The sequence below is a fragment of the Cherax quadricarinatus genome, chromosome 37, assembly GCF_038502225.1.
Source record: "Cherax quadricarinatus isolate ZL_2023a chromosome 37, ASM3850222v1, whole genome shotgun sequence".
NCBI lineage: Eukaryota > Metazoa > Arthropoda > Malacostraca > Decapoda > Parastacidae > Cherax > Cherax quadricarinatus.
The window spans coordinates 5,200,421-5,272,509 of record NC_091328.1 but is presented as its reverse complement, the minus strand read 5'-3'; the positions used below and the strand labels follow the sequence as shown (position 1 = coordinate 5,272,509).

The window sequence follows — 72,089 nt, the reverse complement described above, 5'->3', positions numbered from 1 at the left end:
ATTTAACCAGTAAGTAGTCTTTTCCTATATTTTTAAAAGTGTTATATTGAGAGTTTACTGTGCAATATTTTTTTTCCTCACACAGTGCACATTGGCTCAGTAGATGCACTTGAATTTTTAAAGGATTTTTTTTCTTAAGGGAAAAAGAAGAAAACTGTATATTATCATACAGATAAAGAGAAGCAGGACTTGAGTCCTGGAAATGGGAAGTTCAGTACCTGCACTTTAAAGGAGGGGTTTGGGATATTGGCAGTTTGAAGGGACTTCTAAACTGGCGTATCTGAGCACCTCTGCGAAGACAGTGATTATGTATGAGTGAGGTGAGAGTGTTGAATGATAATGAAAGTATTTTCGTTTTGGGGATTTTCTTTCTTTTTGGGTCACCCTGCCTCGGTGGGAGACAACCGACGTGTTAAAAAAAAAAGTGAAGCCAATTGTCCATTACTTCAAAATGATAAAATAAATTTTTCGTGATGATCTGTTTGTCTTTTGAAGTAGTGGATTTTATCTGCTAATGCAGAAAGCAAAATAACAGTATGGGTATTGTAATCTGTAGTATTGCTATACAGTACAGTACTGTACTGTATAGCAGTTTTATGGTACTGTATGTAATTTATAGTAATTTTATTTAATTTTTTGTAGTGGAGAGATGTGTAAACTGCCATGATCAATAGTGGTGACTAGGAATAACTTCAATTGCGAGTCATACGAGCTGTAAAGCTCTACTAGCATCTACATTAAGTTTGATCTTGCTTCTGCAGATATCAGACACATTTTTAAAACCACATTCCTCACGTACCTGTGCCACTGAGACGCCAAACTCGGCCAAGTCTGACTAACACTGAGATCCACTCGTTTCCTCTTGGCACCACCATGCACCTTAGAGGCTATTATTAATTGTATTTAACACCTTTTACTGTCCAGACCCCCAAAACTCATGTTACTCCCAGTGTCTTTTTTTTTTTTTTTTTTTTTTTTTTTAAGAAAAATTTATAAAAATTAATAATTTTTTTCTTCAGAAATGGCAGAAAATCTTTTAATGACACTAAAAGTACGAAATTTGATGGAAAATTTATGTAATTATGCAGGTATAAATTTAGAGGTCTGGGTGCAATTTATGCATTGGTGATTTCACTGACTTTGCATCCTATTTTAACCCTTTGACTGTTTCTGATATATATATAGGTCTTACGAGCCAGTGTTTTTGACGTATTTATACTCCAAAATTTTAGCGGCTTCAAATCAAGCGGGAGAAAGTTGGTAGGTCCACATGCGAGAGAATGGGTCTGTGTAATCAGTGTGCGCAGTATAAAAGAAACTCCTGAAGCATGCAGTGCATAATGAGAAAAAAAACTCTTCCGTGTTTTTGGATTAAAACGTCAACTTTGAGCGTATTTTCATATACATGGGACCCCCACATAACGATATTAATCCGTTCCCGAGAGCTCATTGTTATGCGAAATTATCGTTATGTGAATGAATTTTCCCCATAAGAAATAATGGAAATCAAATTAATCCGTGCAAGACACCCCAAAGTATGAAAAAAAAAATTTTACCACATGAAATATTAATTTTAATACACACAAACTGAAAAAGGCATGCACAGTTACATGACACTTACCTTTATTGAAGATCTGGTGATGATTGATGGGATGGGAGGTGGAGAGAGTCTTAGTGTTTAGAAGGGGAATCCCCTTCCATTAAGACTTGAGGTGTCAAGTCCTTTTCTGGGGTTACTTCCCTTCTTCTTTTAATGCCACTAGGACCAGCTTCAGAGTCACTGGACTTCTGTCGCACAACATATCTGTCCATAGTGGCCTGTACCTCTCGTTCCTTTATGACTTTCCTAAAGTGTTTCACAACAGTGTCAGTGTAATAGTCACCAGCACGGCTTGCAATAGCTGTGTTAGGGTGATTGTCATCAAAAAAGGTTTGCACTTTAAGCCACATTCCACACATTTCCATAATCTTTGAAGTAGGCAACTTCTTCAATTTCTCTCTCCCCTCCTCCGAACCAGTTTCCTCAGGTCTGGCCTCTTGCTGTTGAAGTTGATCTAGCAGCTCATCAGTGGTTAGTTCTTCATTGTCCTCCTCCACCAACTCTTCCACATCATCCCCACTAACCTCCAACCCCAAGGACTTTCCCAATGCCACAATGGATTCCTCAACTGGCATAGGATTCCCAGGGTTAGCCTCAAACCCTTCAAAATCCCTTTGGTCTACACATTCTGGCCACAGTTTCTTCCAAGCAGAGTTCAAGGTCCTCTTAGTCACTCCCTCCCAAGCCTTACCTATAAGGTTTACACAATTGAGGATATTAAAGTGATCTCTCCAAAACTCTCTTAGAGTCAATCGAGTTTCTGAGGTCACTATAAAGCACCTTTCAAACAAGAGCTTTTGTGTACAGTTTTTTGAAGTTTGCAATAACCTGCTGGTCCATGGGCTGCAGGAGAGGAGTGGTATTAGGAGGCAAAAACTTCACCTTAATGAAGCTCATGTCCCCATAAAGTCGCTCTGCCACGTCTGTAGGATGACCAGGGGCATTGTCTAACACCAGGAGGCACTTAAGGTCTAATTTCTTTTCAGTTAGGTAATCTTTCACATTGGGGGCAAATGCTTGGTGTAACCAGTCATAGAAAAAGTCCCTAGTGACCCATGCCTTACTGTTTGCCCTCCACAGCACACACAAATTAGCCTTGAGGATATTCTTTTGCCTGAACGCTCTGGGAGTTTCTGAGTGATACACTAATAAAGGCTTCACTTTGCAATCACCAGTAGCATTGGAACACATCAACAGAGTAAGCCTGTCTTTCATAGGCTTATGTCCTGGGAGTGCCTTTTCCACCTGAGTAATGTAGGTCCTGCTTGGCATTTTCTTCCAAAACAGGCCTGTTTCATCACAATTAAACACTTGTTCAGGTTTCAGTCCTTCACTGTCTATGTACTCCTTGAATTCCTGCACATATTTTTCAGCTGCTTTGTGGTCCGAACTGGCAGCCTCACCATGCCTTATCACACTATGTATGCCACTACGCTTCTTAAATCTCTCAAACCAACCTTTGCTGGCCTTAAATTCACTCACATCATCACTAGTTGCAGGCATTGCATTTTTTTAATTAAATCCTCATGCAACTTCCAAGCCTTTTCACTTATGATCACTTGAGAGATGCTATCTCCTGCTATCTGTTTTTCATTTATCCATACCAATAAGAGTCTCTCAACATCTTCCATCACTTGCGATCTCTGTTTCGAAAACACAGTTGAACCTTTGGCAAGAACAGCTTCCTTGATTGCCGTTTTGTTGGACACAATAGCAGCGATGGTTGATTGGGGTTTACTATACAACCTGGCCAGCTCGGAGACACGCACTCCACTTTCATACTTAGCAGTGATCTCTTTCTTCATCTCTATAGTAATTCTCACCCTTATTCCTGTAGGGTTGGCACTAGAAGCTTTCTTGGGGCCCATGGTCACTTATTTTGCAGATAAAATCACCAAAAACACTGTAATAATACGAAATGTTCCGATTGTATGCTTGGATGTTACCGCGGAGGCTGGCTGGTAAACAATGCCACCGGCGGAACATGTGAGGCTGGCTCAGGCCGCACATTAGACGCGTCTCGGACAAATAGCGTTGAGCGGATTTTTTAGCAGTATGCGAGGTAAAATCTTAGCGATAAAATGTATCGGTATGCGGATTTAACGTTATGTGATGCCAACGGTATGTGGGGGTCCACTGTAGTATGTATGGTTGTATTCTCGTTTTCTTGGTCTCGTTCGATAGAATGGAAGACATATTACAGAGATAGAGATGATTTTGATTGGTTTCACAATGACAAGGACCTTGAAATTGAGCTCAAATTAGTAGAAATGTTCAATTTTTGCCAATGTTCAAGAGTAAACAAATGGCGTCATTGTCTAATAAGTGTCCAACTAGCCATTTTAATACAGTCACAAATGGGTTGACATTTATTATTTTTTTTTTATTATCACACTGGCCGATTCCCACCAAGGCGGGGTGGCCCGAAAAAGAAAAACTTTCACCATCATTCACTCCATCACTGTCTTTCCAGAAGGGTGCTTTACATTCAGTTTTTAAACTGCAACATTAACACCCCTCCTTCAGAGTGCAGGCACTGTACTTCCCATCTCCAGGACTCAAGTCCGGCCTGTCGGTTTCCCTGAACCCCTTCATAAATGTTACTTTGCTCACACTCCAACAGCACGTCAAGTATTAAAAACCATTTGTCTCCATTCACTCCTATCAAACATGCTCACGCATGCCTGCTGGAAGTCCAAGCCCCTCACACACAAAACCTTCTTTACCCCCTCCCTCCAACCTTTCCTAGGCCGACGCCTACCCCGCCTTCCTTCCACTACAGACTGATACACTCTTGAAGTCATTCTGTTTCGCTCCATTCTCTCTACATATCCGAACCACCTCAACAACCCTTCCTCAGCCCTCTGGACAACAGTTTTGGTAATCCCGCACCTCCTCCTAACTTCCAAACTACGAATTATCTGCATTATATTCACACCACACATTGCCCTCAGACATGACATCTCCACTGCCTCCAGCCTTCTCCTGGCTGCAACATTCATCACCCATGCTTCACACCCATATAAGAGCATTGGTAAAACTATACTCTCATACATTCCCCTCTTTGTCTCCAAGGACAAAGTTCTTTGTCTCCACAGACTCCTAAGTGCACCACTCACCCTTTTCCCCTCATCAATTCTATGATTCATCTCATCTTTTATAGACCCATCCGCTGACATGTCCACTCCCAAATATCTGAATACATTCACCTCCTCCATACTCTCTCCCTCCAATCTGATATCCAATCTTTCATCACCTAATCTTTTTGTTATCCTCATAACCTTACTCTTTCCTGTATTCACTTTTAATTTTTTTCTTTTGCACACCCTACCAAATTCATCCACCAATCTCTGCAACTTCTCTTCAGAATCACCCAAGAGCACAGTGTCATCAGCAAAGAGCAACTGTGACAACTCCCACTTTGTGTGTGATTCTTTATCTTTTAACTCCACGCCTCTTGCCAAGACCCTCGCATTTACTTCTCTTACAACCCCATCTATAAATATATTAAACAACCATGGTGACATCACACATCTTTGTCTAAGGCCTACTTTTACTGGGAAATAATTTCCCTCTTTCCTACATACTCTAACTTGAGCCTCACTATCCTCGTAAAAACTCTTCACTGCTTTCAGTAACCTACCTCCTACACCATACACCTGCAACATCTGCCACATTGGTCCCCTATCCATCCTGTCATACGCCTTTTCCAAATCCATAAATGCCACAAAGACCTCTTTAGCCTTATCTATATACTGTTCACTTATATGTTTCACTGTAAACACCTTGTCCACACACCCCCTACCTTTCCTAAAGCCTCCTTGTTCAACTGCTATCCTATTCTCCATCTTACTCTTAATTCTTTCAATAATAACTCTACCATACACTTTACCAGGTATACTCAACAGACTTCTTTCTTTCTTTCTTTCAACACACCGGCCGTATCCCACCGAGGCGGGGTGGCCCAAAAGGAAAAACGAAAGTTTCTCCTTTTACATTTAGTAATATATACAGGAGAAGAGGTTACTAGCCCCTTGCTCCCGGCATTTTAGTTGCCTCTTACAACACGCATGGCTTACGGAGGAAGAATTCTGTTCCACTTCCCCATGGAGGTAAGAGAAAATAAACAACAAGAACAAGAACTAGTAAGAAAATATTAGAAAACCCAGAGGGGTGTGTATATATATGCTTGTACATGTATGTGTAGTGTGGCCTAAGTGTAAGTAGAAGTAGCAAGACATACCTGAAATCTTGCATGTTTATGAGACAGAAAAATGGACACCAGCAATCCTACCATCATGTAAAACAATTACAGGCTTCCGTTTTACACTCACTTGGCAGGACGGTAGTACCTCCCTGGGTGGTTGCTGTCTACCAACCTACTACCTAAACTCAGCAGACTTATCCCCCTATAATTTTTGCACTCTCTTTTGTCCCCTTTGCCTTTATACAAAGAAACTATGCATGCTCTCTGCCAATTCCTAGGTACCTTACCCTCATCCTTACATTTATTAAATAATTGCACCAACCACTCCAAAACTATATCCCCACCTGCTTTTAACATTTCTATCTTTATCCCATTAATCCCGGCTGCCTTACCCCATTTCATTTTACCTACTGCTTCACGAACTTCCCCCACACTCAGAACTGGTTCTTCCTCACTCCTACAAGATGTTATTCCTCCTTGCCCTATACACGAAATCACAGCTTCCCTATCTTCATCAACATTTAACAATTCCTCAAAATATTCCCTCCATCTTCCCAATACCTCTAACTCTCCATTTAATAACTCTCCTCTCCTATTTTTAACTGACAAATCCATTTGTTCTCTAGGCTTCCTTAACTTGCTAATCTCACTCCAAAACTTTTTCTTATTTTCAACAAAATTTGTTGATAACATCTCACCCACTCTTTCATTTGCTCTCTTTTTACATTGTTTCACCACTCTCTTAACCTCTCTCTTTTTCTCCATATACTCTTCCCTCCTTGCATCACTTCTACTTTGTAAAAACTTCTCATATGCTAACTTTTTCTCCCTTACTACTCTCTTTACATTATCATTCCACCAATCGCTCCTCTTTCCTCCCGCACCCAGTTTCCTGTAACCACAAACTTCTGCTGAACACTCTAACATTACATTTTTAAACCTACCCCATACCTCTTTGACCCCATTGCCTATGCTCTCACTAGCCCATCTATCCTCCAATAGCTGTTTATATCTTACCCTAACTGCCTCCTCTTTTAGTTTATAAACCTTCACCTCTCTCTTCCCTGATGCTTCTATTCTCCTTGTATCCCATCTACCTTTTACTCTCAGTGTAGCTATAACTAGAAAGTGATCTGATATATCTGTGGCCCCTCTATAAACATGTACATCCTGAAGTCTACTTAACAGTCTTTTATCTACCAATACATAATCCAACAAACTACTGTCACTTCGCCCTACATCATATCTTGTATACTTATTTATCCTCTTCTTCTTAAAATATGTATTACCTATAACTAAACCCCTTTCTATACAAAGTTCAATCAAAGGGCTCCCATTATCATTTACACCTGGCACCCCAAACTTACCTACCACACCCTCTCTAAAAGTTTCTCCTACTTTAGCATTCAGGTCCCCTACCACAATTACTCTCTCACTTGGTTCAATTATTACAATAATGCAGTAGTCTGCATAACAGTGAGTCTTCTATTTTTTGCGTGAATAAAAATTCAAAATAGAAAGCAAGAGTAATGTAAGAGGGGCCTGGAGATATGACTGATAACAGAAATTTTTTTATTTTAGTGCCAGAAATGTCTGCATTGTTCATTCTGGACCCTGTTTTGAAATTGGCATCTCTTTTAATTTGTGTGAAATTGGCCAAATTGCCAATTTCTGACCACCTGGGTGGTTGAAATCAGTAAATGGGTGGTTTCTTGTACTCAATCGACAGAACAAATGGAATTCTAAAGAAATAGCTGTGAGTTTGGTCGACAGGAACAATGGAATTGGCCGAAACTAGGGCTCAGAGTGGGCAAAATTGCCGATGTGTAAATGTAGCTGAGTTTGCTAACTTCGCGAGAGCGTAATTCCATAAGTTTTCAGTCAAATTTCGTACTTTTGGTGTCATTACCATCGGGAAAAGATTCTCTATCATTTCATAAGATTTTTTTTTTTTTTTCAAATTCTTTGATACTGAGAGCAAGTTTGTGAGCAGGGGTCTCGACAGTCAAAGGTTTAAGTAAATTCCATTGTTCCATTCAACCAAATTCTTATCTATTTTGCTAGTATACCTTCCATTCTATTGATTGAGCACAAGAAACCACCCGTTCAACTATTGCATCTACCCTATAAGTGCACAGAAGTGAGTAATTTGGTCATTTGTACACAAAACTAAAAAAAAACATTACCTCTGTTCATTAATCAAGTTCCCAGGCCTCGAGAGAGACCATTATCATAAAAAAAAAACACCATCACACACAGAAGATTTACTCTTATTTCATGGATAATATAACCAGGAATGGTTGGTCATGGTTTATGGGCACTAGGGGGGGAGGCCCAACCCTTCCTCAGGAAAATCACCAAAAATCATATATTTCCCCCACTTTGAGGCCTATTTCAAACTAATTCTGGTCTGAAACTGACCAAAATCATCTCCATTTCACTAGTATGTCCTCCATTCTATTGATACCAGGGAACTGCCCATAAAACCAAGAAAAAAAAATCCTAAAACATGTCTCAAGCTGCTTTTTTAAACCAAAGACATGGTCAGAGGTTAGTTGTTCCCACCATGTACTGTGTTGGGCAGGATTTTTTTATACTGTGCACACCTACTGTATAGACCCATTCTCTCATATCTAGGCCAAAATTGAGGGTGCTGTGATTAATATGTAGAGGTATGTGAGACACAGAAAGAGTTGAAGTTGATAAAATTTTCATTTCATCCTAAAATTTAAAATTATAGTAAATGATTATCCAAAACAGCTCCATGTGCATATAATTTTTTTTTCTTTCCTCAGGTTGGGTTATCTGTGGTACGATATAGTTTATATGGTCAATACAAGGGACGTGACAGAGACCGTCGCCAGGGTGCATCGTCATCTCGTTCATTACAGAGAAGAGAAGCTCGCAAGACACTCTCTGTGGATGCTCGACCATTCTACATGACAGGAGAGGGGACCAGCAATGAACACCTACCTTCCAACATGTTGCAAATTGGAGAAGCTCTGTTTCCCAAAGTACAGAGCCTCAGGCCAGTAAGTACTGTACTGTATCAGGAGTAAGCTTTTAGCATAATCTTTTATTTGGAAGGATATTTACTGCTGTACTGTGGTTACTAAATAGTTATTTTAATGTATCCTTATCAGAAATGAAGTTGGTAGGTGAGTTTAAATGGCAATTAAAAAGTGCCTATTTTTTTGTATCAGTACTTGTCTGACACAGCAACACAGTGGTGTCTTGATACAGAGGACATCTCCAACTGTTGCACAACAACTTACTAGCATGTTTTAATGTGTGAGAAGGGTTAGATTTGAGAGGGACTTGCAACCTGCCAGGCACAGGGACAGTAGGTCTGCTAGTGGGCCCACCTGTAATGCCATCTCCAACTGTCACCCCTCATTTCTAGCTACAGTATATAAAACTCCAACCATGTACCTATACTTGGGAGTGATCAAGGCTCAGGGACTGAATACCTCAAAATTACTGCTTGCTTCTGTCAGTGATGGCTGAGAAGGCTCAGGGACTGAATACCTCAAAATTACTGCTTGCTTCTGTCAGTGATGGCTGAGGGACTAAACTCCTCAAAAAATCCCAACTTTTTCAACTGTCTTCAGTAACTTAATCAATTTTATATTCAAACTGGAGAAGCCAGCTGAGCAGGTGAAACATATTAACAATACAGATAACCAAGTGTTCGGCATGCATCTTATTCATCTTCTACTTGGATATTGTGTATATCATTAATGTAAGGATACATAATCTTATGGTTTACCATTATTAATTTAGTTTTCTGTTCTTGTTTAAAAACCCTGTTCAAATATTTTAAGATATAGAATCTTCCCTTAATGTAGATACTGTATTTGATGAATGCATTATTTAATTCTTCAATTTATTTTGCTTCTTGACAGTCTCTGGCCAGCAAAATCACTGGAATGTTGTTGGAGTTAACACATGCTCAGCTGCTTCTACTCTCTGCTAGTGAGGATGCACTTCGGCAAAAGGTGGACGAGGCAGTGGACCTAATACTTGCCCAGGGTAGAGATCATACTCCTGAGTATTCCCCCTCACACCAAGGTAAGTTAAAAGTGTATTGACAGACTAGTTATATATACTAGTTTCTTATAATATTAGATGCTTCAAAATGTTTTAAAACTACAAACATTGCCTCACTTGGAATAATCGGTATATGTATATATATACGGAATATATACGGTATAATTGTTGTTTATTCTTTTTTTTATATTATTTTGGTCTTCTTAAGCTATGCACAAGGAATACTTATAACTTTACAACTGTCTCCAAGTGTAATACTCCTCAAAACATGGAAATAAGTCATATTGATTGATTTTACTAGGTTATAAATATGGTATATATACTCTATAATTGTGCTTTTATTATATTTTTTACTGGTTTGGTCTTCTAAGGGTGTGTATAATGAATACTTATAATATTACTTATCAAAACATGGAAATTATTCACATTGATTTAACTGGGCTATTCTGGGTTATACCAGTGTGCTTTGTGCCTGAATTCCATTGTCAGTACCATGAATATAATTAATAGTACAATAAATGTTGACTGAATAAGTCATCTTTGAGCCTCTTGCACACCCTGTTTGCTGGTAGGGAAGCTGGTGATGGAACAGCTCCTGGTTCCTTTGTTTACTTTTGCTAGTGAGGTGTACTAGTACATCGGACACAGTCATCCCCTGAGTAGTTAACCAGATTCATTTTGTGGACCCTGCTGGAATTAGATTTTTTCAAATGTAAGAATAGATGGAAGAAGACCCAAAGAGTTGTCCTGAGGTAAAAATTTATTGGATGGTGGCAGATTTGCGAGTGCAAAAAATGAAGCTTACTAGTATGTCGGACACAGTACTAGCACCTGTGTACTAGTATGTTGGACACAGTTAAAAGGTTAAGGAAGTGGAAGAGTAGTTACTGAATGGTAACTTTTGAATTGTGTAGTCACCATGGACCAATCTATACCAAACAAAAATGAACCCTTACAAATGCATAAAATGAGCATAAAACATGGATGCCAAGGAAGAAAATAAAAAATTGACTCACTATGCCAGACTAATAAGGTGCCTTTGAAGATGACACTGAAAATATATTTTCATGCAATCATTCTTAATTATGATTGACAGTAGACTGTTTTCTGAAATTTCATGTTTACAAAAAATAGAGTGGGAGAATTTGCTTAATATGCCTGTCTGATGCACCATAGACACGGATGAAGGAGGAGAGGAGCCTGAGGATGCTAGTGCACCCCTGTTTTACCAGCCGGGCAAGAGAGGTTTCTACTCTCCTCGCCAGAGTCGACCAACTCCAGAAAGACTTAATGCATTCCGTAATGTTGGCAGGTCAGTGGCCAACTGAATTTTATAACTTGAATTATAACAAAGTTGTTTAATTATTTTAAAAGATTGTCCAGTTTATATTTTCTCTCATAAGATGTTTTAGTGGAATTTTCTTACTAATAATTTAATTATCTTTTGCCAGACTTTTGGGGTTGTGCTTATTACAAAACGAATTGTGTCCTATTTACCTAAACCGCCACGTTCTAAAGTATATTCTGGGGCGTCCCGTGCGCTTCCATGACCTAGCCTTCTTCGACCCAGTGATGTATGAGAGTTTGCGCAAACTAGTGTTAGATGCCGAGAATAAGGACACTGGCACTGACGTGTTTAAGGCTCTGGATCTCACATTCAGGTACTCTATTTATATATTTTTATTTACTTAACCTTGTGTTTAGATTTAAGATTTTCTAAGTAATGTGAAGAGTGAGGATTACTATGGGTACAGATTGCTGACTTGTTAATGCAGGAATATATCTTACTACTGTACCACAGGATATACAGTAGACCAGGTAGACAAAGATAGATTCTTGAGCAGGAAGGTAAACGAGGGTAGAGTAGGAAATTGCATACTCAAGTGAGTCACAGGATTATCAGGAAGCATTTCTTTAACATGACTGATAAAAAAGCGAAAAAAAAACTTTCATCGTTCACCCCATCACAATCTTGCCAAAGGCATGCTTACACTACAGTTATAAAACTGCAACATTAACACCCCTCCTTCAGAGTGCTGGCACTGTACTTCCCATCTCCAGGAATCAAGTCCGGCCTGCCAGTTTCCCTGAATCCCTTCATAAATGTTATCTTGCTTACACTCCAACAGCATGTCAAGTCCTAAAAACCATTTGTCTCCATTCGCTCCAACCTAACATGCTCACACACGCTTGCTGGAAGTCCAAGTCCCTCGCACACAAAACCTCCTTTACTCCCTCCCTCCAACTTTTCCTAGGCTGACCCCTACCCCACTGACTCATTGGGAGTGGACCCCATACAGGGATGTAATATTGTCACTAGAGTGCAGGACCAAGCTCTAGTGCTTTCCTTCCTGCATACTTGAATAGATAATTGCCATTTTTTTTTTCCATCAAACTGGCCATTCCCTACCAAGGCAGGGTGACCTGAAAAAGAAGAAAACTTTATCAAGTTTTTCTTCTTTTTACACTTATTAATTTATACAGGAGAAAGAGTCACTAGGCCCTTGCTCCTGGCATTGTAGTCACCTCTTACAGTACACATGGCTTACAGAGGAAGGATTTTTCTCCACTTCCCCATGGAGAAAATGCAAATATGTGCTGTAGTTACAAGAACTAAGAGAGTTTGCACTTGTAATATTTCAGGTTGAAAGTAATATCTTACCACAGTTAAATATAATCTGGTATTTTGTTTTTGTTAGCACATTGGCTGTTTTCCACTGATTCAGGGTGACCCCGGCCCCCCCCCCCCCCCCCAAAAAAAAAAAAAAAAAAAAAAAAAAAACTTTCATTATCATTTACTCCATCACTGTCTTGCCAGAGGTGCACCTACACTACAGTTTAAAAAGCCGCCCCAATTAACACCCTTCCTTCAGAGCACATTAAGTTAAATAAGCACAAGAATATATTATTCACTACTTCATTATGGATGTAATAAATGGTTACATTAACTTTGCAATGAATAAATATAATGAAAGTTTTTATTTCAAAAAAAAAGTACGGTGTGTTGTATACTCCAAATGTATGCTGTCTCATCCCTGTGTTTATAATTTATTGGCTCTCTTCTATTTTTTTTTTTTTTTCAACAAGTCGGCCGTCTCCCACCGAGGCAGGGTGACCCAAAAAAGAAAGAAAATCCCCAAAAAGAAAATACTTTCATCATCATTCAACACTTTCACCACACTCGCACATTATCACTGTTTTTGCAGAGGTGCTCAGAATACAACAGTCTAGAAGCATACACATATAAAGATACACAACATATCCCTCCAAACTGCCAATATCCCAAACCCCTCCTTTAAAGTGCAGGCATTGTACTTCCCATTTCCAGGACTCAAGTCCGACTATATGAAAATAACCGGTTTCCCTGAATCCCTTCACTAAATATTACCCTGCTCACACTCCAACAGATCGTCAGGTCCCAAGTACCATTCGTCTCCATTCACTCCTATCTAACACGCTCACGCACGCTTGCTGGAAGTCCAAGCCCCTTACCCACAAAACCTCCTTTACCCCCTCTCTCCAACCCTTTCGAGGACGACCCCTACCCCGCCTTCCTTCCCCTATAGATTTATATGCTTTCCATGTCATTCTACTTTGATCCATTCTCTCTAAATGACCAAACCACCTCAACAACCCCTCCTCTGCCCTCTGACTAATACTTTTATTAACTCCACACCTTCTCCTAATTTCCACACTCCAAATTTTCTGCATAATATTTACACCACACATTGCCCTTAAACAGGACATCTCCACTGCCTCCAACCGTCTCCTCGCTGCTGCATTTACCACCCAAGCTTCACACCCATATAAGAGTGTTGGTACTACTATACTTTCATACATACCCTTCTTTGCCTCCATAGATAACGTTTTTTGACTCCACATATACCTCAACGCACCACTCACCTTTTTTCCCTCATCAATTCTATGATTAACCTCATCCTTCATAAATCCATCCGCTCAAGATTCCTCTCCAGAATCACATTCTTGAATCATTATCATATTGTCAGCCTATTGAAACTAGGGAGATCATTGGTTAGTATAATGTTATATAGTAATGTACATATATACATAAAAATTAATTTAATATTTATTTTCTGTGAACTTTGACAGTATTGATGTGATCCCTGAGGAAGGTGGCACAAATATAGAACTCATTAGTGGAGGGCGTAATGTGGAAGTAACAACTGGGAATGTATATGACTATGTACGCAAGTATGCAGAATATCGTATGGTTAAATCTCAGGAGAAAGCTTTGCAGGTAAGCAGATATGAAAGAATCTAAGCACTTCTTTTATGATTGTTTAAATTTTGGAATTTGGCCTTGAAACGGACAGTTGTCTTTGGGAGTTTTGATTTGCCTTTTGTTGTTATAAAAAGAAAGAAAGCCATAAGCTGGCTATTTTGAGTGCTAGAGCTGTTAGGGTGATGGGGAGAGTACAATGGAGGATAAAGATAAACAGATGAACTTTTAAATGTTTGTTAATGCTTAAGAAATGTAAATTATTGAAATATAATTAATAATGCTACTCAGTTTTGATTTTTCATGTTGTCATTTTAATGGAATAAGGTGGATTTATTAGATTATCAGTAGAATGCATTTAATGATTGAGTGAATTGTGTCGTGTGTTATAATGTACAGTGGAACCTCTACTTACGAGTGCATCCACGTGTGAGTTTTTCCAGATGCGAGCAGCTGCTCGATCGATTTTTTGCTTCCAGATGCAAGCAAAATTTCCAGATGTGAGCGGGCCTCAAGGGAGGTAAATTGACATTGGTGAGGGGGCTCTTGCTCTTGATCTAGGGAATTGGATCTCAGTTGTTTGTTGGACTATCTTATTGAAACTTGGGCAATGTATGATGAAAAGATGCTTCTTAATGTACACCAAAAATGAAAGAAATTTGACCATAAATAACGGAGTTCACTTCTCAGTCATTAGCCTCCCCTTAGCAGTATATTTTCGTATGGTTTTTATGGTTGTATTCTCGTTTTATTTGGTCTCATGTGATAGAATGGAAGATATACTACAAAAATAAATATGATTTTAATTGATTTCACGATGAAAAGTACTTTGAAATTGAGCTCAAAATAGCAGAAATGTTCGATTCTTTGGCGACATCAGTGGTAGACATCATGAGGTAGCAGTGGCAGACAACATGAAGCAGTAGTGGCAGACAACATGAAGCATCAGTGGCAGACATCATGAAGTAGCAGTGGCAGACAACATGAAGCAGCAGTGGCAGACAACATGAAGCAGCAGTGGCAGACAACATGAAGCAGCAGTGGCAGACAACATGAAGCAGCAGTGGCAGACAGTATGAAGCAGCAGTGGCAGACATCATGAGGTAGCAGTGGCAGACAACATGAAGCATCAGTGGCAGACATCATGAAGTAGCAGTGGCAGACAACATGAAGCAGCAGTGGCAGACAACATGAAGCAGCAGTGGCAGGCAACATGAAGCAGCAGTGGCAGACAACATGAAGCAGCAGTGGCAGACAGTATGAAGCAGCAGTGGCAGACTTCATGAGGTAGCAGTGGCAGACAACATGAAGCAGCAGTGGCAGACAATATGAAGCAGCAGTGGCAGACATCATGAGGCAGCAGTGGCAGACATCATGAGGCAGCAGTGGCAGACAACATGAAGCAGCAGTGGCAAAGTATAGCATTAAGAGTGTGGTAATTAAGTGTAGCATTAAGAGTGTAGCAATTAAGTGAAGCATTAAGAGTGTAGCACTTATAAGTCACTCTTGACTTATAAGTGCTACACTTATAAGTGTAGTTATAGGATAGTGTAGTTATAGGATAAGTGTAGTTATAGGATAAGTGTAGTTACACTTATAAGTGTAGTTATAGGATAACCCACACTTATAAGTTTGGGTTATCCTAGTTTCTCTACACATGTAGTCAGGAGCAGGAATGGCTGCTGTGGTGGCCCTATAAACCCCAACAACAATGGCTGCTATCACCACCACTAGCCACATACCTAATGACATGTATTTTATTCATTCTAGTGTATATATCACGTTTCTATGTTATTAATATTGTTCATTATGTCATATTACATGAAATGTGATAGATAAATAAGCTGTAGAGTTGATATTAGGGCAATTATTAAAGTATTATCTCGTGCCTGGAATTCCACTGGAATGAATTAATTCCATTTCAATTAATTTAAATGAGGAAAATTGACTCTGCAAACGAGCAAATCCAGTTGCGAGCAAGGTCATGGAACGGATTAAACTCGTAAGTAGAGGTTCCACTGTATAAGCAAATCATTATGTTATGTATGACAAAGAATGCCAATTGAAATACTGAACTTTTGTTTATGCCCTATAGAATATTCGAGATGGGGTGTTCGACGTTATCCCCGGAGGTTCTTTAGATTCTCTAACAGCTGAGGACCTACGGCTATTACTCAATGGAGTTGGAGACATCAATGTTGCTACTCTCATCTCTTATACTTCATTCAATGATGAGAGTGCTGAGTCAAATGACCGTCTCAACAAGTTCAAGCGTTGGCTCTGGTCCATTGTAGAAAAAATGACTAATCAAGAAAAACAAGACTTGGTAAGTTGTTAAAAATAGTAATAGTGTATTTAGTTTATAGCAAAAAACATTTTAATACAGTAGATTAACTCTTCAACTGAGTGTGTCAGGAAACCTTGCCAAAAAAATATCATCATCTCACATGTTCGAGTCATAAGGAAATGATCAGCATTTCTGCCAGAATGCAAAACCTGTAATCAGTCTCATTTATAGAACTATTCATTTAATCTAATGATTTGCAGCAGAGGTCTTTCTTTTTTTTGAGATTTTTTTTTTTTCCAACAAGTCGGCCGTCTCCCACCGAGGCAGGGTGACCCAAAAAAGAAAGAAAATCCCCAAAAAGAAAATACTTTCATCATCATTCAACACTTTCACCACACTCGCACATTATCACTGTTTTTGCAGAGGTGCTCAGAACACTGCACTGAGTAGATCCTTAGTGTGCTTCAGTAATTTTTTTTTTTTTTCAACAAGTCGGCCGTGTCCCACTGAGGCAGGGTGACCCAGAAAGAAAGAAAATCCCCAAAAAGAAAATACTTTCATCATCATTCAACACTTTCACCTCACTCACACATATTGCTTCAGTATATTGATACGAAATAACTGAAGAAACAAAAATAGTTACATCTCAGAAAGCAAATAAAAAAATCAACATTTTTTGACCAAAATGTACCAACAAAGAAACAGATATTTAGAAAATGTGATGGAGAAGGGGAATGAGGGATAAACATTGGGACTGACTTGCCTAAATTGCATTTTTGCTCATGCATATTATCACAAATTAATTTTTCTCACTTCAGTGCTAATTCCACTAAAAACTACATTGTCAGCCCTCATGCATTGATTATAACATAAAAAAGTACATCCTATCCATGCATGTGAAGTTTTGCAGTGGAGGAAGTGTTGTAGAAAGAGTGCAAACATATAAGGGAGAGAAAAAGAAGGAATGTAGTGTGTGAATGCCACTAATGCATCATTGTTTAGTTGCCAAACACTGCCTTCAGCTTTTTGTTGATCCAGACAACATTTTGACAGATGTTAGTGCTCATGTCATCAAGAGAAGGAAGGGGCTATAGCACAAGAATTTTGATGTGCTTTTGTTTCTTAACTGCATGTCATTGACAAGAGAATCACACATGCACTTTGCTATTTGCATATTAGTGTACAGGAATATAAAAAACATATTTTATTGTGCAGCAAAGCAAAAAAAGAATGGTGGTAGTATGTTCCTATGTATAAAATTGAAGAAAGGTGATTGAAAGAATTCAGTATAATGAGCAGAATTCAAACCCACAGTTTGGCAGTCCTGGGATTACCAACTAGATTTACTAGGAGGGTTTGTGATGGCCACATCTGCAACCATAAGACATAATTTTATGGAAAGCCTCCAGCTTAATCAACAGCTAATGACCAGCTCTACCCCTTGTCCCTTCTGAGTTACTTGTGATTGTGCTGGAATTTTGTTACATACGAATGTAAATAGTTCATTACTCTAGGGAGAAAGATTTAAATGTGCTACTGGTAATCCCAGAACTGTCAAACTAAGGGATCGGATCATATTTGCTACATTGAATTGTTTACATGCATTTATTATGAATATTCAGCACATGGAGGAAAGAGTACTTGAGCAAGAAGGTGGTGATGTTTTTTTAAATGAACTTCCTATAAGATTACAGTGTAGTATAAGAGGTTGATAGAGGAATATATATGCTGAAGCATATAAATTTGCATGTTAAAACTACCATACTGATTTATATTTCAGGTATATTTCTGGACTGGTTCACCTGCTTTGCCTGCATCTGAAGAAGGATTCCAGCCTATGCCATCAGTTACCATCCGGCCGGCAGATGATTCCCACCTTCCTACAGCAAACACGTGCATCAGCCGCCTATATATCCCTCTCTATTCAACACGTGCTATTTTACGCTCCAAACTACTCCTAGCCATTAAGACTAAAAACTTTGGCTTTGTTTGAGAGATGCTTACAAATTTTTTTTGGATAAGTGTAAGGGAGAATAATTTGAGTTTATCAGCCATGAAGGTGCAGTATATAAAATGATAAGAAAAGTGTTTGGGTACCAAGTGTTAACTTTTATTTCACTTGTTCGAGGGGAAGGGGAAAAGAAGTCAGTTCTCAAGAGACATTTTGAGGCTACTCTCCAAGTTAAGGGAATGGAAACTAGTACAGCACACGAGGGATAGAGGTGATGTGTGACTACTGTGAGCAGTGTTAGCTTAACGTTGTTAAAAGTTGTTTGTGTGATTTACGTTTGTTCTATAAAAGCTGAATAAATAAAATTTCCTTGGGTTAATAAAAGTGTAATAGTGGAGGCATTACTAATATGCAACAGTGACTCAAGAATATATAAATAAAGCTAATTTGTGTATTTGATACACAGTTGGCACCTGAAATTCAGCTTATAACATGATGCTTCTATTTATAAATATTTTTAATTTGTGCTGCTGAACTTTGCACAAAGTGTTGTGGCAAATAAAGACAGATGTTGACAAGTGGCATCAGAAGCCATGGGTTAAGCATCATCAACATTTGCAGTTATTGGTACCTCAAATTTTAATGTATTATATGAAGATTTTAATGCCTTAGACTTCAGACTTGAATCCAGTAAATAGACTGGATTGAAGAAGACAGCCAAATGACCACATAATAATCAAAAGTGTTTTTTTTTTTTTTTGTAAATTCAATGTATCAAAATTTTTCTTAGAACACACTTGTATATTTTAAGTACATCTTTGACTTGAATGATGTATTTGCAGTCAAATGTATGTAAAGTATTTGCCATAGACTGCTACTGTAAGTGATGATGTGCAATGGTGATTGGTCCTGAATTGGAATCCTGTGAAAATCTTTACTAGAATGTTGTAATTTGAGTTACTTTGTTTTTGACACTGTTCACAGTGGCTTTGATATTAAAATGTTGTTGAATTATGTCTTAGAGAAATATTTAAAAGTTTAGGACTATACATGATGGTATGATCAGTTGAGCATATCAGCCTGGACATGCTTGGAATGAAGACAAGTGATAATCTGTCATAATGTGCTGTTGTTGGCTGTGGGAAATGAGGCGGTGATCTTTGTGCTTGTCGAACAAAGACTTTAATTTTTCCACAAAAGAAGAAGATGACAGGCAAACTCTATGCACTGTGTTATATCACTGAGTGTGGTTTATTTGGCTTTGAGTTTTGCAGATGATTTAATGTGTGAGAAGTAAATGTTACACTAGGTTTATGTGATGACAATGTATGGCTTATTTGTTTTGAGTACATATTTCTAAGACTTATGTAAATTTAAGCCATGTTATTATACTTTTCAGGATTTTTATTTTATTAGCTATTTGATTTGTTACTGAGAATACAAAACAAGTAGTGTAACAAAATTGTCATGTTTATCATTCTGTTCCCCTATTAATCATTGGAAAAATTATATACTACCTACTGTATGTGATTACCTATGTGTGTGTGTGTATGCTTATGTATGTGTGTGTGTTTATGCATCAGTGTAAATGAATACTAATCAGAGTGAAAAACCCACATGAGATGAAACAGAGAAAGAATGGCTGTATATGTATACCTGTTTATATAAACACAACACTCAAGGTAAATAAAAAAAATTATAAAGAATGGCTGAAAACCCTAAAAATACCTTCATTGGCTGGTACTATAAGAGGGAGAGAAAACATGGTAAGCACATAAAAGAAACAAAAAATAGTTAAATATTGATGGTGTTCACTTCAACAGGGAGAACAAGGACCTTAGCTGTAAACTAAGGCATAAGAGGTTTTAAAGTACACTAAAGTTGTAAGAGATACAGGTCCAACACACTTGTGTGTGCACATGCATGCTTACACATTTTTTTTTTTTTTTAACACCGGCTGTTTCCCACCGAGGTAGGGTGACCCAAAAAAGAAGAAACCGTCACTATCACACACACACACCATCACCCTCTTGCCAGAGGGGCCCCAGTACTCCAGTTCAGAACTGCAAATGTACTTGCCCCTCCTTCAAAGTGCAGGCATTGTACTTCCACCTCCAGGAGTCAATTCTGGGTATTCATTTTCCCAGAAGCCCTTCAAATTTTATCTTGCTCAGGCTCTAACAGAATGTCAAGTCATAAAAACCACTTGCTTCCACCCCTAACATGCTCACACACACTTGCTGGAGGTCTAAGCCCCTCTCACATGAAACCACCATTACCCCCTTCCCTCTAACCTTACCTAGGATGACCCCTAACCTGCCTTCTCTCCACTACAGATTTTAAATGGCCTCCAAGTCATCCTATTTTGTTCCAGCCCCTCTCAATGTCCAAGCCACCTAAACCCCTCTTCAGCCCTCTGGATAATACTTTAAGAAACTCCACACCTCCTAATCTCCAAGCTATGAATTCTCTATATAACATTCACACCACACTTTGCCCTCTGACATGACATCACTGCCCCCAGCCTCCTTGCTGCAACATTCACAAACTGCTTCACACTCATACAAGTGTTGGTGCCACTATACTCTCATACATTCCCCCTTTTTGCCTCCATGGATAATGTTCTTTGTCTGCACATAAAGAATACAACGGTAATAAAAAAAGTCTACTAGGAAGTTCTTAATAGTGGTACAACAACAAAATGGTTTAAGAGGAATGGGGGCAGTAATCCATTGGACATTAAAAATATAGATTATCTCTCAAATACTTATGAGGGGTAAACATGCAATAGCTCTCTCAAAAGCCACAAATATGCACATAATTGTAAAAATGTACAGTATTAGGAAGGGACACAGTGGAGGTCACCCCAGGTATTACAAACACAAATATAGGGTCCCTCTCAGACAGATTTACAAACAGGAATACCATAAAACTGAAACAGGATAGTATAAACAGGCCAACTGAGAAATAAGCTAAGCGATGTGATAGCGTCGAAAAGAAGGGAGACACAGGAGTAGGTTATCACCAGATTACATAAATGCAACTACAAAGCAGCTAATACTACTGGCAAGCTTCAGAAATAGAAATAATTTTAAGGTACAGTGTATGGATGGTGATTTAAAAACTACATATGCCAAACCAGAATTGGAACATGCAGTATTGGTGTGTGTGCATAAAATGAGATAAAATAAAAAAAATCTAAAGATATACTACAAAAGGTTCCCCACAGATAAAAAAAAAAAATTATAAAGACAATGGTTTGCCCACTCAGGATCTTAGTCACAAACTGGTCAGTTTGTGACTTGCTAATGCCCTCTGCAAAATATTGTAAACTTTTTCATGTAACTGCTCTTGCCTGTTTTTCACCTTGGCCAACAGAGCAGGCAAGAGAAACACACCCAGCTTTAAAAGCTGATAAAAATTAACCTTTTCAAATACAGATTTTAGCACCATCAACAAGACGAATAAGAGGTCACAATTGTAAACCGAGGAAAAAGTAATACTGTAATGATACTATAGTACTAAAAATATTTCTTCACAAACAGTGATGATCTCTAATGGTGTTAAAAATGAGGTGCAATAGTAAATATTAAAACTACTGAAGTACTCTAGAAAATTATATGATGGAACTAATGTTGGATGGTGCAAGACTTGCCCACAAATACAGTAAAAAGGTACTATATTCAGAGAAAATATTGATTTAAAGACAACTGATAAAACTACTTGGGGGATGAAACTAATTTATGAAGATGAGACACTACAAGCATTGCTCTATCCCTGTACCTATAAATAATTTCTTACGAATTCATAATTACCTGCATTCACATGTGCTTTATAGATAGAATCTGACAACTCTGCTATTCAAAGACTGCTTTATGTCTACATTTACTCAAGTTCTGCAAAAATCTCGTAGCTATGTCACAAAAATGAACATACACTCTACTGTAGTTCATTGACGGTAAATAAGGCTAACCTTGCACAGGTTAGACATTTTTATGCGATGCAATATGGCATTACACATTTTATGAAGGTTGTTAGGATGCTAAATAAATTATTATTTTAACATTTATTTTGGGAATTTATCTATAAATGTATATTATTAAACTTGAGTAAAAATAGTAAAAAGAAAATTTGGCTTGTTTGACCACTTTAAAACATGAGATATTTGTGGGTGTAGTATGATTAATTATACATATATATTTTAACTTCAATGACTGTTTCCCACCAAGGCAGTGTGACCTAAAAAAGAAAACATTCACCACATTCTATCAATTGCTGTCTTACCAGAAGTGTGTAGACTTCAAAATTCAGATGACCCTTCAACTGCAACATCCCCACCCCACGCATATACATGTATATTTGCATACACACACACAACACAATTCAATGATGAGAAAAACGACTATTAAAAAAGAAAATATATGTTAGTGCCTAAATGTACTAACACACTTCCAAGAACACTGTACATATTCTTTGATTAATACTGTACAATATAGTACATGAAAGCTCTCATATTCTCTTTTCATCATGTAGTTGTTTTTGCATATGTATACAGTATACATATCCATAATTTTTTCTGGTCTTTCACTGTTAAATATTACTCCTACTGGTGATTTTTCTGTAAAAAGCCTTTGTTAGATATGGTATATTTATCCAGCCTACATTACCTGCAATTATATACAGTAAACAATATTATATTTGAGTAGCTTTGTACCATCTTGGGAATAATTTTGTTCATATGTTGAGCGAGTGAGCAAGACGAGAGTATACTGGTGAGTAGGCACTGGCTATAATGTAATTCAGCTGGATGATAATATTATTCATCGGATATTTTTTTATTTGAACGTGCTCCAACCAAAAATATAAAAAAAAAACTATTTGTAAATTTACTTTTGGCTGTTGAATTTTGTTTATTGAGAGTTATAAAGAATTTTAGCCAAATACGTATTTGTTATGATCCAATTCAGATATCTTATTACCTACATACCTACCCTATTTGACTGTGCATTGTCAGTACTGTATACATCTTAAAATGATACAAGAATTACACTGCTTTGATTTATATTATTATTATTATTATTTGTTATAATTATTATTCCCATTTGCTTCAATAAAGATCTTACTTATGTACTTCATTCTGGCATATATATGTATAGGAGTCTTTGAATACTTAGATTGGTTGCTTACATGATTCACTGGCTGTAGCTTAAAAATAATTTTTATTTATCAAATATCAAATGGTTTATTTATTTTTACTTTTTAGTGAACATTTACTTTTGGAAAGCGAGAACCAATAGAAACCGGTTAGTATGGTTTGTCAAATTAGGGACTGTATAAAATAAGATAAATTTAAAATAAAAATGTCATTAGTGTTTTGTAATGGAATAGTTTATTAAGCTGTGACATATTGGAAAGAGATGCCGAGTCATAATGTCTTCATGTATTACGATATGTATTAATATGAAATAAAAAGTCTTGCACGAAGTTAATTCTTCTTGTCCCATATAATATTTAAGTACGTACTATGGATATAATGTATGGACAACATACTAGGCCTGGCTACTTGTGTGACTTAAGACATTGGGTGACCATGCTATTACAGATTATCTGACATTACTTGCTAAAGGATCTTGCAGAGTTCTTTCCCACAAAAGTATACTGCTATTATGTATACTGAACTAGTGGCCAAAAGGAAGAGCAAAGTCAGAGAAAACAAGTTGCAAACAAGTGGTGTTTATACAAGATCTTTAACAGATTATTTTTTAAAATATTGTGGAGGAAGCTCTAAATCTCAATGAACAAAACATCTTGAAGGAGGCTTCTTGGTGCTGGTGAGGGGCTCTTGATCTAAGGAATTGAACCAATACTGCAAGGCCTTGAATAGTCTGAATGCATTCATTTCCTCAGGCACTATAAGACCCCCTATGGGTTTAGTGCTAACCCCTGTCGCTTCCCACATGAATGTAACGATAATGAGCATAACACACTGGATACAGTATTTGCACTTGTTGCAGAAATTAATTTAAACTAGCACTATGAGCTGTGGGGTTTCACAGTAAACCCTCATAAAGTGATCCCTACAAGGGAGGTGCCTTGACGCTGGTGAGGAGCTTTTGATCTAGGGAGTTGGATCTGTTCTGGTTCCCTGAATTGAGCCTGAATACCTTCCATCCCCCCCTACATGCGCTGTATAATTCTGTGGGTTTAGTGCTCCCGTGATTATAATAATAATAATAAACAAAGTGACACCCATGGTGCAATTATGTGTAAACATGGTTGGAAAAAAAAGGTTCAAAGATTTCATATTATTATACTCAAAAACCCCTCAAGGAAGGTTCCTTGATGTTGGTGAGGGGCTTTTGATTTAGGGAATTGGATCTGTGCTTCAGTTACCCGAATTAAACCTGAATGCCTTCCACGTCCCCCCCCCCAGGCGCTGTATAATCCTCCGGGTTTAGCGCTTCCCCCTTGATTATAATAATAATATAATCAGAAAGAAGCACTAAGCCACAAGGGTTATACAGAAAGATTTCATAGTGCAAGAAAAAAAAAAGTTATAATAGTGAGTGTTAAATAGGAGTGAATGGAGACGAATGGTTTTTGGGATCTGACGAGCTGTTGGAGTGTGAGCAGGGTAACATTTAGTGAAGGGATTCAGGGAAACCGGTTAGCCGGACTTGAAATGGGAAGTACAATGCCTGCACTGTAAAGGAGGGGTTTGAGATATTGGCTGTTTGGAGTGACATGTAAATTGCCATATCCGTGCTCCTCTGCAAAGAGAGTGATATTGTGTGAATAATGGTGAAAGTGTTGTATGATGAAAATTCTTTCTTTCTTTTTTTGCCCCTCAAGGAAGGTTCCTTGATGCTGGTGAGGAGCTCTTGATCTAAGGAATTGGATCTGTGCTCCAGTTCCCTGAATTAAGCCTGAATGCCTTCCACATCCCCCCAACCTGCGCTGTATAATCCTACGGGTTTAGCGCTTCCCCTTTATAATAATCTACATGTACACCCAAATATCATTCCCCATTATACAAACATTGTATCATGCTGAAATAAATTATTATTATTATTATTATTATTATTATTATAAGTGAATTAACTAACAGCGCTCACCCTCTTAGAAAAAGACTTTTTATGAATAAATTTGTATCTATAAGTTCATAATAATACCATGTATATTAGACCCATAGATAAAACTATATAAATGTTTAAGTACAGGGCAGATTTTGGCTGAAATGCTGTGGATTCTTATGGGTCTTCAGATTGTTGCATGTTTTGTACAGTAATTACGAAATAAAGATTTATATTTGCATTAAAATTATTATTAAAATCATACTTAAAAATTACACGTAAGTACATTGGAATTAAGTCACTTCGACTCTGAGTTATCCTAGGTAATTTACACATATACTAAGAGATAAGATAAGATTTCGTTCGGATTTTTAACCCCGGAGGGTTAGCCACCCAGGATAACCCAAGAAAGTCAGTGCGTCATCAAGGACTGTCTAACTTATTTCCATTGGGGTCCTTAATCTTGTCCCCCAGGATGCGACCCACACCAGTCGACTAACACCCAGGTACCTATTTGCTGCTAGGTGAACAGGACAACAGGTGTAAGGAAACGTGTCGAAATGTTTCCACCCACCGGGAATCGAACCCGGGCCCTCCGTGTGTGAAGCGGGAGCTTTAGCCACCAGGCCACCGGGCCACTACCAGGCCACCGGGCCACTACCTGGCCACTGGGCCACTACCAGGCCACCGGGCCACTACCAGGCCACCGGGCCACTACCAGGCCACCGGGCCACTACCAGGTCACCGGGCCACTACCAGGCCACCGGGCCACTACCAGGCCACCGGGCCACTACCAGGCCACCGGGCCACTACCAGGCCACCGGGCCACTACCAGGCCACCGGGCCACTACCAGGTCACTGGGCCACTACCAGGCCACCGGGCCACTACCAGGCCACTACCAGGCCACCAGGCCACTACCAGGCCACCGGGCCACTACCAGGCCACCGGGCCACTACCAGGCCACCAGGCCACTACCAGGCCACCGGGCCACTACCAGGCCACCGGGCCACTACCAGGCCACCGGGCCACTACCAGGCCACCGGGCCACTACCAGGCCACCGGGCCACTACCAGGCCACCGGGCCACTACCAGGCCACCGGGCCACTACCAGGCCACTGGGCCACTACCAGGTCACTGGGCCACTACCAGGCCACCGGGCCACTACCAGGCCACCGGGCCACTACCAGGTCACCGGGCCACTACCAGGCCACCGGGCCACTACCAGGTCACCGGGCCACTACCAGGCCACCGGGCCACTACCAGGCCACCGGGCCACTACCAGGCCACTACCAGGTCACCGGGCCACTACCAGGCCACCGGGCCACTACCAGGCCACCGGGCCACTACCAGGCCACCGGGGCACTACCAGGTCACCGGACCACTACCAGGCCACCGGGCCACTACCAGGCCACCGGGCCACTACCAGGCCACCGGGCCACTACCAGGCCACCGGGCCACTACCAGGCCACCGGGCCACTACCAGGCCACCGGGCCACTACCAGGCCACCGGGCCACTACCAGGTCACCGGGCCACTACCAGGCCACCGGGCCACTACCAGGCCACCGGGCCACTACCAGGCCACTACCAGGCCACTACCAGGCCACCGGGCCACTACCAGGCCACCGGGCCACTACCAGGCCACCGGGCCACTACCAGGCCACCGGGCCACTACCAGGCCACCGGGCCACTACCAGGCCACCGGGCCACTACCAGGCCACTGGGCCACTACCAGGTCACCGGGCCACTACCAGGCCACCGGGCCACTACCAGGCCACCGGGCCACTACCAGGTCACCGGGCCACTACCAGGCCACCGGGCCACTACCAGGACACCGGGCCACTACCAGGACACCGGGCCACTACCAGGCCACCGGGCCACTACCAGGCCACTACCAGGGCACCGGGCCACTACCAGGCCACCGGGCCACTACCAGGCCACCGGGCCACTACCAGGCCACCGGGGCACTACCAGGTCACCGGGCCACTACCAGGCCACCGGGCCACTACCAGGCCACCGGGCCACTACCAGGCCACTACCAGGTCACCGGGCCACTACCAGGCCACCGGGCCACTACCAGGCCACCGGGCCACTACCAGGCCACCGGGGCACTACCAGGTCACCGGGCCACTACCAGGCCACCGGGCCACTACCAGGCCACCGGGCCACTACCAGGCCACCGGGCCACTACCAGGCCACCGGGCCACTATGTTTAATAAGTTATATAACTATTTATGTGTGTACCTGTACTTAAATAAACTTATTAAGACTACTTTTAGGAAGTACATAGTTTTAATTTCTCTAGAACACCAATAGAAGTAAGTCACTTCGACTTTTTTTTTAGGGGGGGGGGTTACACGACGTAATTTACACCATGTAATGAAAATCTCTGTATGTGTGGTTTACATATAAATATTAATTACAAAGAAAGCCACTGACATGCCTAGGCATTTCGGCCAGTCTAATCTTAATTCTTACTCTGTATTGGCACAGGTTATGGAACAATATATTTTAATATACATTAGTGTGTGTATGATAATTGTACTTATGTGTACTTGTGCCTCAATATATTTACTTATAGATATACGTGGTAACTGGCCAAGTCTTGGCCGAGGCGCCTCAGTGGTTAGTGTTGGTATTTTGGTCTGGCAGTGTAAGTGGAGCCTGTGTGGGTCCCAGACCAGTCTAGTGTGCTCAGTGCTCCACTCTCAAGACCATGGCTGAGGCTGAGAACTCTGTCACATCTGAGGTGCACCATTTCTCTAAGGAGGAGCTCCTGGATCCTGAACGTGGAGGCAAGACTTGGTTCCACCTTTGGTGCTCCACTACCTGATGCTGGTGCTCCACTATCTGATGTTGGTGCTCCACTATCTGATGCTGGTGCTCCACTACCTGATGCTGGTGCTCCACTACCTGATGCTGGTGCTCCACTATCTGATGCTGGTGCTCCACTACCTGATGCTGGTGCTCCACTATCTGATGCTGGTGCTCCACTACCTGATGCTGGTGCTCCACTACCTGATGCTGGTGCTCCACTACCTGATGCTGGTGCTCCACCTGATGCTGGTGCTCCACCTGATGCTGGTGCTCCACCGCCTGATGCTGGTGCTCCACCACCTGATGCTGGTGCTCCACCACCTGATGCTGGTGCTCCACCTGATGCTGGTGCTACACCACCTGATGCTGGTGCTTCACCCCCCTGACACTGGTGCTTCACCCCCCTGACACTGGTGCTTCACCCCCCTGACACTGGTGCTTCACCCTCCTGACACTGGTGCTTCACCCCCCTGACACTGGTGCTTCACCCCCTGACACTTGTGCTTTACCCCCCCTGACACTGGTGCTCCACCTGACACTGGTGTTCCACCTGACGCTGGTGCTCCACCCCCTTGTGGTGTTCCACCCTTTTGACACTGGTGTTCCACCCCCTCGACCCTGGTGTTTCACCCCCTTGACACTGGTGCTCCACCCTCTTGACACTAGTGTTCCATCCCCTCTACCCTGGTGTTCCACCCCCCTTGACATTGGTGTTCCACCCCCCTGACTGGTGCTCCACCTCCCTTAACACTGGTGCTCCAGCCCCCTTGACCCTAGTGCTCCACCCCCTTGATCCTGGTGCTCCACCCCTCTGTCCCTTGTGCTCCACCCCTCTGTCCCTGGTGCTCCACTCCCTTGACCTTTGTGCTCCACCTTGACCCTGGTGATCCACCCCCCCTGACCCTGGTGCTCCACCCCCTGACCCTGGTGCTCCACCCCCTTGACCTTGGTGCTCCACCTTGGCCCTGGTGCTCCACCCCCTTGACCCTGGTGCTCCACTCCCTTGACCCTGGTGCTCCACCCCCTTGACCTTGGTGCTCCACCTTGACCCTGGTGCTCCACCCCCTTGACCCTGGTGCTCCACCCCCTTGACCTTGGTGCTCCACCTTGACCCTGGTGATCTACCCCCCCTGACCCTGGTGCTCCACCCCCTGACCCTGGTGCTCCACCCCCTTGACCCTGGTGCTCCACCCCTTGACCTTGGTGCTCCACCTTGACCCAGGCGATCCACCCCCTTGACCCTGGTGCTCCACCCCCTTGACCCTGGTGCTCCACCCCCTTGACCCTGGTGCTCCACCCCCTTGACCCTGGTGCTCCACCCCCTTGACCTTGGTGCTCCACCTTGACCCAGGCGATCCACCCACTTGACCCTGGTGCTCCACCCCCTTGACCCTGGTGCTCCACCCCCTTGACCTTGGTGCTCCACCTTGACCCAGGCGATCCACCCCCTTGACCCTGGTGCTCCACCCCTTGACCCTGGTGCTCCACCCCCTTGACCCTGGTGCTCCACCCCCTTGACCCTGGTGCTCCACCCCCTTGACCCTGGTGCTCCACCCCCTTGACCCTGGTGCTCCACCCCCTTGACCTTGGTGCTCCACCTTGACCCAGGCGATCCACCCCCTTGACCCTGGTGCTCCACCTTGACCCTGGTGCTCCACCCCCTTGACCCTGGTGCTCCACCCCCTTGACCCTGGTGCTCCACCCCCTTGACCCTGGTGCTCCACCCCCTTGACCCTGGTGCTCCACCCCCTTGACCCTGGTGCTCCACCCCCTTGACCTTGGTGCTCCACCTTGACCCTGGTGCTCCACCACCTTGACCCTAGTGCTCAATTCCCTCCCCGTCCCTTGACCACCATTTATTTTTTAATATATCATCTTTATTGTTACTATATCATAGTTATTATTTACAATTTTTTTCCCTGGAGAAAAATCCCGTAATCTTTTATATTATAAATAACAACCATGTGATCCATTCCATGGAAAAGTTATTTGCTATGCAAATTATTTATTTCTTACAGCTTTCTAGTTTTTCTTACATCTTTCTATTGTGTTTTACAGTTTTCTATTGTATCTTACAGCTTTCTACTGTATTCTACAGCTTTCTATTGTATCGTACAGCTTTCTATTGTATCGTACAGCTTTCTGTTGTATCTTACACCTTTCTACAGCATCTTACACCTTTCTACAGCATCTTACACCTTTCTACAGCATCTTACACCTTTCTACAGCATCTTACACCTTTCTACAGCATCTTACACCTTTCTACAGCATCTTACACCTTTCTATTGCACCTTAGTAAGTAAATAAGTAAGTAAATTTATTCAGGTATACACAAATACAGTTGCATAGAATTATCATACATAGCAGCATATGTGTAGAGAACCTGGGATAACCCAAAAAAGTCAGACAGAGTGACTTATTTCCATTGGGGTCCTTTTACCTTATTATTATAATATAAAGGTTATAATATTTTCTTATTATTCTACAATGAAGATAACATCTTATTATCATACTAAAAAGACTATCTACTACACGAGGGTCATTAAGACTATCTACAATACGAGGGTCATTACTAGGGATAAGGTAAAATTTACACGTATTTTAGCTAAAAAATAGAAAATCATTCCACTCCATTTCTGTAGCTTCATTCATCAGACACTTTTTGGCAGTCTTCTTGAACTGGTTCATGCTATGACTGGCTTTGACATGTGCGGGCAGTCTGTTCCATTCTATTGCATCTTACAGCTTTCTTCAGCATCTTACAACTTTCTTCAGCATCTTACAGCTTTCTTCAGCATCTTACAGCTTTCTTCAGCATCTTACAGCTTTCTACAGCATCTTACAGCTTTCTACAGCATCTTACAGCTTTCTACAGCATCTTACAGCTTTCTACTGCATCTTAAACTAGGCTTTAAATAATAAGATACTATTAGAAGGACCCTACTGAAATAAGTCACTGACTTTTTTGGGTTATCCTGGTGGGTAATTTACACACGTTAGTATGTATAATAATTGCACTTATATATTTGTACCTAAATAAACTTACTAAGTGATAATTCTTTTTTAATTGATATTTTGTTATTAACTATCATTCTTATTTTACTTATGATTGTAGTTAACTGCACAAGAAGGCCTACTTAATAGTCTATGTCTCATTCTTAAGTAGCATGAATAGTTGCCTGAAATTTATTGCACATTTAGTGGTTTTCTTTTCTGTCTATTGTACTAATGCATTTAACTACATTTTTTGTGCAGCTTATTATTATTATTACTATATGCAAAATAAAACATGTAAATTCTTGTTTATTAAATAGGTATTGCATTGGAGTTATTGTTTGGATACATAGAAATGAAGCATTAAAATTGGGTAAGTATATTTAGGTACAGATACACATAAGTACAGTTAGCATGAAGAGTTTAACATGTGTAAATTACTTAAGGTAATCCAAAAAATTCTGACAAACTGACTTATTTCCTTTTTGATAACATCACATTAGGTTATATAAACAAAACTCTTTTTTTTCCCGTAAGTACTAAATATACTGTATACATCTCTATTTCATGGTACACTTAAAACTGGAAAATTTTTATAATAAAAACTTTCAGACATACATAGAGGGAAGTTTGGATTGTTATTGGACTGTGTAGGTGTAAATGTATTAGTTTTATGACTTAAAAGATTAAAGATTTTATTTCTTTACAAAGGTTACAGTGTGTAATTACAGTTTTGATTTGTTAAGTACAAAGAAAGCCACTATTATGCTGGGGCATTTTGGGCAAACTAATCCAAGTGCATGTACATAATAACTACCAAAGTCTAGACAAGATAAGACTGGGTATCTTTGTATTAAATCTTTATTTTAATACTAATGCTAGGTTAGGGTGGAGGTTTATGACAATAATAATCTTGAAGTTGCACATAATAAAAGCAATATTACAATTAATGGTTCAAACAGTAATATTTTATGGATTGGCAGATGTTTTAATAGACTAAAGGTCATATAATATTTGTTAGAGTTGCTTCAAACTGATTAGAAGTTGCTTTGGTTCTGTTAATTTGAGAATACCTTATTTAACCCTTAAACGGTCCAAACGTATATATGCGTTCACTCGCGTAGCGCCCCAACTTTTTTGAGGAAAAAAACAATCTTTTCTTTTAAAAGGGAAAAAGAGCATATGGTACCCAGGCATCCCCAATTATTTTAATATGGCACACAGTGAGTGCGCACACCCATTCTCTCATGTCTAGGTGACTCGGGCTTAATGTGGCAATGTTGAATGAATGACAAAGAAAACGTATATATACGTTTGGGGTGCTACGCGAGTGGACGTATATATACGTTTGGACCGTTTAAGGGTTAAATAGCTTCAGACTTAAAATTTGTGTATTTATTATACAGTCAGCTTTCACTAAACAAGGATGTATTACTGAGAAAGGGAATCTGTAAAATTTACACTTAGCAAAAATCCATTTTTACTTAGATTTCCAATGGGATTCATGGCTTCACATCAAGAAATATAAATAATGGAGGGTCTAAGGTTATATTCCAATTTTATATATCTTTGGAAAGTCCTTCTTTAGATTTGCTGCTCAGTTCTAGTTTCCATTTTACAGAATGGACATAAATGCAGTGGAAAATACACAGAAGAGGATGACTAAGTTACTAAGTTGATCCCACGTATCAGAAATCCTTCCTGCGAAGATAGACTGAAGGCAATGACTTTGCACTTTAGAAAGACTTAGAACTAGAAGTGTACAAATTAACAACAGGAATAAATAGAGGTGATATAAGTAATGTAGTTAAAGTATATAACCAAGATGGGATTCACATTAATGGATTCAAGTTAGAGGAGAGGAACTTAGATTTAGAAAGGATATAAGAAGGTACTAGTCTGGTACTAGAATTGTAAATGAATGGAACAAATTCCTGGGTAGCATCATTAAATATTATAATAGGTTGGATAGGTATACAAGTGAGTGTGAGTTAAACCTATCTAGTATGGGTCATTAAGCCTGGTGCAGTGTGCTTTCGTTCTTATGTTCCTATACTGGAAAGGCATCAGCTGCCTTACAATAACATTATGAGCATATTACAATATGTAAATAGAATGATAGTTGAAAATAGTAATTGATGATAATTTTTTTAACACTCCAGTGAGGGGGTTTGTGATGATGAGTGAGGGTTTGTGATGGTCAGGGGTGAGGGGTTACAATGGTGAGGGATTGTGACTGAGGGGTGGGGGTACTGACAGCATTGGAGTCATGCCATGGCCAGTGTTGGCAGTAGCCAGTACAGCATCTTTAACACACCTAAGGATAAATTAACCTTTGCTTCTCATGTTTCAGTATGGGTACCAAGGATTCAGATGTACTAATATATAATAAAAACCTTTATGATTAATTGCTGATCAGACAAGAGTAGTAAAAAGTGATAAGCTTAATGTTCACTTATACAGTATGTATTATGTACAACACGACAACAGATTATGTTCAATTTTCTTCAGAAATATTTGTGATATATTGTATTATGTGTAATCAACATGGTCATTTTTCAGCTAAATTGATGTTAAAGAGGGAGGAAATTTTTTTTTATGACTTGGTCATGGTCCAGGCCGTGGGGGCATTGACCCCCAGAACACCCTCCAGGTATACTCCAGATATGCACTCTTACCTGTAGAATTGTATGGGTGAATTTTGTCCAAATATTTTACTTTTGTTTTGCTGTGAGGCAGTTATTATTCTTGTTATATTCCTGGGAAAGTGCTGAACCCATAGGTGTCATACAGCACATGGGGGACGAGAGATAATCAGGATCACTTTGACAACGAAGTATGGATCCCAGGGTACAACTTATTCAGATGCAACAGAAAGAACAAGCAACAAGGGGGATGGGGTTGGCATGTATGTCACAGTCACTCATTTGCTTGGAATTACTAAACACCACAAATGATGTAGTTGAAGTTTTTAATTCAGGGAAGGGAAAAGTGGCTCTAATCCTTTGGATCAAGGCACACCCCTTGAAGTAAAAAGAAATTCAAGGGCAGGAATGAGGCAGATACAGATATTGTTGAGATATTTTTGTATTTGTGTTGTATTTTGTATTTATGTTGACTAGTATACCAGTGTATCTCTTACTGGGTATAAATAGTACTATACATATTAGTAATTTGGTATATATTGACAGAGGATATAGTAATGTAATCTCATATAGCATTATTAAATATTAATAAAGAATGTCTTTGCACTGTAGAAAAGTCTGGTAGCATAATACATTTTGCATAAAAGTAGTAAATGTATTTTAAATGTCACTTTGACATGTAAAAATGAGTACTGGACTTGGTGATAAATTTCAGGTAAGGAGAACTTTGGCCAGAGTGAGGTATCAGTGTTGTACAAGATGGCACAAGCAGACACATCAGGTGGCTGCAGACATGCATCTCAAGAGGGCAGCAAGCCACAACGTGATGATGATGAGGAGGAGGAGGAGAAGGAGGGGAATGAGGAGGAGTTTGAATGTTTGTTGGGAGCTAATGGCCAAGTGGTTCTTTGGAGCTCCAGAAGGGAAAGTAGGCATAATTCTCCTTCATTGTACTGCTTCAAGGGGGATGAGGGTTGCAGTGATGCTAGAGAAGGGCATTTGATCCAAGGAATTGGGGGCCACCTACCATTTCTGTGCATCAAACTTGATTGATACCTATTCCCCCAGGTGCTGCATTACCCTTATGGGTTAAGCCCTTACCCATGAATGTAATACAGTAATACTGTGGTAATATTGTTAACATAACTTGATTGAGAGGGTCCATGTAGCCATGAAACTCTGAATGATTTTCTAATTCTGATGTATGTATCTGAAAACAGAGAATTGAAGAAATGCAATGCCTGATTCAAGTAAATTATTGTCTAGATTTGTAAAACTAGCACAGTATTATTTGAAAGATTGTGCGCTGGTTGGACCCTTGTCTTATGCCCTGCATTTACTGACATTTCTCCGCTTTCCTATATCTCTTGAGTTTATCTACTACAGCACCTGTATAATGTATCACTGCTGTAATTTGTTTTCTGCTTTTATGTATATAAATAATAATAGTACAGTAAATCCTTGATTTAATGGGCCTCGTTGTAACAGGATCTGAAAATTGTCCGCTACTGTTTGGATCCTGGAAAAATATTCTCATAATTTGGATTTACCAGATGATTGACTTTAATGGACATCCTCCTTCCCCTTATTAATCTCTTAAATCAAGGGTTCTCTGTATAATTAATTTTTGTTGTACAGTATCTTACTGTCACTAGTAGTTTTCAGTGTTTACTGTAGTACTGTATATTGGAACTATACGTACTGTACTGTACTGTACTGTAATTTGCTATATCTTTTATAGTACAACATGCTCTTACCAGGGTAGTTTACAGCATCTTGTCTGTAGTGTATTGTGTAAGCAATGTACTGTAGTCAGTACATATTGTTACTCCTTCAGTTTAATGAATCTTCTCTGGTATTCTGTTGCTACTTTAGTATGCGGTGTTATAAGCACTGTAGTTCACTGTGTTTTAACATTTTCTAACCACTACTGTAGCTGATTTATAGTGTACTGTACTATAATAATTGTGCAATAATTTTATAATAGGGTTTAGATTAACAGTACAGTATATTATATTGGTACTGTATTTACCTAGAGTGATAAGTCATACAGAATATTGAGTGAGGCAGCAAGCTGACAAGTGGGTATAAAGACATGTAAATACATAGGAACCTAGGTAGTAGGTTGGTAGACAGCAACTGCCCAGGGAGGTATGCTACTGTCCTGCCAAGTGAGTGTAAAACGAAAGCCTGTAATTGTTTTACATGATGGTAAGATTGCTGGTGTCTTTTTTCTGTCTCATAAACATGCAAGATTTCAGGTACGTCTTGCTACTACTTCTTACACTTAGGTCACACTACACATACATGTATAAGCATATATATACACACCCCTCTGGGTTTTCTTCTATTTTCTTTCTAGTTCTTGTTCTTGTTTATTTCCTCTTATCTCCATGGGGAAGAGGAACAGAATTCTTCCTCCGTAAGCCATGCGTGTTGTAAGAGGCGATTAAAATGCCGGGAACAAGGGGCTAGTAACCCCTTCTGTATAGATTACTAAATTTAAAAAGGAGAAACTTTTGTTTTTCTTTTTGGGCCACCCTGCCTCGGTGGGATATGGCCAGTTTGTTGAAAAAAAAAAAAAAATATGTAGGAAGTCTTTATTTTTAGATGACCTTAAATATACATTCTGGTGAAATGGAGAAGGAAGCAGAGGTCACATCTGCAGTGATGACAGGAGGTGGGAGGTCAGGTCACAGGTGGTGTCAGGGCAGAGCCTTGTGCTGGAAAGTTACTATGTATGAAGTCGGCCTCTACCACTTCTTCATTGAGGCCATTCCACATCCCTACCACCTTGAGATTGAAGAAATACTTCCTGACATCCCTGTGACTCATCTGTGTATTGAGCTTCCAGGTGTGCCCTCGAGTACCTGTTTCCCACAAATAAATAACATAAAGGCACAATACCGTGACTGGAACGATACACAAATAACCCGCACATAAAAGAGAGAAGCTTACGACGACGTAAGCTTCTCTCTTATGTGCGGGTTATTTGTGTACCTGTTTCCCACCTCTCAAACAGCCTGTTCTTGTCTGCCCTATTAATTCCTCTGAGTATTTTGAGTATTATTACATCTTCTCAGGTTCTCCTGTCCTCTAGAGTCGTGAGATTCAATTCCTTCAGCCTTTCCTCATAGCTTGTACCCCTTAGCTCTGGAAGGAGTCTCGTTGCATACTTCTCCAGTTTCTTAATGTGTTTCTTTAAGTGTGGGCACTATACTGGTGCTGTGTACTTCAGGATAGTCCTGACATAAGTTGTATAAAGCACCTGAAATGACTCTGATGAGATTCCCGAAGGCCACTCAAATTTGCCAGGCGAGCATTGGCTTCAGAGGTTATTCAGTTGATGTGAACCTTGGGTGATATGGTAGGCACTATACTTACTCCCAGTTCCTTCTCTTTGAATGAGGTCTGCAGCCATCATCTTCCAAGTCTGTACTCTGTGTCTGGTCTTCTGGTTCTTTCCCTAAGCTTATAACCTTGCATTTACTGGGGTTAGATTAAAGGAGCCACTTATTTGACTAACCCTGCAATTTGTCCAGATCCTTTAGTAGCCTTTTCCTGTCCTCGTCTGTTTGCATTCTCATTAGTTTTACATCATCAACAAATAGAGATGCATCTGACTTAATTCCACCTGGTATGTTGTCAGCATAAACCACAAAAAGCATTGGTTGTAATACTGATCCTTGTGGTACCCTACTTATTACTCTTCCCCATTCTGGGGATCCGTCACCTATCAGGTTGGCTCTTTAACTGTTGAGGGCCAGAGGAATGTTTTCACTGCCCAGCTAAGGTGGGTTCAATTTTTGTTTCAGTTTTTGTGCAGCGGCTATGACTTCAGTTTTTTGTGACTTTTTTTTTTTTTTTTTTTTTTTACCCAGCCCAGTGGCCCACCGGGCATTGCCCAAATTCCTGTATGGCCAGTCTGCCTCTCTGTCAGGGTGAAAGTGACTTTCTTTTATTTGATGGTGTTATGCGATCTGATGACAGGTGCTTCAAGGCACTTCCTCCAAACCCTGTTATTCTATTAGAATGAGTTTGGCTTTGTTGGATACCATCAGGTATGAAATTTTGTAATACTGTACATGTATTCTCATGCCTCATGGCACAGGACAAAGTCAAACTCATCTTGACAGAGGATGACAAGGTAAGAGGTAAGTGACTGTCAGCAGCCATTATCAGAGTACATTAACTATGTTACTATACCCTCAGATTTCTTGAACAAAACTGGCTTGTTACATCAACTTTAACTTTCCGTTTTGCACATATAGTACAGTATTTTTTCCATCACATAAAGTTTCCCTATCACCAGCCCTCTGCCATTTAGTGCTGTCTGACCCATACAAGTTCAAAGCCTTTTTATGAATATACAATAATAATAATAATAATGTAATAATAATGTAGGTAGTAGGTTGGTAGACAGCAACCACCCAGGGAGGTACTACCGTCCTACCAAGTGAGTGTAAAACGAAAGCCTGTGATTGTTTTACATGATGGTAGGATTGCTGATGTCTTTTGTCTGTCTCATAAATATGCAAGATTACAGGTATGTCTTACTACTTCTACTTACACTTATGTCACACTACACATACATGTACACATTTATTTATACACACTCATCTGAGTTTTCTTTAATTTTATCTTAATAGTTCTTGGTCTTATTACTTTTCCTTTTATATCCATGGGGAAGTGGAATAAGAATCTTTCCTCCGTAAGCCATGCGTGTTGTAAAAGTCAACTAAAATGCCAGGAACAATGGGCTAGTAACCCCTTTTCCTGTAAAGATTACTAAACAGAATAAGAAGAAGAAAATTGTCAAAGTGGGAAGTCTGAATGTGCGTGGATGTTGTGCAGATGATAAGAAAGAGATGATTGTGGATGTTATGAATGAGAAGAAGCTGGATGTCCTGGCTTTAAGTGAAACAAAGCTGAAGGGGGTGGGAGAGTTTCAGTGGAGAGGAATAAATGGGATTAGGTCAGGGGTTTCAAATAGAGTTAGAGCTAAAGAAGGAGTAGCAATAATGTTGAAGGATAAGCTATGGCAGGAAAAGAGGGACTATAAATGTATTAATTCAAGGATTATGTGGAGTAAAATAAAGATTGGATGTGAAAAGTGGGTTATAATAAGCGTGTATGCACCTGGAGAAGAGAGAAGTGTAGAGAGAGAGAGAGAGATTTTGGGAAATGTTGAGTGAATGCGTGGGGAGTTTTGAATCAAGTGTGAGAGTAATGGTGATTGGGGATTTCAATGCTAAAGTGGGTAAAAATGTTATAGAGGGAGTAGTAGGTAAATTTGGGGTGCCAGGGGTAAATGTAAATGGGAAGCCTTTAATTGAGCTATGTGTAGAAAGAGATTTGGTAGTAAGTAATACATATTTTATGAAAAAGAGGATAAATAAATATACAAGGTATGATGTAGCACATAATGAAAGTAGTTTATTAGATTATGTATTGGTGGATAAAAGGTTGATGGGTAGGCTCCAGGATGTACATGTTTATAGAGGGGCAACTGATATATCGGATCATTATTTAGTTGTAGCTACAGTTAGAGTAAGAGGTAGATGGGAAAAGAGGAAGGTGGCAACAACAAGTAAGAGGGAGGTGAAAGTGTATAAACTAAGGGAGGAGGAAGTTCGGGTGAGATATAAGCGACTATTGGCAGAAAGGTGGGCTAGTGCAAAGATGAGTAGTGGGGGGGTTGAAGAGGGTTGGAATAGTTTTAAAAATGCAGTATTATTATGTGGGGCAGAAGTTTGTGGTTATAGGAGGGTGGGGGCAGGAGGAAAGTGGAGTGATTGGTGGAATGATGAAGTAAAGGGTGTGATAAAAGAGAAAAAGTTAGCTTATGAGAGGTTTTTACAAAGCAGAAGTGTTATAAGAAGAGCAGAGTATATGGAGAGTAAAAGAAAGGTAAAGAGAGTGGTGAGAGAGTGCAAAAGGAGAGCAGATGATAGAGTGGGAGAGGCACTGTCAAGAAATTTTAATGAAAATAAGAAAAAATTTTGGAGCGAGTTAAACAAGTTAAGAAAGCCTAGGGAAAGTATGGATTTGTCAGTTAAAAGCAGAGTAGGGGAGTTAGTAGATGGGGAGATGGAGGTATTAGGTAGATGGCGAGAATATTTTGAGGAACTTTTAAATGTTAAGGAAGAAACAGAGGCAGTAATTTCATGCACTGGTCAGGGAGGTATACCATCTTTTAGGAGTGAAGAAGAGCAGAATGTAAGTGTGGGGGAGGTACGTGAGGCATTACATAAAATGAAAGGGGGTAAAGCAGCTGGAACTGATGGGATCATGACAGAAATGTTAAAAGCAGGGGGGGATATAGTGTTGGAGTGGTTGGTACTTTTGTTTAATAAATGTATGAAAGAGGGGAAGGTACCTAGGGATTAGCAGAGAGCATGTATAGTCCCTTTATATAAAGGGAAAGGGGACAAAAGAGACTGTAAAAATTATAGAGGAATAAGTTTACTGAGTATACCAGGAAAAGTGTACAGTAGGGTTATAATTGAAAGAATTAGAGGTAAGACAGAATGTAGGATTGCGGATGAGCAAGGAGGTTTCAGAGTGGGTAGGGGAGGTGTAGATCAAGTGTTTACATTGAAGCATATATGTGAACAGTATTTAGATAAAGGTAGGGAAGTTTTTATTGCATTTATGGATTTAGAAAAGGCATATGATAGAGTGGATAGAGGAGCAATGTGGCAGATGTTGCAAGTATATGGAATAGGTGGTAAGTTATTAAATGCTGTAAAGAGTTTTTATGAGGATAGTGAGGCTCAGGTTAGGGTGTGTAGAAGAGAGGGAGACTACTTCCCGGTAAAAGTAGGTCTTAGACAGGGATGTGTAATGTCACCATGGTTGTTTAATATATTTATAGATGGGGTTGTAAAGGAAGTAAATGCTAGGGTGTTCGGGAGAGGGGTGGGATTAAATTTTGGGGAATCAAATTCAAAATGGGAATTGACACAGTTACTTTTTGCTGATGATACTGTGCTTATGGGAGATTCTAAAGAAAAATTGCAAAGGTTAGTGGATGAGTTTGGGAATGTGTGTAAAGGTAGAAAGTTGAAAGTGAACATTGAAAAGAGTAAGGTGATGAGGGTGTCAAATGATTTAGATAAAGAAAAATTGGATATCAAATTGGGGAGGAGGAGTATGGAAGAAGTGAATGTTTTCAGATACTTGGGAGTTGGCGTGTCGGCGGATGGATTTATGAAGGATGAGGTTAGTCATAGAATTGATGAGGGAAAAAAGGTGAGTGGTGCGTTGAGGTATATGTGGAGTCAAAAAACGTTATCTATGGAGGCAAAGAAGGGAATGTATGAAAGTATAGTAGTACCAACACTCTTATATGGGTGTGAAGCTTGGGTGGTAAATGCAGCAGCGAGGAGACGGTTGGAGGCAGTGGAGATGTCCTGTTTAAGGGCAATGTGTGGTGTAAATATTATGCAGAAAATTCGGAGTTTGGAAATTAGGAAAAGGTGTGGAGTTAATAAAAGTATTAGTCAGAGGGCAGAAGAGGGGTTGTTGAGATGGTTTGGTCATTTAGAGAGAATGGATCAAAGTAGAATGACATGGAAAGCATATACAGTGGACCCCCGCATAACGATTACCTCCGAATGCGACCAATTATGTAAGTGTACAGTATTTATGTAAGTGCGTTTGTACGTGTATGTTTGGGGGTCTGAAATGGACTAATCTACTTCACAATATTCCTTATGGGAATAAATTCGGTCAGTACTGGCACCTGAACATACTTATGGAGTGAAAAAATATCGTTAACCGGGGGTCCACTGTAAATCTATAGGGGAAGGAAGGCGGGGTAGGGGTCGTCCTCGAAAGGGTTGGAGAGAGGGGGTAAAAGAGGTTTTGTGGGCAAAGGGCTTGGACTTCCAGCAAGCGTGCGTGAGCGTGTTAGATAGGAGTGAATGGAGACGAATGGTACTTGGGACCTGACAATCTGTTGGAGTGTGAGCAGGGTAATATTTAGTGAAGGGATTCAGGGAAACCGGTTATTTTCATATAGTCGGACTTGAGTCCTGGAAATGGGAAGTACAATGCCTGCACTTTAAAGGAGGGGTTTGGGATATTGGCAGTTTGGAGGGATATGTTGTGTATCTTTATATGTGTATGCTTCTAAACTGTTGTATTCTGAGCACCTCTGCAAAAACAGTGATAATGTGCGAGTGTGGTGAAAGTGTTGAATGATGATGAAAGTATTTTCTTTTTGGGGATTTTCTTTCTTTTTTGGGTCACCCTGCCTCGGTGGGAGACGGCCGACTTGTTGAAAAAAAAAAAAAAAATAATAATAATAATAATAATAATAATAATATGGATTTAGAAAAGGCATATGACAGAGTGGATAGGGGAGCAATGTGGCAGATGTCGCAAGTGTATGGAATAGGTAGTAAGTTACTTAATGCTGTAAAGAGTTTTTATGAGGATAGTGAGGCTCAGGTTAGGGTGTGTAGAAGAGAGGGAGATTATTTCCTGGTAAAAGTAGGTCTTGGACAAGGATGTGTAATGTCACCATGGCTGTTTAATATATTTATAGATGGGGTTGTAAAAGAAGTAAATGCTAGGGTGTTCGGGAGAGGGGTGGGATTAAGTTTTGGGGAATCAAATACAAAATGGGAGTTCACACAGTTACTTTTTGCTGATGATACTGTGCTTATGGGAGATTCTAAAGAAAAGTTACAAAGGTTAGTGGATGAGTTTGGGAGGGTGTGTAAAGGTAGAAAGTTGAAAGCGAATATAGATAAGAGTAAGGTGATGAGGGTATGAAACTATTTAGATAAAGAAAAACTGGATATCAAATTGGAGAGAGAGAGTATGGAAGAAGTGAATGTTTTCAGATACGTATTTGGGAGATGACTTGTCAGCAGATGTGTTTATGAAGGATAAAGTTAACCATAGAGTTGATGAAGGAAAAAAAGGTGAGTGGTGCATTGAGGTATCTGTGGAGACAAAAAATGTTATCCATGGAGGCAAAGAAGGGAATGTACAAAAGTATAGTGGTACCAACACTTATATAAGTGTGAAGCTTGGGTTGTAAATGCTGCAGCAAGGAGGCGGCTGGAGGTAGTGGTGATGTCCTGTCTAAGGGCAATGTGTGGTGTAAATATTATGCAGAGAATTTGTAGTGTGGAAATTAGGAGGTGTGGAGTTACTAAAAGTATTAGTCAGAGGGCTGAAGAGGGGTTGTTGAGGTGGTTTGGTCATTTAGAGAGAATGGAGGAAGGAAGAATGACTTGGAGAGCATATAAATCTGTAGGGAAAGGAAGGCGGGGTAGGGGTCATTCTTGATAAGGTTGAAGGGAGGGGGTAAAAGAGGTTTTGTGGGCGAGGGCCTTGGATTTCCAGCAAGCGTGCGTGAGTGTGTTAGATAGGAATGAATGGAGACGAATGGTTTTTGGGACCTGATGAGCTGTTGGAGTGTAAGCAGGGTAATATTTTGTGAAGGGATTCAGGGAAATCAGTTAGCCAGACTTGAGTCTTGGAAGTGGGAAGTACAATGCCTCCACTTTAAAAGAGTGGTTTGGGATATTGGCAGTTTGGAGTGACTATCTAAATTGTCGTATCTGGGTGCCTCTGCAAAGACAGTGGCCCCGTGGCCTGGCTGACAAAAGCTCTCACTCCACATACTGAGGGCATGGGTTCGATTCCCGGCGGGGTGGAAACATTTCAACATGTTTCCTTACACCTGTTACTTTCACCTAGCAGCAAATGGGTACCTGGTGTTAGTCGGCTGGTGTGGGCCAGATCCTAGGGAAGAAGATTGAGGACCCCAATGGAAATATTTAGACAGTCCTCAATGATGCACTGACTTTCTTGGGTTATCCTGGGTGGCTAACCCTCCAGGGTTAAAAATCTGAATGAAATCTTGTGAGTGATGGTGAAAGTGTTGAATGATAATGAAAGTTTTTTAATTTTTTTGAGGTTCTTTCTTTTGAGCCACCCTGCCTTGGTGGGAAACAGCCGACATGTCAAAAAAAAAAAATAATAATATCAGTGATTATGTCACTTCTTGTTCATTGTACATTTCTGGTAATCGATCATAACCTTAATAATTATAATAATCTTAATTTCTACAAGTACATGTGCAACATATACAGGTCTAGCTGACATCAGTGACATACATAGAAACCCCCTTGTTATGCAGAGCATTTTGGACAAATTAGGTCAATTTTGTTCCCAGGATGCAATCCACAACAGTCGGCTAACACCTAGGTACCTATTTTACTGCTAGGCATCTTAATTTAAAGTGGCTGGACACAAGTGGTTTATAAATTAGGCTTCAAATGTCTTAATCATATATGTATTGCACATTGTCCTTATTAATATATAGTAGAAGAATAATTTATTCAGAGTAATACCTCCAGAGAGTTATTAACAAGGATAACACAAGCAAGCCAAGTAGTGTGGCTTCCATGGGGGTGCCCTATTTTTTATATCTTCCCATAGGTCATGATGCACAACAGTCAGACTAATTTTTGGTATAGATTTACTACCAGGTAACAGGAACGAACTTTCTTGTATGTCCTGCCTTTTACAATGAAGATTCAGGTACAGTATACGTAGTCAAGTACGTATTTTGTAATTTTTAAGAAAAATATGAGGCTCAAGATCTGAAATACTATTTTTTGTGTATGTTTACAAATAACTTAATCTACAAATTCTACAGTTTTCTCAAGGATAAAAAGCGTATTATTTTCAATTACTGTATTATTTTCAATTTATGAAGACTGTAATAATTGTTCCCATGGTATGTACGTACATATTTTGTATTTTGTCAAAAATCCTTTTTCAGACTCATTATAAAGTTGGTTGAAACTTATTGCACTAGTTTTCTGAAGATAATGGTTGTCTCTCTAGAACAAATGGTGTTGCCTATTCATCACAGTATTTGCCTACAAATGGGAGAGAAAGCTTTAAGCATTGTTTCTGTCCATCCTGGATTATTATCATGTGATGGTTGATAATGAATAGCTTAGCCATGGTACTGTGCTAAGCACCTAGCAACAAAATTTAGAAAAATAAATATGATACAGCATATAAATTTATTGTTTTCTATCTCTCCTCAGCTGTGCTTTCAAGATTTGACTTTGTATACCCAGCATATATGGTAGTAGAGAAGTGCCCCATTATATCACCTGTGATTGATTCTGATGGAGACCTTCAAGTTACCAGAAAGAAGGACCTTCACAAAAAAGAAGGGGCTGTGCTCATTGGTTAGTTAAAAAATTAATCTTAATATACTGATTTATAAAGTCTGAATGAGTTGCTTGTAAGATTAGTAACTGCTTCATATAATAGCAGTGGTTTATTGATTATATAGATTATTGTAGGTATGTGAGCTTTAATGCACGAATGTAACTTAGGTGACTTGTAGGTCATTAGTTGTGCCTTTGACTCAAACTAGAGGACTCGGGCAGCTTAATCCTGGGGGATGTGTACTTGAGGGGCATGCATCATTACCCCTGTTGCCTCAGTTCACCTAGCAAGAAATTGGTACCTATGTGTTAGGTGAGTTTTGCGAGTGACATCCTTGAGGCCTTATATAAGGCTGGGCTGCATGTGCTATATGTTTTGTTAGCAGTTTTTAATGATGAATATCAGCTAGTATGATTTTCTTTTGCATTGCATCAGTTGCATTGGTTATGAAAGCTGTAATGTACGCGTGTGTGTGTGTGCTGCAAGTAGGTTTGTAATTTTTTCTTTAAAATTTTCTTCCATCTTGGCCAAATTCATTATTGGTCATCATTGTTGCATGGGTTTAATGCTGCTTCATATTTTAGTGGGATTAAAAAAAATAGTTAATAGTACCTAAACCAGAATAATTTTTGTTTGATTTACCTTTCATATTTGCCATTTGCATGACTTAAGCTGATAACACTCTTATTAATGGAATTAGTATTGTGTTACTCTGGCATTGCACTCACATGGTATATTGACATGGCTTTTTTTGTATCTTCTTGCTGTTGTATCTGTTGTCATCATCTGGCCCTAGAACAAAAACTCTTCCATGCAAAAAAAAGAGGTAAGTTATTTTCATACCAAGGAAGATGTAGTAAAGTATACTGGTAGTATAGTACCTGGATTTTATAATACCATATTACCTTAATTATATTCACAGGGAAGCATTACAGCCATAAGGGTCATACAGTCTTTGAATGGAAAGTACATAATGCCCTTCACCAGCATTCAGGTTCTCTACTTGAATTGGTGTTACATCAACTCAGTACATACATAAGAATGGTGGAGCACTATAGCTATCCTACTATCCCATCCTTGGCAGGTCTTTCTCAAACTCGGTCTTTCTCATTCTTATATTTATCACATCTATTTTTGAAACTAGTTTGTGTTAGCATTATTGACTACACTTGGCAGATTCTTAAACCAGTACTTGTGGATTGTTGTTGAGATTCTTTAATCAAATTATGCTCATTAAGTTGGCTTCTTATCATATCAGATGTTATTGATTTTAATAATTTGCCTACTGTTGAGGTCAGGCATATTGGGTGGCACTTTGAAGATAAGTCTACAGGCTTAGTTGCTGAGTTGAAAAATAGGAATTACATTAGCCATCTTCCACATATTTGACATGACACCTGTTTGTGGTAATATATTAAAACAGGCTTGTTAGCTGTTCTTTAAGTTTCATTGCGTATTTCTGAAGTACTCTTAAGAACAGTTTGTCAGGGCCTGGGGACTTGTTTTGCTTCAGTTTAATTGTTTTATAACCATGTCCCTAGTGACACTGATAATTTTTCTTCAGACCCCTCTATAATTGTTAATTGCTGAGTTGTCATTTGATGATGGTCTTCCACCTAAAGTTCCTGTATATCATCATATATAAAAAGACAGGTAAATTTATATACTCATACACTAGTTTCTGAAAAGGCAAATAAATTTATATACTCATACACTAGTTTTTAATATGGTGACCATATTTCACTAAGGTAGGGTGACCCAAAGAAGGAAATGCATTCACCATCACTCATTCTTTAGCTGTCTTTCCAGAAGTGCATGGATATCATGTTTCAAATGTAGCCCACCAATGTACAAGACATCCAGGTGAGCAATAGAAGCCAATTGTTTAGTTTTATCTAAAAATAAAATGTAGTGGTGATTAAAATGGGTTGAGTACAATATATTAATTTTTGTTACCAGAACACCAGAGTGCCACGACACTGGAGCTGGTGGGTGAGCAGGTGTGGCGAGGTTCACTCTTCCTGGCAGATTTTATCCTCAATTATCCAGATATCTTCAGAGATGCACACATCCTGGAAGTTGCTTCGGGAGTTGGTCTTACCTCAGTAGTGGCAGCCATGTTAGCCAAGCAAGTCATTATTTCTGGTTAGTGCCTTTATTATCGTATACCCATGCATACATGTGAAAACAATAATTTTTTTTATTACCACATCAACCATTTTCCACCTAGGCAGGGTGATCCGAAAAAGGAGAAACACTTTCATCATCACTTACTCTATCACTGTCTTGCCAGAGGCATGCTGACACTACAGTTAAAAAAAAAACTGCAACATATCTACACCCCACCTTCAGAGCACAGGCACTGTACTTCCCACCTTCAGGACTCGAGTCCAGCTAACCAGTTTCCCCGAGTTCCTTCGTAAATGTTACTGTGCTCACACTTCAACAGCACATCAAGTCATCATGCTAGAATTAAAAAATACAAATCTTTGGTTAAAACAAATATATTTTCAACACAGAAAAAACAAGCAAAAGGTAAATTATAATTACCTATTATGAAAGGCACATTTGCTCTATAGATATTTTAAAGTGTATTTTTGAAGGCAACATGTTTAACCCGTAAACAGTCTAAACGTTTATATATACGTTCTCTACCGTAGTGCCCCAACTTTTTTGAGAAAAAAAACAAATTTTTTTTTTTAATAGGAAAAAAGAGCATATGGTACCCAGGCATCCCCAATTATTTTAATATAGAACACAGTGAGTGCACACACCCATTCTCTCATGTCTAGGTGACTCAGGCTTATCGTGGCAATGTTGAATGTATGGCAAAAAAAACGTACAGTATATATACGTTTGGACTGTTTACGGGTTAAAAATACTTAAGGAGTTATTTGCATTTCAATAAAGAGTAAAGTATGCTGAAAAGAATGCTAAACTATAAATTTTTGAAACTCTGGTTAGTAATTGTCATTTGTTATTGCAGATGTTGATCGTGGTGACATATTGGAACTCATCAGTCGAAACATCAAAAGGAACATAGATTTGATCAAAGCCAAAGTAGAAGTGAAAGAAATCGACTTCTTTAATCATGCCACCATTGAAGAGATAATGGATTTGAAAAATGTTTCAGTTCTTCTGGCTGCTGATGGTATTACCCCCTTGTTCACTTGTTCCTGCTGTTTATGAGGTATCATGAGCAATAATGATTTTTTTTTTTTAGCATATTATCTGTCTCCCACCTAGATAGGGCAACCTGGAAAAGAAGAAAAACTTTCATTGTCATTCATTCGATCAGTCTTGCCAGAAGCGTGCAGACAACACAGCTTGGATAGCATTCTGAACTGCAGTGTCCCCACTCCCTATTCAGTGTAAGCACTGTACTTCCCAGAACCAGGACTCAAGTCTGGCTAACTGGTTTCCCTGAATCCTTTCATAAATGTTATCTTGCTCACACCTTGATAGTACTTCAAATCAGAAAATCCACTTGCTGCCACTCTAACACACACTCACATGTCTGTTGGATGTCCAAGTCACTAGCACTCAAAACCTCTTACCCTTTCCTTCCAACCCTTCCTGGGATGTGACTCTTACCCCTCCTTCCCTTTATCCCAGATTTGCATTCCTGCCTAATCTCTTGCTTTGCTCCATCATCTTGATATCTCCAAACCACTTCAGTAACCCCTCCTTCACCATTTTAATAATAATTGTGGTAATCACACACCTTCTAATATCCAGGTTACAAATTCTTTGCATAATATTCATACCACACATTGCCTTCAAACATGATTTCTCCACTGCCTCCAACCTCTTCCTTGTTGCAAGACTTAAAACCCATTATTCACATCCACATAGGTGTTGGGACCTGTGTACTCTCAGTGCATTACCCCATTTTTTTGCCTCCATAGATAAGTTTCTTAGTCTCCACGGATGCCTCAGAGCACCACCCACATTTTTCTTCTCATCAATTCTATGATTCACTCTATCTTTTATAGAACCATCTGCTGACAACTCCACTCCCAGATATCTAAACACATTTACTTCCTCTACACTCCCTCTCTCCAATCTAATGTCTGGCCTTCCACTGCCTAAATTTTTTGTTATTCTCATTATGTTGCTTTTTTCCTATGTTCACTTTTAATTTCCTTCTTTTATATGCCCTCTGAAATTCATCTATCAACCTTTTGTAGTTCTTTAGAATCTCCCAAGAATCATATCATCGACAAAAAGCAAATGTAACAACTCCCACTTTGTATTAAGAATCATCTAAATCCTACACCTCTCCCCAATACTCTAACATTCACTTCTTTTACAACCCCATATGTAAATATGTTAAGCAACTATGTTGATATCGCACCTCTCTGTCTAAGGCCTACTTTCACCTGAGCCTCACTATCCACATAAATTTACTTCTTTTAATAACCTATGACCTGTTTCATTCATTTGCAATGTCTACAATGTTGCTACCCTATCCACCCTGTCATATGCTTTTTCTAAATCCATGAATGTAATAAAAAGTTCCTTACTTTTATCTAAGAATTTTTTACTTATATTCTTCGATGTAAACACCTGATCTGCACATCCCCTCCCTACCCTTCCTAAAACCTCTGTTTCTCTGCTCTCTCACCCTTAATTGTTTCAATAATAACTGCTGGACAATTTACCCGGTATACTCAGCAGGCTTCTTCTTCTTTCAACAAACCGGCCGTATTCCACCGAGGCAGGGTGGCCCAAAAAGAAAAACCAAAATTTCTCTTTTCAAATTTAGTGATTTATACAGGAGAAGGGGTTAACTCAGCAGGCTTATTTCCCTATAATTCTTACTCTTTTATCCCCTTTTCACTTATGCAAAGGAACTATGTTTGCTCTCTGCTAATCCCTAGATACCTTTCTTCCCCCCCCTCCCCCTTTCATGCAAATATTTAACACTTGCACCAACCTATCTGTGAAATTATGGGCACTAGCTAGCTTGAATATTATACATACATACATAATTGAATTTACAGTATTTTATACCCACATCCATTAATTCCTCAGGTGCTGGATGTCCCCTACAGGTTTAGTGCTTCTCCATGAATATAATAATTACAGATATGCTGCATGTGTTACTGCTTTGTTCATACAAATGTTATATATACTATGACCATACATGTGAAGGTAGTGGTGGTGATGATGGTTGATCAACACTTCACCACATGTCACCACACATTGCCACCCTTCCATGCTGCCACACTTCATCACAAGCCTCTACACTTCATCTCAAACCTCAACACTTCATCACAGCAACCAGTGAAGAGGTGGGGCCAGGAGCTATGAATCAACCCCTGCAACCACATTTAGGCGAGTACAAACTTCCACACTCCATCACAAACCTCCGTACCTTATCACAAACTTCCACATCATACATACATTGCTACCCTTCTCAACATTCTGCTACATGTCGCCACCTTGACATTATGTCATCACACTTTACAACTCCGAAAACATGCCACCATACATTGCGCTCTTCCACATGGCACCACACTTGCATAACATTATAGCACAGACGATGTTAAAAATATATGTAGGAGCAGCTACTCTTATCTTTGTCATTTTTTCCAGTGGTGTACCATGACCAGCTGACTGATGCTTTCCTCAGGACAGTCCTTCGGCTGATGAGCGACCCACCTGACAAGACTATGTACATTGCACTGGAAAAGAGGCAAGTCTTTTACTGAAAGCACTACTTTGTATGAAATGATCTAAGTTAATTTTACTTTTTTTGTATAAAAAACTGATTTCCTTCTCACTATTTTTGTATTTCATGAATACATATTAGGAACATGGGTACACAAAGGGAGGCCTGTTGTATTTGGTCATAAATCAGTCCTCCAGACAAGGAACAATCCTCAAGCAATGAAGACAAATTCAGACACACTCCTTCACAACTCTCCAGGTTGCCATATAGGTTACCTTTCTTGTACAGTATAATTTTTACATTGTAAAAAACTTTCATATCTGTCTATTTCTCGTATACCACAATTTTTCGCCTCTTTCTACCAGTTCTGTATTTCTCCTTCCTGCCTGTAAACATGGTCCTCTGCCTCACTCGTGTTAGTCTCATATTCTCTCTAGTATCAGAAGTGTGTTCCTTACACATTCAAAATCTGCAAACACAGAAAAATATCAGTTTAATCTATAATATTGTTGAATTCAAGAGAGATATGTACAAGGTAATAAGAATAAAATAGTTTGTTCATGCAAGGAAGAACATTGAATGAAGAAAACTTTGCACAGGTAAATGAGATGGAGCCCATTGAAGTAAATGGAAAGGAAAACGAGTAAACTGTTATTATTAGGCATTAATAAATATTAAATGGTAGGATGAGATGAGATGACACTAGGTATTAAAGGAGTGTGTACAAGAACTCTTCTACTCAAGACCCTGATTTTAGTCTTTTTGCTTCCCTCCCAATGCTAATATCCAGTAGAGCAGGGAATATCATGAGGGTGTCGGGAAGGGCTCCTGCATGAGTTGAATGCGACAGAAAACCAAAATGTCCTGCACCTGTTGCGTTTCATACAACCTTTGCCATACAAGGGTAAGCTTTACCAGGATTTTATTCTAAGAAGGTAAACAGGCTTGTCAATGGAAAATGACTCATAAGTGTGCCAAGATTGTTCATTTTAATCACATGCATTCACTCTTTCCTGCAGTGTCACTTCATCTTTTCTTTCTACTTGCCTTTATGTCAGCATATTCTTGCTTACTGTAGCGAACATTTTGCGTCCTGATTTTTTCTTTCTACTTGCATCTAAAGTGTTTTACACTTGCTGGTGATTTGTTACTAATCTTGTAGTTCACACCAATATTTTTTAATATTAATTATAATAGGCTATGACAGTTCTCATCATATTGTGTATATTGTACCTACCTTAAGCTTAAGAGCACTTGGCTATGATTATAATAATAATAATAATAATAATAATAATAATAATAATAATTGTATACAGTTTATCAGTTATCATACCTTCAGTCTGGTAATAAATTTTTATTAATTGGCAGATATGTCTTCACTCAGGAGGATATGGATACAGTGGCTCCATGTTATGAATATTTTCTTCAAGGCCTGGAGTGGTTGGGTTCTCAGAACCTCTCTCAGATTGACTGGACAATAGAAGCACTACCCACCGACTTTGAACAATACTTCACTTATGAGCGTACAAGACACTTAACATTGTGGAAGATCCAGGCTACGCTCAAGTGACAAAGACTCAATTAGCAAAAAATTATTCAATTAGGTTTTCAATTATAGTTTTTTAAACCAATGAAGGATTACTATTAGGCTTAATAATTGATATCTAACGTTTATTGAAAAACTTACTTTAGAGATAAATGTATACAGTAAGCTAACAGAAGACTTATGAATGATACTTCTTGATAGTTAAATATATAGTGTACAGGGAAAATAATTTGAGTATATATGAGAAAGTATGGAGGGGTTTCTCAATACAGAGTGCTCAATATATTACAAATGTATTAAGTCATATACATCTCCACTTTCAAACCGAGCATTTAGGAACCCATTAAAGTGGTCCAACTGCTAAGTCTTAGTACTGACTCATGGTCCTCACCACAGTTGGTGAGGGGATCTTGACCTAAGGAACTGGACCAGTGCTCCAGTTCCTCGAATCAAGCCTGAATGTCATCCATTCCCCCAGGTGATGTATGACCTCAACGGGTTTAGCACTCCCTTCATGAATATAATAATATGAGGTATACAAGCACTGTTAGTCCATACTTAGTTTGTTTGGTTGTCAAAACTTACAAGTTTCATATAAATTATAAACATTGGGATTTGTATGTAAAGTCTGACATGTTTACTACACCTTATAAGTACAGTGGACCCCTGGTTTACGATATTATTTCATTCCAGAAGTATGTTCAGGTGCCAGTACTGAACGAATTTGTTCTCAAGGAATATTGTGAATTAGATTAGTCCATTTCAGACCCCCAAACATACACGTACAAACGCACTTATATAAATACACATACATAATTGATCGCATTGGGAGGTGATCATAAAGCGGTGGTCCACTGTATTTAGTACTTAGTATGCATATTTTATATTTACTCTTAAAAAGTTCTGTAAAGTTTTGTTCTGTACCTTGTCTCTAATAACCCACTCGAAAATGCACCATCTGTTTGTTCTAGCATTGGTTTTGCTAAATATAAATTTCTACAATTTCTGGCTGTGAATACTAGAGGGCTGATAAGTGTTGGCTCTTATTAGGACTTTGGAAAAAATATGTGTGAAATATCACTCGACTGACCCTTAATCTAAATTTCTAATATAAATCCCTCTTTTTCATTCTGTTCAGGCAAAATATTTCTATTGCAGGAGTGTTACAATCATTGCAGCATCGATATTGTGCGGCCCATGAATAGAGTACATGGTAGTCTGCTCCATTCACCATGTTTTCTGGTAAAATTAAAATATTTTGTGAATATTTAATTTTTTTTTAACACTTCGGTCGTCTCCCACCGAGGCAAGTAATTTTGTAAATTTACATTAAAATATCTTAAAACAACAGTAGTCTATAGTGTGTTAGTTGAGAAAAGCAACTCACTGGAGTAGCTGGTGAATGTGGCACTGCTACTGTCACAGGATGGAAATATTATTTTTTATATTTTTATGAAATGAATAAAATTTTTTGTATGTTTATTTGAGGCATGTGTTTTTGGGGCCTAATGTCTTTTGGTAGAGAGGTCAAGAAAAATAAATTTAAGAATTAGACTATTTATTCGAGCTGATTTTCATTTTTTTTTTTTTGTCTTTTATTAAATGCTTTTATTTTTTGTACAGGAGGGCTCCGTTCATATAACTAAGGTTTGTGACCCCAAATGAAAAGCGAAAATCACTGGTGGGTGGAAAAGATCATTATCGAATGCATCTAAAACGTCAGTGTAAACACATTATCAATCATATATTAAGTGCTCAATATAGCTAGGCATAAAAAAGGTACATACGTAAATACACAGTACATGTACATACCTAAAAAATATAGCGCTGGTCTTACCTTATGCACTGTTGCACAAAAACAGTGATAGCAGCAAAAAGCAGTAAAAGCATCAAACATAATGAACAATGGCTCAGTTAAAAGCCAACAAAAATGGGCACTGTATATGTGGGGCCCTTTCCTGTATGTGATAATTTCATATATGTGATAAGCTTTTTTTTTTGTCAACAAATCGGTCGTATCCCACCAAGGCAGAGTCGCCCAAAAAGAAAAACGAAAGTATATGGTAAGCTTATATTTATTTAATGCACACTGGTGAAGAATGTGTATTATGGTTATTTAACTTTGCGGAAGAATTCTCCTTTAATATTTTTTCATATGTAATGATATTTGGCATGAAAATAACCACAGTTAAATGAACTGTCCAGCTAAATTATAAATGGTTTTGCAAGAAATACTTCTGTTACAGTAACTAGAAATTTTGTTAACCCAGAGAGCCTGACCATTTTTAGTTTGGCAAATTTAAAATAGCACCAGTGGTAAACTTATGCTGTGTATATTTATTTTTCCTTCTGTAAGTTACAATGTTAGATTATGTTGTTGGCAGTTGTGCTGAATGCTGGAGATAAGTGTATAATAAAATAAGTTAGAGTTCAAGTAATTATTTTTCAGTATGTTGTTTAGGTGTACTGATAAATATGGTCTATGGTCTAGGCTTTGGACATTTTAAAAGTACAAATTTTATTTACTGGTAGTGATGCTATGTTGTATTTCATGTTCATTCATCACTTGTTTGAAATATCACAACTTGTCATTGTATATATTGGTATTTATCAGCACCATGAATGGTGTTTGTAGTAGTTGTGACATGCATGGAGCACTTTGACCATGCATGGTAGTTCTTTTGTTTTGACTTGAATGATTCATATTGAATTCCTCACAAGTATTCTGAGGACTATCCATCTCTACACTTCCTAATACACACTCATCTTCCCTATTGACTGTACTATCAGTTAATTGCAATCTTCACTTTAAGCTTCTAAATAGCATTCAGAGAAACCATGTTTAAAGATGCTTTGCCAATTTTGTGTCCAAGACCAATTTTATGTAGCTGTGTAGAGGAAATCTAATTATTCAGTTTATCAGGCAGTCTCTTGTCTCAAATTGGCTCTTTTGTCTCGCCTGGCTGTCTTGCTCTCCATATACATGTACTTTACATATATGTATGATCAATAATTGCTTTAACCTGTAATAAAATGTACTATTTTGTGTTTAAAAGGCTGTTTCATTACTCATGTTAGTTGATGGCATCCCTCAACTTTTTGGCACTTTGTGACCTATGTAGGTTGAGCATGTTTTGTGAATATAATAATATTGGTAGGATTGCTGGTGTCTTTTTTTTTTTTTTTTCTCTTAAACACTCAAGATAGCATTTATGACCAACCTGTCGCTGCCCAGTTTATCATACAGTGTGGCAATAATTCAGCTCCATTTCCAAGTGTAGTCTACCACAGCTATCATACTCTAGAGCTACTTGCCTCCCACAGCACCTTGTAGAAGCATACTACAATCTCCTGAATGTTCATGTCTTATGAAGTGCTCATCTCTGATGTTCCTACCTCTTTGCCATCTGCCATTCATACCACTTCATTCTCTTCATCTTTCATGTTCCTCCAATTGCAAACTTTTCCTAGCTGTGCCTGTGACACTGCCACAACAGCCCTAAAGACTCAAAACTCCAACAGTAACCAAAACTCACTGCCAATCTATTGGCCCCTTAACTTTTGCTAATAGTAATCCTCATTTGCTCTTACATTTGTGACAGTTGGAGCAGCATTGTGTGACCCTTGTGGGTTTAGTGATTAGTTTTGATTATAATAATAATGTGACAGTTAAAGAAACATTCACTTCCACTTACTTCCATTACATCTCAGCCACAATCTATCTTGGCAGTTGTCAATGTTTCTCTCCTGTATTTTCCTCTTCCACTTCTTGCATCACAGTATCTGCTGCTCACTTGACTATAGAAGTGACTGAGGTCACATTGGCTTTATTGAAAGGACAAATCCTGCAATGGTCCTCAAATCTCAATTTAAATGAGGATCATTTAAATTAGGTATGTACTGAGTACTAAACATACTCAATCACCATATAACATATAACTACCCTGATTTTACTTGCTGGGTTTAGCACTTAGTTACGATTATAATAATAATGGTCTTGTTTGCTCTTAAACTCACTGTTCTTTCAAACATCTGGACTTCCTTTTAAGTGCATACATGGATTTGCTATTGCTTGTGCAGGCAATGTCAACTTGTAGTGACCTCCCTCTTATATGCCAATCACACTTCTAACTGGGCTGCCTCACATGGGTTTAGATTTGTTATTGCTAAAAGAAACCAGATAGTTTTTACAAAATGCCCTATTATTCTCATTGTCACCCAATTGTCACCCACCCTCTTTATTATGTCTCTTTAATCTTCATATCCACACTCGAGTGACATCTTAATTTACCTCCCCTTTCCATTCGCCCTGTATCTTGCTTATCCTTGCCTCCCTCCCAGTTCCATGCCCAAAGGCTTGAAAAGAACAACAAGGCACAATACCATGACTGGAACAATACACAATAACCCGCACAGAGGAGAGAAGAGCTTATGATGACGCTTTGGTTCGACCAATTTTCAGCAGACGGGGGGGGGATGAAGCCCCCCCAAGGCAAAATTACAATGATAATGCAACCCCAACAACTCCCACCAAAAAATACAATGATAATGCAACCCCCATAATTCCTCTCCAAAAATTATAATAATGCAACCCCAACATTCCCCACCAAAAAATATAATGATAATGCAACCCCCTAACACCCCCCATTTCAAAAACTATAATAATGCAACCCCAACATCCCATTCCAAAAATTATAATGATAATGCAACTTCAAGTCACATCCCTCTATCCCTCCCCTTCCAGCCAGATAGCCATTCCCATTTCCCTCCCATATAGAAATTCTGGAGCTGCTCCTTCCAGAAGGAATATCCCTTTTTCGCTCTATTTTCCATTACTATCCATGTTGAAAGTGCTGCCAACAACAATGATCTGAGTTGGAACTCAACAAATTGTTATCTATCAAACCACAATTAAATTTATGGTCATCTTTTCTTCATTGAGATGTATGGTTGATTATATTCTCGCAGTTATGAGACAGATGTGACTCGCATACTGATACCAAATATCCAAACTGCCTTCTTGCCCTCTTAGTTGACCATATCTTGATAAGCATTAGCAGTAGCAACAGCAGCAGCAAGGAGCAGAAGTAGCAGCAGCAGCAGTGGCAGCAGCAGCAGCAGCAGCAGCAGCAGCAGCAGAAGCAGCAGCAAGGAGCAGCAGCAGCAAGGAGCAGCAGCAACAAGGAGCAGCAGCAGCAAGGAGCAGCAGCAGCAGCAGCAGCAAGGAGCAGCAGCTGCAGCAGCAGCAAGGAGCAGCAACAATAGCAAGGAGCAGCAGCAGCAGCAAGGAGCAGCAAGGAGCAGCAGCAGCAGCAAGGAGCAGCAGCAGCAGCAGCAGAAAGGAGCAGCAGCAGCATCAGCAAGGAACAGCAGTCATCACAGAAAATAGCTCAATGTTAGAGAGGCTGTCTGAATGTCATGCCCTTTGTTGATCGCGGAGTTCCCAGCCCTCATTAACATTAATTATATTGACGTCATCAACACACACAGACGCACACACACACACACACACGATGGATCAGAGAATACCTGACAGGGAGGCAACAACGAGTCATGGTACGTGATGAGGTATCGCAGTAGGCACCTGTGATACCTCAGGGGTCGGTCCTAGGACCAGTGCTATTTTTGGTATATGTGATGACATGATGGAAGGGATAGACTCAGAGGTGTCCCTGTTCGCAGATGATGTGAAGTTAATGAGGAGAATTAAATCAGATGAGGACCAGGCAGGACTTAAAAGAGACCTGGACAGGCTGGACACGTGGTCCAGCAACTGGCTTCTCGAATTTAACCCCGCCAAATGCAAAGTCATGAAGATCGGAGAAGAGCAAAGAAGACCACAGACAGAGTATAGGCTAGGTGGCCAACGACTGCAATCCTCGCTCAAGGAGAAAGATCTTGGGGTGAGTTTAACACCGAACACGACTCCGGAGGCACACATCAACCAGATAACTGCTGCAGCATATGGGAGCCTGGCAAACCTGAGACTAGCGTTCCGATACCTTAGTAAGGAATCGTTCAAGACACTGTACACTGTGTACGTCAGGCCCATACTGGAGTATGCAGCACCAGTTTGGAACCCACACTTGATCAAGCACGTCAAGAAGTTAGAGAAGGTGCAAAGGCTTGCGACATGGTTATTTCCAGAGCTCAGGGGAATGTCCTTTGAAGAAAGATTAAGGGAAATAATACTGCTTGGAATAGACAAGGTGGTCAGAGACAGGATGTTCCAGAGATGGGACACAGAAACAAGGGATCACAATTGGAAGTTGAAGACCCAGATAAGTCAAAGGGATGTTAGGAAGTATTTCTTCAGTCATAAAGTAGTCAGGAAGTGGAATAACTTAGCAAGTGAGGTAGTGGAGGCAGGAACCATACATAGCTTTAAGGTGAGGTATGATAAAGCTCATGGAGCAGGGAGAGAGAGGACCTAATAGTGTTCAGTGAAGAGGCGGGGCCAGGAGCTGAGTCTCGACCCCTGCAACCACAATTAGGTGAGTACACACACACAGATGAGCCAAAGGGATGTTAGGAAGTATTTGTTCAGTCATAGAGTTGTCAGGAAATGGAATAGTCTAGCAAGTGAAGTAGTGGAGGCAGGAACCAAACATAATTTTAAGACGAGGTATGATAAAGCTCAATGAGCAGGGAAAGACAGGACCTAGTGGCGATCAGTGAAGAGGCGGGGCCAAGAGCTGAGTCTCGACCCCTGCGACCACAAATAAGTGAGTGCAAATAGGTGAGTACACACACACACACACACACCTGGCCTGGTGGCTAAAGCTCCCGCTTCACACACGGAGGGCCCGGGTTCGATTCCCGGCGGGTGGGAACATTTCGACACGTTTCCTTACACCTATTGTCCTGTTCACCTAGCAGCAAATAGGTACCTGGGTGTTAGTCGACTGATGTGGGTCGCATCCTGGGGGACAAGATTAAGGACCCCAATGGAAATAAGTTAGACAGTCCTCGATGACGCACTGACTTTCTTGGGTTATCCTGGGTGGCTAACCCTCCGGGGTTAAAAATCCGAACGAAATCTTATCTTATCTCTTATCTTATCACACACACACACACACACACACACACACATACACGCACACGCACACACACACACACACACACACACACACAGACACACACGCACACACACAGCAATTAGCTCCTGGAATTCAACCCCACCAAGTGCAAAGTCATGAAGATTGGGGAAAGGCAAAGAAGACCGCAGACGGAGTACAGTCTAGGGGGTCAGAGACTACAAACATCACTCAAGGAAAAAGATCTTGGGGTGAGTATAACACCAGGCACATCTCCTGAAGCGCACATCAACCAAATAACTGCTGCAGTATATGGGCGCCTAGCAAACCTCAGAACAGCATTCCGACATCTTAATAAGGAATCGTTCAGGACCCTGTACACCGTGTACGTTAGGCCCATATTGGAGTATGCGGCACCAGTTTGGAACCCACACCTAGCCAAGCACGTAAAGAAACTAGAGAAAGTGCAAAGGTTTGCAACAAGACTAGTCCCAGAGCTAAGAGGTATGTCCTACGAGGAGAGGTTAAGGGAAATCAACCTGACGACACTGGAGGACAGGAGAGATAGGGGGGACATGATAACGACATACAAAATACTGAGAGGAATTGGCAAGGTGGACAAAGACAGGATGTTCCAGAGATTGGACACAGTAACAAGGGGACACAGTTGGAAGCTGAAGACACAGATGAATCACAGGGATGTTAGGAAGTATTTCTTCAGCCACAGAGTAGTCAGGAAGTGGAATAGTTTGGGAAGCGATGTAGTGGAGGCAGGATCCATACATAGTTTTAAGCAGAAGTATGATAAAGCTCACGGTTCAGGGAGAGTGACCTAGTAGCGACCAGTGAAGAGGCGGGGCCAGGAGCTTGGACTCGACCCCTGCAACCTCAACTAGGTGAGTACACACACTAGTTTAACCCCACCAAGTCATGAAGATTGGGGAGGGTCAAAGAAGATCGCAGACAGAGTAAGGTTTAGGGGGCCAAAAACTACAAACCTCACTCAATGAGGAGGATCTTGGGGTGAGTATAATACCGAGCACATCTTCTGAGGCGCACATCAGCTATATAACTGCTGCAGCATATGGGCGCCTGACAAACCTAAGAATAGCGTTTCGATATCTCAGTAAGGAATCGTTCAAGACTCTGTACACCGTGTACGTCAGGCCCATATTAGAGTATGCAGCACCAACATGGAACTCACACCTGGTCAAGCACATTAAGAAATTAGAGAAAGTGCAAAAGGTTTGAAACAGGACTAGTCCCTGAGCTAAAGGTTAAGAGGAGAGGTTAAAGGAAATCAACCTGACGACACTGGAGGACAGGAGGGATAGGGGGAAACATGATAACGACATGTAAAATACTGAGAGGAATTGACAGGGTGGATAGGGACAGGATGTTCCTGAGATGGGACACAGCAACAAGGGGTCACAACTGGAAGTTGAAAACTCAGATGAGTCACAGGGATGATAGGAAGTATTTCTTCAGACACAGAGGTGGCAGGAAGTAGAATAATCTGAAGAGTGATGTAGTGGAGGCAGGATCCATACATAGCTTCAAGATAAGGTATGATAAAGGTCATGGAGGAGGGAGAGAGTGGACCTAGTAGGGACCAGAGAAGAGGTGGGGCCAGGAGCTGTGAATCGACCCCTGCAGCCACAAATAGGCGAGTCCTGGGGGGTAAGGGGGTGCCTGGTACGGTTACTGAAGAGGATGCCTGGTACAATTACTGAAGAGGATGCCTGGTACAATTACTGAAGAGGATGCCTGGTACAATTACTGAAGAGGATGCCTGGTACAATTACTGTAGAGGATGCCTGGTACAATTACTGTAGAGGATGCCTGGTACAATTACTGTAGAGGATGCCTGGTACAATTACTGTAGAGGATGCCTGGTACAATTACTGTAGAGGATGCCTGGTACAATTACTGAAGAGGATGCCTGGTACAATTACTGTAGAGGATGCCTGGTACAATTACTGTAGAGGATGCCTGGTACAATTACTGTAGAGGATGCCTGGTACAATTACTGTAGAGGATGCCTGGTACAATTACTGTAGAGGATGCCTGGTACAATTACTGTAGAGGATGCCTGGTACAATTACTGAAGAGGATGCCTGGTACAATTACTGTAGAGGATGCCTGGTACAATTACTGTAGAGGATGCCTGGTACAATTACTGTAGAGGATGCCTGGTACAATTACTGTAGAGGATGCCTGGTACAATTACTGAAGAGGATGCCTGGTACAATTACTGTAGAGGATGCCTGGTACAATTACTGAAGAGGATGCCTGGTACAATTACTGTAGAGGATGCCTGGTACAATTACTGTAGAGGATGCCTGGTACAATTACTGTAGAGGATGCTTGCTATAATTACTGTAGAGGATGCCTGGTATAATTACTGTAGAGGATGCCTGGTATAATTACTGTAGAGGATGCTTGCTATAATTACTGTAGAGGATGCCTGGTATAATTACTGTAGAGGATGCTTGCTATAATTACTGTAGAGGATGCCTGGTATAATTACTGTAGAGGATGCTTGCTATAATTACTGTAGAGGATGCTTGCTATAATTACTGTAGAGGATGCCTGGTATAATTACTGTAGAGGATGCCTGGTACAATTACTGTAGAGGATGCCTGGTATAATTACTGTAGAGGATGCTTGCTATAATTACTGTAGAGGATGCTTGCTATAATTACTGTAGAGGATGCCTGGTATAATTACTGTAGAGGATGCCTGGTATAATTACTGTAGAGGATGCCTGGTATAATTACTGTAGAGGATGCCTGGTATAATTACTGTAGAGGATGCCTGGTATAATTACTGTAGAGGATGCCTGGTATAATTACTGTAGAGGATGCCTGGTATAATTACTGTAGAGGATGCTTGCTATAATTACTGTAGAGGATGCCTGGTATAATTACTGTAGAGGATGCCTGGTATAATTACTGTAGAGGATGCCTGGTATAATTACTGTAGAGGATGCCTGGTATAATTACTGTAGAGGATGCCTGGTATAATTACTGTAGAGGATGCCTGGTATAATTACTGTAGAGGATGCCTGGTATAATTACTGTAGAGGATGCCTGGTACAGTTTCCAGGATGCGACTCAGCAGTCGGCTAGAGCGGCACCCAGGTACCTACTTACTACTAGGTGGGGAAGGGGTGACTAGTAGAAGGCAACATGTCTAGGGTTTCCACTTAAGAAATCGAACTGTGGGTGCTGCAGATGTGAACCCAATACGCTACCACATGAGCCTACAGCCGGGAACACTGACTGACAAGTCTATTGGTAAAGCCAAACTCCCCATCAAACCCACGCCATTATCGCTCTTGAAGCACCACTACATACCTTCATCCAGGAAGCATGGAAGGGACTCAGGTTCCAAGAAACTGGAATTATAATGACTGGAACCAGGCACACTGGGTACTGTTCCACAATTATTATTAGGGAAGGTAATTCTTATTTTTTTAACAAACTTGCCTTGAACAGCATAAGGGTATCTTCCCTCATCTACTTTTCGTTCGGATTTTTAACCCCAGAGGGTTAGCCACCTGGGCAGCCTCCAGTGATGAAGCATCACTACACTCGTCAGTAGTGTGTGATGAGCTCAAATGTGTCAGCAGACAGGTGGTCAACAGGGTCCAAGAGACGCAACAGGTGGTCAACAGGGTCCAAGAGGCGCAACAGGTGGTCAACAGGGTCCAAGAGGCGCAACAGGTGGTCAACAGGGTCCAAGAGACACAACAGGTGGTCAACAGGGTCCAAGAGGCGCAACAGGTGGTCAACAGGGTCCAAGAGACACAACAGGTGGTCAACAGGGTCCAAGAGACGCAACAGGTGGTCAACAGGGTCCAAGAGACGCAACAGGTGGTCAACAGGGTCCAAGAGGCGCAACAGGTGGTCAACAGGGTCCAAGAGACGCAACAGGGGTTAACAGGGTCCAAGAGACGCAACAGGTGGTCAACAGGGTCCAAGAGACGCAACAGGTGGTCAACAGGGTCCAAGAGACGTAACAGGTGGTCAACAGGGTCCAAGAGACGCAACAGGTGGTCAACAGGGTCCAAGAGACGCAACAGGGAAGGACAAGTCAGGTTAGAACTTTGAAGAAGGAAGCAACACGTACAGCTGGTTTAGAAAAACACGTAAGAAACACTAGCAACATATTTATTAGAAGACATTTCGGTCCTGGAACCCTGATCACTTCTAACATACAGAGGTTATATATATATAGGCGGAGAGTGAGGTGTGAGTGACACCTGGTGACCTGAAGAATGACATATTGGGATGAGGACGAAACGTTTTCTAATAAATATGTCCTAGTGTTTGCTTACGTGTCTTTCTAGACCAACTTGTCAGGATTTATTACCAAGACTTATACCAACAAGTACAGCACAGTACATAACAGAGGATGTTCTTCCTCACCACATTCCAACATATTCTAAGACCCTCAACATATTCTAAGACCCTCAACATATTCTAAGACCCTCAACATATTCTAAGACCCTCAACATATTCTAAGACCCTCAACATATTCTAAGACCCTCAACATATTCTAAGACCCTCAACATATTCTAAGACCCTCAACATATTCTAAGACCCTCAACATATTCTAAGACCCTCAACATATGCTTCCTGAATGCAATACAATTCTTGATAAACCACAAATTCTTAATAACAATAAACCTCGTTTATTAATGGGGTTTAACACCTATCGGCTACACGACTCAAGGATACCTCAATCCCTAGATAAGGGATTAAACTCTCAGTATAATCCCAGTGCACAAAATAATCCTGTCACGGACGCACAACACAAAAATTACGTTTGACAAAATTTTCAACGTCGCGGAATCCAGCCAATAAGAGAGGATTATGCGAATATCAACTCTGACGTCACAGGACTCCGCCAATAAACGAGGATTATGCGAGTATCATCTCTGACGTCAGAGGAATCCTACCAATAAGAGAGGCTTATTATCGTTGATCCATTTTCAAATCACCAGAGTAAACAATCCCTCAATCTGACGGTCAACTTACACTAGTGCCGCGGCCATGACACTGTACGCGGTGTTTACTGTGTCGCAGCAAGACAGGACAACGGTGTGTGACAGAGAAAACCATCCTGAGGAACACTACCCAACAACACTGCTCAGCAACACTACCCAACAACACTGCTCAGCAACACTACCCAACAACACTGCTCAGCAACACTACCCAACAACACTGCTCAGCAACACTACCCAACAACACTGCTCAGCAACACTACCCAACAACACTGCTCAGCAACACTACCCAACAACACTGCTCAGCAACACTGCTCAGCAACACTACCCAACAACACTGCTCAGCAACACTACCCAACAACACTGCTCAGCAACACTACCCAACAACACTGCTCAGCAACACTACCCAACAACACTGCTCAGCAACACTACCCAACAACACTGCTCAGCAACACTACCCAACAACACTGCTCAGCAACACTACCCAACACTGCTCAGCAACACTACCCAACAACACTGCTCAGCAACACTACCCAACAACACTCCCCCAACAACACGTCAGGACAGAAAGGGAAGTGGAGGTGTTCCCTGGGAGACAGTAAGGGAAAGCGGGAATCCTGCCCGGGGAGACAGAATGGTAAGGGAGGGGTCCTGGGAGACGAAAGGGAAGGGGAAACTTCTGGTAGACAGTAATGGTGAACTGGGGATTTTTCCCGGAGTCGAATTATAAGCAGGAAGGAATACATATAAATGACCTCATAGAGGACAGGGGCCAATAGGGAAAAAAGTTGGGCAAAGATAAAATAAAAAAATTAAAAACCGAAAACCAGGGAAAAAAAAACAAGAGGACTCCAATAAAAGGAGGAAAATTACCAAAAAAAACTGGGGGACTCCATTTTTGGTGCAAGGAGGGTAGGGAAAAAAAGGGGAAAATGCCCAGGGGAAACGTACAGAAACCCCAAGGAAAGGAAAAAGCCCGTGACATACTATGATGATCTGCTGGCATAAATCTGGAAAACAGATGGGGGCATGCAACTGACCACCCCCAGAAAATGTTGCCCATATGACAACAGGAAAAAAAAACTCCTTCCCCAAGCTTTTCACCCTGAAATGAAATTTCAGTAAGGAAAAACTTGGTATAACAAATTCCAGCAACCATCTAAAGGGGACAAAAGATACAAAACATCCAGGCCAGGGAAAACCTGTGCCACAGCCACCAAGAGGGGGGGGTTTTAGTGCCAGGAAGGAAAAAAAAGGCAGGAAATGGCGAAATGTAACAAATCCAGTTTCCTGGGGGAACCACAGTCGATGGCCCCCACCCAAACCAACAGATACAGATATAAGGGAAAAAACCCCCTAAACAATACCACCACGATAACATTTTTCTTGCAAATATACAGGGGCTAAAAGAAAAAAAAAAATATTTTTTTCCTGGATTTGAGAGGCAAAGGAATTTCGGCTTTTACTGAACCCCCATAAAGGATCACTTGACAACGAAATATGGATCCCAGGTTACAACCATACAGATGGGGCAGGGGGAACAGGGAAAAGGGGGGTTTGAATTGGAAATCACTTGTTTTCACAGAACTGCAATGCCTCAAAAGACGTAGGGGAAATTTTGCAGTAAAAGGCGAGAAACCCAAAAACCATCATTGTGTAGTCAAAGCCCCCGGATGCAAATCCCAGCAATTCCAGGAACAGCTGGAAAAAATTTACCACTGTCTGGAAAATCTTCCCCTCTGAAACTCTTGCTCCTGGGGATTTAACTTGGCACCTAAAATGGAGGGAAAATAAAAAAATATTGTTTGGGAAAAACACAGGGGGGCAGCTTGATGAAAATCACACCCAAACTTTTTAAAAATTTTGCACAAAATTCAATTTAAACCAGCAAATAATAGAGCCACAGACTGGAGAAAAACTAGACCTCATCTTTACTAACAATGATGATCTGATAAGAAATGTCACCTATCAAAAAAAATATACTCAGATCACAACATAATTGGGGTTCAGACATGATTTGGGGCCTCAGACCGACAAAATGAGACTAGTCACGAGGGGGCATTACCAAATTCAACTTCAAAAAAAAACAAAAGTGGGGGCAAGAACAAGTCCCAAAGATATAAGCTGGGGAAAATATCTAACAACACAGACCCAAACTTTTGCCCAGAACAGATTAACTCTGGACCGATTTTCACGGTTATTTCTAAGAAAAAGGGGGAGAGATTAAAAAAAAAGGGCAGGCGCTCCCCTTTCAGGCGACGGAAAGAATAACAGGGAAAAGGGTCAAATTAAAAAGGAGGGAGACACTGGTCAGAGAAAGCAAAACGAACTTGAAAAAGAACTTTTTTGGGGTCAGGAATCTGGGAAAAACTAAAGCCATAAAGAAACCCGAAAAAACCCCAAAAATTTTCTTTCCCATGCCAAATCAAAAACGAAAAACGTCAGTATTGGGGCCCCCAAAACAAAATGGGTCCACACAGATGACAGAAGGAAAAGATGAGCTACTGTCCAAATGATGTTTTTTTGGCAAACCAGACTGGGGGAAATCAAGATCAAAATGAAATTTTTATGAAACTAAAAAAGATTAAAACGCCCCGATATCCCACGCCAAATGACTTAACAGGCGATAAAAGACATGCCCATGCACTCTGCCCCAGGGCCAACCATGGAACTCTGTGCATCAGAACTGCAAAACCCCCATACGGGCCCCTTTTCCCATCCTTTGGGGAGGAGCATGGACACGGGGTCGTCCTCGTTTCTAAAAAAAAAAGACAAGCCCCACCCACGGGGGGAGTAAAGCAACACAAAGAACTACAAAATAGCATAACATCCCTATCATAAAAACTTGAAAGGGTCCTAAGAAGAAGATCACCACCCCTCTAGAAACCCATAACAACCAGGAAAATGGGTTTAGAACAGGGCGCTCCTGTCTGTCTCAACATGGGTCACAGAAAGGTCCTAAATGCACAGAAGACAAAAAAAAGGATGTAATATATACAGATTTTGAAAGCCTTCGACAAGTGTGACCATTTGAATAGCGCACAAAATGCGCGCTAAAGGAAAAAGGAAAAGTTTGATGGATCTATAATTTTCACTAACAGAACACAGAGAATTCAACAGAGTAAAGTCCGAGGCAGCTTGGCCTGTTCCACAGGCAGTCTAGTCCCCTCTTGTTCCTCATCCTCATATCCGACATAGACAAGGATGCAGCCACAGCACGTGTCTTCCCTTTTGATGACACCGAATCTGCATGAAGTTCTTCCATTCAAAATGCAAAGGTTCCCCCGGGGGACATCAACCAAATCTTTTAGTGGGGTGCAGAAAACAAATGAAAATTCAACATTTAAAAATTTAATTAAGATAGGAAAATGAGAAATTAAAACCATCAGAGTACAAAAAAAATTCTGGCCAAAATAGGCAAACACCAACGTCAAAGACCGGGGGATTATGTGGGGGATTCCCCAAGGACCATAACATTTATCAATTATCTGCTAGAAAAAAGACAGGATGGATAATGAGAACCTTCAAACTAGGGAGGGCCCATGGAACCCTTTTTTCAGGTCACTTGTTCATCTAGGGTGGAATATTCGCACTTTTAGCACCTTTTAAGGCAGGGGGGAAATTGCGACCCGGAAAATGTACAGAGAATTTTCCCGGCATAACGGGAGAAAAACACCCAATTCGGGGGGCTTGGGGTTTTTAAACCTGTATTCCTGGAACGCAGGAGGGGGGAGATACATGATTTATACACCTGGGAAAAACCTAGAGGATAGTACCGAACCCCGAAAATCACTACTACGAAAGCAAAAGACTTGGCAGACGATGCCCCTCCCCCAAAGAAAAAAAAGGTGTCACTACAGTTAAGGACCCTCAATAATGTCAGGGACGGACGTTTAACTGCCTCCCAGCACAAAAAGGGGATTACCAACAGACCCTGGCCCTGCTGGCACTGACAAGCCCAAAAGGGAGTTCCCGATCAGGGGGTGTGGTCGTACGTTGGTTTTGTGCGCCAGAGCAACAGCCTGGTTTACGGCGCTGATCCCCCGGAGGCTTACAGACGGGGCCCCGGGGGGGGCCCCCCGAAACACTCTCCAGGAAAACTCCGGAAACAACCTGCTCAGCAACACTCCCAAAACACTGCTCAGAAACACCCCAGCCCCCCAGAAACATCCCAACAACCCCCTCAGAAAACCACCCAACAACCTGCTGCAACACCCCAACAACCTGTCAGCAACATGCTCAGAAACCTCCCCAACAAACTGTTTCAGAAACCCCCCAACACTGTCAGCAAATCCCAACAACCTTCAGAAACACTCCCCAACAACCCGAAAAGACCCAAAAAAACACTGTAGAACCCAACAACACTGCTCAGAAACCTCCCCAAAAACACTGTCAAAATCCCCCAACAACACTGCTCAGCAACACTCCCAAAAACCCGCTGAAACCTCCCAAATAAAGAAACACTCAAAACCCTGTCAGAAACATAAAAACAAAAACCCCAGAAACCCTCCCAAAAACCCCGCTCGAACCTGCTAAACAACCTACGGGAAAAACCCTTGCTCAAGCGCACCCCAACAACCTGCTCAGCAACGTACCCCCAACACGCTCAGAAACCCCAACAACACTCCAGCAACACTCCCAACAACCTGCTCAAACATTTTCCAACCTCTAAACACTCCCAAAACACTGCTCACACCATCCCAAAAACTGCTCAGCACCCAACAACCTGCCCAACATTTCCCAAAAAACACTGCCAGAAACACTCAAAAAAACCTGCCACCAACACTCCCAACAAAACTGTCAGCAACACTCCCAAACACACGTCGCAACCACCCAAAAACCCTGCTCAGCAACACTCCCAGCAACACTGCCGAAACACTCCCAACAACCTTCAGAAAACCTCCCCCAAAACCACGCTAGACACTACCCCAAAAACCCCGCTCAGAAACACGTCAGCAACACCCCAACAACCTGCCAGCCCCCCCAACACTCCCTTGGCAAACTCCCAACAACACTGCTCACAAACTCCCAAACAACACTCCACCCAACTCCCAACAACCTGCTCGGCAACACTCCCCAACAACCTGCTCAGAAACACTCCCAACAACACCCCAGAAACACTCCCAACAACACTGCTCAGCAACACCCCCAACAACACTGCCGAAACACTCCCAACAACCCTTTCAGAACCCCCAACAACCTGCTCAGCCCTCCCAAAAACCCCCTTCACAACACTCCCAACAACACTGCTCACAAATTAACAACCTACGAACAACCTGCTCAGCGCCCACCAACAAAACCCCAGCCATCCCAAAAAACCCCCAGAACATCCCAACAAATGTAGAAACCTCCCAAACAACACCCCCCGCAACTCCCAAAAACCTTCCACAAACTCCCAAACACCTCAGAAAAACCCAACAACCGTCAGAAACACTCCCAACAACACTGCTCAGAAACAGTCCCAAAAACACTGCTCAGCAACACTCCCAACAACATGTCAGCAACACTCCCAACAACACTGCTCAGCAGCACCCCCAACCACTGCTCAGAAACACTCCCAACAACACTGCCCAGAAACACTCCCCAACACACTCCCTGAAACATTTCCCCAACAACACTGCCGCAACACTCCCAAAAACTGTCAGAAACATCCCAAAAAAAGCTCAGAAACACTCCAACAACCTTCAGCAAAATCCTGAACACTTTTCAGAAACACCTCGCAATCTGCCGAAACACTCCCAAAAACACCCCCCAAAGAAACACCCCCAAAACCTGCTCCAACACTCCCAACAACACTCCCAGCCCCCCCAACAACACGCTCAAACACCCCAACAACCTGTCAGAAACACTCCAACAACCTGCTCAGAAACACGCCCAGCAACCTCCCAACAACCCCGCGCACCCCCAAAAACCGTAGCACACCCCAACAACCTGTCAGAAAACCACCCCCAAAATGCCACAACCTGCCCCGAACACTAAAACCCTGTCAGCAGCACCCAAAAACTGTAGAACACCCCCAAAAACCCCGCCCCAAAACACTCCCAAAAAATGTCAGCAAAACTCCCAACAACCCTCAGCAAACCCCAAAAACATCCAGCAGCACTACCCAAAAACCTGCTCAGAAACACGCCCAACACTGCTCAGCACACCCCAACACTGCTCACAACATCCCAACAACACCCAAAAACCCCCAAAAATTTCCAGAAACACTCCCAACAACACTGCTCAGCAACGTCTCCAGCAACCTGTTCAGAAAACACCCCAAAGAACACTGCCCAAAACACTCCCAAAAAACTGCTAGAACACCCCCAACAACCCCGCACACCCCAACAACACTGCTCAGCAACACCTCAGCCACGCCGCAACACTCCCAACAAATGCCAGAAACACCCCAAACAACACTGCCAAAACACCCCCAACAACACTGCTCGCAACACTCCCAACCACTGCTCAGAAACACCCCCAACAAACTGCTCAGAAACACTCTCAGCAAAAAGCAAAACTCCCAACAACCTGCCCCAAAACACTCCAGCAACACTGCTCAGCCAAACACTCAGCAACCTGTAAAAGAAACACCCCAAAAACCGTCAGAAACACCTAGAAAACACTGCTCGCACTCTAGAAACACTGTTCCCCTGCTCGCAGCTGTCACTCAGGTGTGACCCCGGGATGGAAGTGGGGCACAAGAGAAAAATACGACGTTTCCCCTTCAGGGAACCCTTTTTAGTTTTCAAGGAGTGACTGATACAGCTCTCTCCTAGGGGCGAAATGTGAAAAGTTTCGCTATGAAAACCAATAACAATTCACAATCACAATTCCGTGGTTGAAATAATTTACGACCCACAATACTGAGGTTGAACACCACAACCCACGGCCAAAGTGGTTGAACAATTCACAAACTAATGGGCTGGCCGTGGTTGGAACAAATTACAACCCACAATAAAGTGGGCTGGAACAATTCACAAACCACAATACCGTGGCTGGAACAATTCCACAAACCACAATAAAGTGGTTGGAACAATTCACAAAACCACAACAAAGTGGCTGGAATAATTCACAAACCACAATACCACAACAATTCACAAACCACAATACCGTGTTGGAATAATTAATAAACCATAATACCGTGTTGGAACACCACAACCCACAATAAAGTGGTTGAACACCATTAAACCATTACCGTGGCTGAACAATTCACAAACCACAATACCGTGGTTGAATAATTCACAAAACCACAATACCGTGGTTGAACAATTCACAAACCTACAATAAAGTGGTTGAACAATTCACAAAACCACAATACCGTGGTTGAATAATTCATTAAACCACAATAAAGTGGTTGGAACAATCTTACAAAACCACACAATGTGGTTGAACAATTCACAAACCACACATCAGGTTGAATAATTCACAAACCACAACACTGTGGCTGGAATAATCATTAAACCCACAACAAAGTGGTTGAACACCACAAACCACACTACCAGGGAACAATCACAAACCAATAATAAAGTGGCTGAACAATTCACAAAACCAATAAAGTGGTTGGAATAATTCATTGAAACCATTGGGTCATTTCTGTGGTTGAATAATTACAAACCACAATACCGTGGTTGAACAATCTCTAATACAAAAACCACAATACCGTGGTTGGAACAATTCTACAACCCACAATAAAGTGGTTGAATAATTCACAAACCACAATACCGTGGTTGGAACACCACAAACCACAATACTGTGG

The 72,089-nt window shown here is 40.8% G+C and overlaps 2 protein-coding genes across 9 annotated transcripts in view; both read left to right on the top strand.

The window, feature by feature from the left end:
• Positions 1-19,797, top strand: part of hyd (E3 ubiquitin-protein ligase hyd) — a 112,200-nt gene extending 92,403 nt beyond the window's left edge. For 3 of the 4 annotated variants that reach the window (XM_070091807.1, XM_070091809.1, XM_070091808.1), the window contains 7 exons: positions 8,603-8,839; positions 9,713-9,878; positions 11,034-11,169; positions 11,309-11,518; positions 13,968-14,115; positions 16,193-16,423; positions 18,165-18,521. In XM_070091807.1, the coding sequence (XP_069947908.1) occupies positions 8,603-8,839; positions 9,713-9,878; positions 11,034-11,169; positions 11,309-11,518; positions 13,968-14,115; positions 16,193-16,423; positions 18,165-18,377 (1,341 nt within the window). In that variant the 3' untranslated portion in view covers positions 18,378-18,521. Of the gene's footprint in view, positions 1-8,602; positions 8,840-9,712; positions 9,879-11,033; positions 11,170-11,308; positions 11,519-13,967; positions 14,116-16,192; positions 16,424-18,164 lie in introns of all 4 variants that reach the window. The other variant, XM_070091806.1, reaches the window with a different exon arrangement.
• Positions 19,798-28,038: 8,241 nt separating this feature from the next.
• Positions 28,039-55,355, top strand: LOC128701970 (methyltransferase-like protein 22). Of its 5 annotated transcripts, XM_053795999.2 has the most exons (9): positions 28,062-28,202; positions 31,539-31,591; positions 34,579-34,791; positions 44,948-45,094; positions 45,874-45,903; positions 47,037-47,222; positions 48,064-48,228; positions 50,679-50,778; positions 52,123-55,355. In XM_053795999.2, the coding sequence occupies exons 3-9, from the start codon at positions 34,623-34,625 to the stop codon at positions 52,322-52,324; spliced, it is 999 nt and encodes a 332-aa protein (XP_053651974.2). In that variant the 5' UTR covers positions 28,062-28,202; positions 31,539-31,591; positions 34,579-34,622; the 3' UTR covers positions 52,325-55,355. The 5 variants fall into 5 exon arrangements, with proteins under 5 accessions (XP_053651956.2, XP_053651980.2, XP_069947906.1 ...); XM_053795981.2 differs by lacking the exon at positions 31,539-31,591 and having other exon boundaries at positions 28,039-28,202; XM_053795990.2 differs by lacking the exons at positions 28,062-28,202; positions 31,539-31,591 and adding an exon at positions 32,841-33,007.
• Positions 55,356-72,089: the final 16,734 nt, after the last annotated feature.

What these genes read in the sequence shown, in the direction of transcription:
- LOC128701970 (XM_053795981.2), top strand. Translation starts at nt 28,124, where the DNA reads ATGGCTGAGGCTGAGAACTCTGTCACATCTGAGGTGCACCATTTCTCT. An exon ending in CCTGGATCCTGAACGTGGAG is followed by an intron (nt 28,203 to 34,578) that starts GCAAGACTTGGT and finishes GATAAATTTCAG; the next exon opens with GTAAGGAGAACTTTGGCCAG. An exon ending in TTGGAGCTCCAGAAGGGAAA is followed by an intron (nt 34,792 to 44,947) that starts GTAGGCATAATT and finishes ATCTCTCCTCAG; the next exon opens with CTGTGCTTTCAAGATTTGAC.